At 44.7% G+C, this 68,259-nt stretch overlaps 1 protein-coding gene across 1 annotated transcript; it reads left to right on the plus strand.

Moving 5' to 3' along the window:
- The first annotated feature begins 47,897 nt into the window (after positions 1 to 47,897).
- Positions 47,898 to 48,515, plus strand: LOC123284022 (myelin-associated neurite-outgrowth inhibitor-like). The gene has a single exon (XM_070503650.1). The coding sequence runs from the start codon at positions 47,898 to 47,900 to the stop codon at positions 48,483 to 48,485; it is 588 nt and encodes a 195-aa protein (XP_070359751.1). The 3' UTR covers positions 48,486 to 48,515.
- The last annotated feature ends 19,744 nt before the right edge of the window (positions 48,516 to 68,259 follow it).

Raw genomic sequence — 68,259 nt, forward strand, 5'->3', positions numbered from 1 at the left:
ATTGTCCTTAAATAAATGAAGGACATTATTTTTTAAACATTTCTGAACGTATTTCTATATGAATAATTTCTGTAGTTCTCCGTAGCAGGTGGGAATTGCTTCATGCCATTTTGGGAGCAAGTAACATCACAAGTGTTAGTTGACTAACTCAAATCTGGCCTGAGCCCTCTGACCTGGTGAGAATTCCAAAACGCCATTTGTTGATGTGCCCTTCACTTCTTTAGATGGACCCGGAAGCACTTCACCTCCAGCAGTCCACTGCATCTGAGGCACAGAGCCGTGCCCTGGAGGTCATCGGACTTCTCTCAAAGGTCCTTCCTCCCAGTATCCTTGGGGATCTACCTGCTTTCCCTTTCCCTACCATGAGAACAAAGCGTTTAACCCTATAAGCACAAAAGACTTTGTCTACTCTTCTAAAACAAGGAGGAAAATAACTTTCCATCTTTGCTGAGATGTCTACACCATGCTGAAGGTGGGAGGGGGTTACAATGAAAAGAGAATTTCTCATTGTCACCCAAGAAAGAGTTGTAATCTGAATCAGATCTTAAGTGATAAATAGGAAAAGGAGAAAGAGAACACTGCCGATAGACAAACTAGAAAAAACACAGAGGCAAAAAGGAGTACTGTCTGCAGGAGGAAAAGTTCGGATTATCACAAGAAAAATTAGATACAAAAGAGCAGTTTGTCCTTCTAAGAAGTTTGGATATTCTCCCATAATAGTTGTTTTTGTCTATATTTTAGGAAGCTTGGAGATTCCATTAGAGGAACCTTATAGACAACCTTTGGGATTGAGAAATCAAGGCTTCTGGGCCCACCTTCAACCAGAGCAGTTCTGCTTTCATTTGTTTCCTATGAAGGTTATTTTGTGAGGGGGAAAAGCCAAAGGTTCTATACTGATAACAGGATATTGTGTTTACTTTGTACCAAGCCCTATTCCAGACACTTGCCAGGTATCAATTCATTTATTCTCACCACCACATCCTTTACAGTGAGAAAACCGAAGCTCAAAGAGATCATGTAATTGCCGGTGGTCCCATAGCTAAAAAGTGGCAGCGCTGAACTTTGAACCCTGACGGTCATGACCCCACAGACTATGCCCTTTTACGATTGCACTATACTTAAGCTGATTTAAGGGGAAATACGATCTGAGTTTTGATAAATTACTTCTGGCACGTGCAGCCCCTGGCGCTGTTTTTTGGCTAACGGGCTCTGTGACGTCAACTCTGTCCCTGGACTTGTATAACCCAGTAGGTCAATAGTCAGAAAAGACTGAAAACACATCAGGCGGTCCCAGGTGATCCTGGAACCCACGCCTCCGCAGGCCGAGGTGGCCGCCAAGCCACTGGAAGGCGCCGCCGCCGCCAGCCCCGCCCCGCCCCCACCGGCCTGCACCCTCAGGCCCCGCCCCCGACCCCCGACCCCCGACCCCTGCCCCCTGCCCCCTGCCCCGCAGGCCGGCCCGCCCGCTCAGGCCCCGCCCCCGCCCCGCCGCCGCCACCCGCCCCGCCCCGCCCCGCCGCCCCCGCCGCGCCCGCGGCCTTCAGCCTGGCCCCGTGACCCTCGCAGAGGTCCGCTCCTGGCGGCTTCTGCCAGAGCGGCGCGCGGTCTCCGCGGCGGTTGCTGGGTGCCAGGGCCGCTCCTGGGGCGGCGGGGGATGCTAAAGGAATTGTAGGTAGGGTCCATTTTTCTCGACACTGCCCCTTTCCAGGCCCCGGGGCACCAGCGCCTCGTCCCCCGCGCTGGTCCCTTCCGGCGGCCGCGGGAACGCCGCTCCCCCCCCATTCGAGGGAGCGCCCGTCTTCTCCCCACGACGCGGGGCACAGCCGCGGACCCCTCCTCTCCCCCGACTCGGTCCTTCACGCCCTCGCGTCCCTCGCATCGCTGCTCCTGTTCGCTGCCTCCTCTCTCTCGTCTTACAGGTACTCACAAGTAAGAAAAAAGCGGGTCTGTCAGTCCAGACCGCACAATCCATTTTATTCAGCGCAGCCTGTTGTACAAATAGTGAATACCTGCACAGGAGCCTTCACGCGCGCCTGTGACTGGAGACGTGGCCCAGGATTGGCTGCTGATGCAGGGAGAGCGCTCCTCCGTGCTCCTTCACCCTGCCCCGCTCCCGGTGTTGGCTTTCTCACAGTGGACCGCGCTGTAGCTCAGTGCGTTTAGAGGATGGGACAGCTGTTGCACATGCACCGTGTGTCAGGCGCATCATTTAGGAGGCCGCCCAAGAGCTCTGCAGGCCCACGCCAGGCCCCTGACGCCCTCCAAGTGTGCCCTGTAGTCTGTGACAGATCAGACGCAGTGATGGAGAGGGCGATTGGCCCGGTGGCACTGAGGGAGGCCACACCCTACTCCCTGGTTTTTCGCAGGGAGGTAAATAGAACTGTTATTTGTGCAATACAAATGCAGAAAATTAACAGATTACTATCACATCTAAAACATTAATGCGCCAAACGTCTTAGTCGTTTGGCACATTATGAAAACCTATGAAATGCTATTCATATTTGTTACTTTCTATGAGTACCAGAATTTATACTTGTGTTTCTGTCAGTTGATTCTCTCTTGTCATAAGCTCCTGCCCATTACCAGACAAAAAGAAAGAGGCAGGTGCAGGGATAGTAATATATAAGGTAACATTTTGATAGCAGTCCTCTTTTTGTGCATAATTTTCATACTCATCCTGTTTATACACTCTGTGAGATAGAGTTAGTTAACAAAACTCCATTTTACTGAAGAGGGAACTACATAATGACATTGAACAGGACCTGGAACATAGTAAAATATGCATTCAGTATATATTTGTTGAAGAGATAAATGGATAAGATTCTCAAGGAGCCATGCCTTATTCACCTTTGTAATCCCGACACCCAGAGCTAAGTCTAGCAATAGTAGCCCCACAAATATGAGTCAGAGAAGTTGAGTGACTTGCTCAGAGATGGGCATATGTCACATCTTTTTAAGGAATCTACTGCTTTGCCAAGCGTTGTGAATACAACGGTAAGGAAGACTGGTAAGATTCCTGTTCTCATGGAGGTTAAATTCTGGTGAACAAAGATAGAAAATAAACAGGTAATATATGAACAAGGAAGTGTTGATAATGGTGAGTGCAGTGAAGAAGTAAAACCGTGTGAAGTGAGAAAGACTAGGGGAGGGGTTACTTTAGATTGATTGGTTAGGGAAGGCCTCTCTGAGGAGCTGACATTTGTGCTGGCCTCAGTGATATAAAAAAGCCAGCCACAGGGGCTGGCCCCGTGGCCGAGTGGTTAAGTTCGCGCACTCCGCAGCAGGCGGCCCAGTGTTTCGTTAGTTCGAATCCTGGGCGTGGACATGGCACTGCTCATCAGACCACGCTGAGGCAGCGTCCCACATGCCACAACTAGAAGAACCCACAACGAAGAATACACAACTATGTACCGGGGGGCTTTGGGGAGAAAAAGGAAAAAATTAAAAAATCTTTAAAAAAAGCCAGCCACAGAAATATTTGGGGCCAGAGGATTTCAGGTAAAGGGAACTTCAATTGCAAAAGCCGTAAGGTATGAAAGAGCTTGACTCTTTCAAGGAACATCATAAAGACCGCTGTAGCTGGAATGTAGAGACAGCGGTACAGGATAAGCATGAAGAGATAGGGAGGGGCGAAATCAGGTAGTGCTCTGAATCAGCCATGGCAATATACCCATGGTATACATTTGGAATGTATGTAAAGTGTGATGAGAAACTAGTACAGAGTGTTTCGGAAGGGAGTAATCTGATTACTTTATGAAAAGGTTTGTTCCACCTGTCATGTGAATGGGTCATAGGGATGGGGAGCAGATTAGTAGCAGAAGACACTTGCAGTAATCCAGGAGGGAAGGAAGGACAGTAGCTTGGGCTAAAGTGGTAGGAAGTAGATGGCTGTGAGATAGATTTGGAGGCAGAGCCTACAGACTTGATGATGTTTTAAATATAGAGGTGAGAAAAAAAAGGGGAGCTCCTGATTTTCATCTTGAGCTTGAGTGGATGGTTGTGCCCTTTACCAAATGGAAAAGACTAGGGAAGAAATAGTGTGTGTGTGTGTGTGTGTGGGGGGGTATATTCTTGTTTTGCTCACCTTAAGTTTGATGTGCTTATTAGAAATCTAAAGTAATTTGGGAGTCGAGTTCTGTGTAAGGGACGAAAGATAAAAGTTGAGAGTCATCAGCATGTAGGAAAAACTACCTAGAGAAAGTGTGTTTGTAGAGTATTCCAATGATCAGAGGTAACGCCGAGGAAAAGAAGCAACCAAAGGAGATGGAGAAGGAGTATCTGGTGAAGAAAACCTGAAGAGTATGATGACTTAAAAGCCAAGACAACAAAGCATGGCCAATGGTATTGAAACATGCTGAAGAGTCACGTAAATAAAGAGATCTGACCATTGGATTTTGGCAACATATGGTGATGTGCTCTGACAAGCACAATGAAGACGAAACGTGACGTGAAGAAATGGACATAGCACAGACTTCTCAAGATACTTTACTATGAAGAGTTGAGAAACGGAGGTAACAGAGGAATATGTGGGGTCAAATTAGGGTCTTAAAGATGGGGATAAAAAGGCTGATGGGAACGATCCAGTAGAGAGGGGGAAAAATTATAGTATAACAGAGAATGTGTATATTAGAGGAGTAAAGTCTTTGAGGAAACAAGAAGGAATAGGATCCAAAGAACTTGTATGAAGTATTGGCTTAGAAATATGAACATAAAATTTACAGTAATAGGAAGAAAGGTAATGAGTATAAGTAGAGATGCAGGTGGATGGGTAGATTCAGTGATTAGAAGGTGAGAGAGTTTCTGCCTGATATTGATTCACTTTTTCTCAATGAATTATGAGCATGATCAGTAAGAGGAGACTAGGGATGTTTGGGTAGGCAGTTTAAGGGGCAAAGGGAAAGTAGAAAATAATCATTGGGAGGACAGAAGGCAATCATACTTGTCTTAGTCTGGGACGCTGTTATAAAAATACCATAGGCTTATAAAACAACAGAAATTTAAGAATTTTTTTTTCTCTAAGTATATTTTTTTGGTGAGGAAGATTGGTCCTGAGCTAACATCTGTTGCCAGTCTTCCTCCTTTTATCTTTTTTCCTCCCCACAGCCCCAGGACATAGTTGTATATGCTAGTCGTAGGTCATTCTAGTTCTTCTATGTGGGATGCTGCCACAGCACGGCCTGATCATAGGTCCACACCCCGGATCCAAACTGGCAAACCCCAGGCCACTGAAGTGGAGCACACGAACCGAACCACTCAACCCTGGGGCTGGCCCCTAAACAACAGAAATTTATTTCTCACAGTTCTAAAGGCTAGGAAGTCCAAGATCAAGGTGCCAGCCTATTTGCTGTCTGCTGAGGGCCCAATTCCTGGTCCATGGATGGCCAAAAGGGGCAAGGGAGCTCTCAGGGTCTCTTTTAATAAGAGCCTTAATCCCATTCGTGAGGGCTCTGCCCTCATCACATAATCACCTCCCAAAGGCCCCACCTTCTAACACCATCACGTTGGGGGTTAGGATTTCAGCCTAAGGATTTTGAGAAGACACAAACATTCAGTATATAGTAATACTAGAGGAGCATGGTAGCATCGCTGGGCTCGATGGAGTGGCCATTTGATATTTGTGGCCTTCTGAGTGTGTGGCTGAGATAGGGTGGAAAAAAAGATGATAGGAGCCAAGGAGATCAGGAGCTGAAAGACCAGAGTGTGGGGTGGGTAGACTGCCTGGGGATTACTGGTTAGGTTCGTAGCTAAACTAGTTCTTGAACCCAATCTCCTGACTTTGCAGCTCAGTGGGTTACCATTTTACTGAGAAGTGATTCAGATCATTACTCTTTTGTGCCACTTACCCTTCTAGTTAATATAAAAATAAAAAAGTAATTGTGGCCTGATTTTTTTTGGTCCATATATCCAAATTCTAGACTTCATAGGCTGGTGCTTCTGTCTCTCTTGTCCCTTTAATATTTACTTGTTAAATTTTTTGGCTTGGTTTTCCTGGTGTTGTGGGGTGTTTTTTTTTTAACCATTTCCATCAATATGTGTTTATTAAAGTACAGAAGCCTACCTCTTAAATGATAAAGGGAAGGTGAAGGATGAGATTTGGAAATCTCGTTGCCTGTAGAGCTGGGATGACCAGTGACAGGGAGGCCTGATCTGTGTTCACTCTAATAACAATCGTAATAATGGCATTTGGATAGCCCTTTACATTTTGTGCTATGCTTTTATTTTCTCATATCTCATTTGACTTTGTAACTAACTTTTTCAGATGAGGAAACTGAGGCTCAGAGGGGTTAAGGCTCTTGGCCATGGGCACAGCCTAGTAAGCGGCAGCATTATTACACTGTTCTGATACTGAGGCTCACGTTTTTCACTGCAGAAGTTTGCCTAAGTGTTTACACTCCATTATATCCAAAGTGATATCAAAGAAAAACTCTGCTAGGTAGAAAGTAATGGCTGGGTGCAGTCCTCTTACAATGCAAAAATTGTTTGTATATGTTTAAAATCCAACAGTTAATGAGATTAGATATTTATCTACCATCCACTGTGTTAGGTAATTCAAAGAACTCGGAAATGATTATGAAATTTAAACTGGTAGGGAAATAGATGGAAATGCAAGTCATTAAGAGACATTTCTTGGACCGTCTCCCACATACCTTATGTGCTTACACAATACCCTGAATTGACTAAATTCTATATGCAGAGGAGAATGCAGTACCAGTGACATAGCGGACTCTCAGTGAATATTTGTCAAATAAAAGAATGATAATAGTTAAACAAGCAATTACAGTAGTAAGGTGGATGCTGTGAGAAGGGGTAGATGCTATGATAAGGATGCATCCTGGGGGCCGGCCAGGTGGCATAATGCTTAAGTTTGCACACTCCCCTTCGGTGGCCTGGGGTTCACAAGTTCGGATCCCAGGCATGGACCTATACACTGCTCATCAAACCATGGTGTGGCAGCATCCCAGATACAAAATACAGGAAGACTGGCACAGATGTTAGCTCAGTGGCAATCTTCTTCAAGCAAAAAGAGGAAGATTGGCAACAGATATTGGCTCAGGGCCAATCTTCCTCACCCCCCCAAAAAAAAAAAAAAAGAATGCAAAGTGAAGAGAGCTTCCACAAGAAGGACTTCTTACACTGACATAGAGTTTGCTGAGCAAAAAGCAGGGGTGTGGGGTTAGAAGGCAGCATACAGAATGTAAAGTCTCAGAGATGTGATGCATGGCAAGTTTGAAGAACTGAAATTTCATATGCCTGAAGTTTAGAATGTCAAGTGAAGAATGAAGAGATAGGCAGGGACAAGGTTAGCCCTTATTACAGAGGGCTCTGTAAGCTATGTTTAAGGAATTTGGACATTTTTCTTCTATGGGAAGCCATTGATGAATATTAAGCAGGAAGTTCTCATAATTGCCCTACATTTTAGAAGATTACTCTGGATTGTGGAAATTCCACTGGGGAGGACCAAGACTGGAGGCCCTTATGGTGTTTTGGGGGAAAGGTGCTTATGGCCTGGACTGAAATAACGGCAATTTATATGGAGAGAGATGGACAAAGTTTTTAAATATTTAGGAGCCTGATTTAACATGATCGAGTAACTCAGTGGATGTCAGCAAGGAGGGGTAGTCCATAGAAGGAATGACTCCTCGGTTTCTAGTTTGAGCAACTAGGTAGATGGTGGCTCCAATCTCTAAGACAGGAAATTCTCTGAAGAAGGAATAGGTTTGGTGGGGAAAGGTCTTGAATTCAGTTGTGCGTATGTTGAGCTTAAGATACTTGTAAAGACAATCAGGTAGAGATATCCAATGAATAGTTAAATATGCTAGTCAGAATCTCAAGAGAGCTTCTCTAGGCCAGGCTCATTAGCATACTGGTCACCATTAGAGCCACAGGAGTGAAATACATTGCTTAAGAAATGTATGGAGAGCAAGAAGAGAAGACGGCATAGGGCAGAATGCCGAGGAAGTCTAACATTTCAGTGCGCATTGAGGAATGGACAGAGGAAAAGAAGCCTGTAAAGAAGACCAAGAAGGGACAAGCAGAGGGAGAAGGAAGACAGAGCAAGTGACAAAATGATATAAGAATTCCAAAGGGGAAGACGACTGCCAGTTTGGTGGTACACCTGCAGGAAGCTTTCCTTGGAGTGACCCTCAAGCGATAGACAGATATCATTTACAAAGAAGAGATGCGGTGGGAAGGTATTCTGAGCAAATAAAAGAAAACAAATAATGCGTGGGAGAACATGTAACAGTTTAATTGACTGAAATGCAGGGTCCAGAGAACTCAAGAGAAAGCTGACAAGATAGTTTGTGCCATGTTGTGGAAAACAGATTCTGGGTAAGTTGTTGGCAACTGTTCTATAGGTGAGAAAAACCAATGTGTTTGGTGCTAAGGGAAAGAGAATAATATAAAGCATACTCTGAACCGTGGAATGCCATTTTATTGTGGAAACAAGATCTAGGCACTTGAAAAGAATATAAATTCAAGATAATATCTGATTATTGAGAACAAACACCAAATACTATAGGAATTTTAACAGTAGCAAAGTCTATTTGAATTGGAATAGTAGTTTTGCCCAGAGTTGTATTTTTCTGATTGAACAATAATGCCAGCTAGTCATTATCTTAAAAAAGAAAAAATAGATCTAGTTTGAATGCTCTTTATAAAGAATATTCTGTTTGTGGGTATGACTCTCAAATTCATTTGTTAAAAGATTTATACTGTAGTTGTTTTTAGTTGATGACCTTTGATGTAAACTCAGACTTGTCTGAAAGACAGCAACAGTTCCAAAGACTTCAAAGGAATACAGCCTCACAAACACAGAATTGATGCACATTGATTTGATTTTGGAATGCTGATACAACCTTGCATACCTGAATAAATTTCCTCTTTGTCCTGGTGTATGATTGTTTTACATTGTTGGCTTCAGTTTTCTAATATTTGTAGAAGACAGTAATTGCTCATTTCTGAGACTTGCTGTTCTCAAGTTTTCCCTACTTTTAAACTCTAGTTTTGCTTTTAGGGTACTGCTGGGCTCATAAGATGAGTTGGAAAGTGTTGTCTCTGGTTATATTTTCTGGAACAGATTGTTGGGAGCACTAGGTTTCTGGAGGGAGACCTGGCTGAGGCCCTAAAAGCTGCATCCCACAGCTTTCCCCTTGGATAGGCAACAAGCAGGAAATGGTATTCGGAGTCAGGGACCAGAAGCCCAGGGGGATCCAGTCTAGGTCAGAGGTGAACAGGGAGCCCCTAGTGGGCCCGAGAAGGAAGAGTCCTGCCTGCCCATGGTCCATGTCCACAGGACCTTCCTCTGGCCTCGTCCTCCCTATGTGCACGTTTTGAGCTTTTGACGGTATTTTCCCCACTTAGAGCTGAAGCCATTGCGGAGACTGAATCAGAAAACAAGGTCCTAATCTGTGTGCAAGAGAAACCGGGAAAATGTTCCCTCTTCCGGCAGAGTGTCGAAAGGCAGCCACTGTCCTGGGCAGGACGTGTGCTAGGGACAGGCACGTGCTAGTTTGACAGACACGCCCAGCTTAGTGGTTGTGGCTCTGCCTGAGAAAACGCCTCCAACCGCTTAGTCCCAAGAGGTCGGAGGGGCCCTCTCTGCTCCTGGACAGGGTGAACCACACTGCAATGATCCTGTTCTCGGCGGGAGGGGCACTTGGGCACGTCCTTCAGTAGCCAGGGAGGGGACTGGCACTTCTCCCTTCTCCACATAAACTGAGCCGCTCACTCTGGGAGATTTCTAAATTCGAGGAGGAATGTGAGTTTCTGGATCTGGTTTCCATGAGCGCTGCGAGCGAAAGACTCACACCTCCACTCCCAGGATTAGAAAGAAGCAACAATTTAATATAATACTCAAACGGAGCATTTACCATTGACAACAAAATATGGCCCCGCCAAATAGGGAAATAGGTGCTGGGCAAAAGGGGGGAGGGGGAAGAGGGGTTGGTGCCTTCCCTCGTGGCCAACAGGGGACCCCAAGAAATGGATCACAAAGTTCTCCTCATCAGAATCAGGGGAGGTGGCCCTGTGCACCCTGAGTATCAACGCTGTGTCCCCGCTGTAGCTCAGCTGGTCTCAGGAGGGTCATCGACCACCACCACTGGGCCCTTGGTTGGGGGTCTGGTGTCTGGAGAAAGAGAGGCATTTCCTGAGCGGCCTGCCCTGGAACCACAGTGCACACCGCATCCCGGCCCCCACTGCGCTCTGTGCTCCAGCCCTGTGCTCAGTGCTCAGTCAGCCAACAGCACCCCATCTGTCCCTGACACAGGGGCTGATATTTAGCGTCACCCACTTCACAGAGGAGGAAACCAGTCCCAGAAACGTGAGTGCAATCGCCCAGGACGGGACTGCTCAGCAGTGGAGCTGGAACCCAGGGCCAGCTGTCTGCCTCCCCAGGCCCACGCTCAGCCTGAATGTTTCCTGAGCCCATGGTTTCAGCCACTGCCGGTCTGGACACTCACTCTGGACTGAGCGGTTCTTCTTGCCTTTGAAGAAGAGTCGAATCTTTCTGACCCAGTGGTATCGGGGCTCCAGCTGGCAGGACAGGCTGTAGCTACGGGACAGAGCGGAGCTGGGAGCTCTCAGGAGCCACACATCACATGTGCGTCCTGGAGCCTGCCAGCAGCTGGGGTCGAAGGGCCCCAGGGGTCGCCATGCAGTCAGATCAGGGGCTGACCATGGAGCAACGGCCATGGGCTCTGGAGCTGGTCAGCAGAGAGAGGCTGCCCTGCCCTCCCCCAACTCCTGACCCGACTCACCTCTCCTCCTTGCTCAGGGGCTCCACGGCCTGGAACCAGGCCCCAAAGTGCTCGTCGGGCTGCACGGTGTACAGATTTGCAGCCTCCTGGAGCAGCTCGATCTCGTCCATCAGTTTGAATTGCTAGGACAGAGCAAGCACAGGATGCCCACAGGGCCTGAGTGGGGGACCCTGCAGGGCTCGTGGAGGGGGTGAGGAAGGGGGCAAGGGGCCAGTCTGGGGCCTTTGCCCACTTGGGAGCCCTCCCTCCCTGCGATTCCAGTCAGAGCTTGCCTGCTCTCACACTTGGCCCAAAATAGCTCCTCCTCCAGGAAGGAGTCTTTGATGCCAGCCCTTCCCCCACCCGCCAATGCCATAGGATCCCTAGCTCTGTATATCGAAGTGGGCAAATAAATGTTCCACCCTGGGGATTGGGCCAGAGGGGGTCCTGCCCACTGCGGGGGGGGGTCTCTGATTTCCAACCCCCACCCTCCCCACCGGGAGGCCGCAGCCGCTTACCTCATTCCATTTCCGACAGTTGAGCACATTGCCCTGGAAAGCAGACAGCCGCAGTCCATCAGAAACAGGCCCCTGGGGCCAGCACTAGCCCCCGTCCACACCTCTTGCAATGTTGCACTACTGCCAGTGGGCAGGCCCATCCAGAGCCCGGACTTGGACCTGGGCCAGTCTCTGGGCTCCAGAGCAGGGGGCGCAGAGCAACTGAGGCAACAGACCTTGTGACCCAACCCTCTCTGATGACACGTGGGGAGACTCAGGCCTCAGGCAGGAAGGGACAGCTCAGCGTCTGATGTGCTTCCTGACTGGGAGGGGCCCGACTTCTCTTCCCTCACTGGCAGGGCCAGAGGGAGACGCTGAATCCAGCTCAGACACCACCTCCTGCGGCCACACAGTCAGGCAGCTCTGAGCCTCAGCAGCCCAGGGAACCTGGACGGTGGCTTATGCAGAGCCTGCATCACCCACTGGGGAGATGGGCCTGACACCCCAACTCCCACACGAGGCTGGAGGCCCTGCTGAGAGGACCTTTGCCAAACGCAGAGAGCTCAGGGCTCAGGACAGGACTCTCTCCTCCCCACCCTCAGGAGCCTGAGCCCCCGGACCCACCTCCGGGCTCACTCACCTCCACATAATCCTCCATCGTAACGTCCAGCAGCTCCAGGGAATGGAAGAACGTCACCAGGGAGGGGACGACACCCTGTGCCGCCATCGGGATGGGCATGGTGATGAGCTCCCGCTCTCAGGTGCCCCCATGAACCTTCCCCTGAAACCCCTCAGCCCAGCCTCCTGCCCACCCCACGCTCCCACACAGAGCAGCCTAGGATCCTCGGGACACCCCAACACACACAATTCCCTCCCCCGCTCCCCGCCAGGAACACCAAACTCCATCAGTCAAGTCCCAGGGCTGGCTGTTGGCCCCTCCCAGGGGCAGTGGCCCCTGCCCTTCCCCACCCCAAATCTGCCCTGCTGCCAGCCCTTCCAGGCCTCCTCCTGCTCACTGCCACTGCAGGCCCGTCATGCTTGGCAGCCACAGCAGATTCGCCTGAGGAGGAAGGCCCCTCTCCTGAGGGAGGTCTCCAGCTGGGAGGGGGAGCCCCCTCTCCTCTGACTCCTAGGCCCCTCCCCCACAGTCACCCTCACCTGCTGCCGCTGCCTCTCCTGGGCTCCTTGGCGGGCCCTCTCTGCAGTCTTTAACACGGAGGTCGCCTCCTGTCGGGGCCGAGGACAGGGTCAGTGCGCCCATACTCCCCTCCGCATGTCCCCCAAGGCCCCTGATCTCAGACCCTGGCCATCGGCTCCAGTCCCCTGCTGCCTCTGCTGCTCCCACCTCCAGGGTGCTCTGATTCTAGACCAGTCCCAGCTCCAGGACTCAGCCCTGTGTGACCTTGGGCCTGCCCAGGCCTCCCTGGCCCTCTTTCCTCAGCTGAAAAGTGTGAGGAGAATGTCACCTGCTTCCAGGAGTCTCCTGAGCACTCAGAGTCATCTGTGTGTCATCACTGCTCTCCCCTCACCTCTCGAGGAGGAGCCGGCACAAATCTCCTTGCGTTCCTGTCCTCCCTTGGATGGTAGCACCTCGCTGGGAGGTCTGCACCACTGATCAGTTCCCTCCACTTCCCAGAGGAGGAGACGGAGGCCCCCAGAGGGGCAGTGACTGGCTCAAGGACCCACTGGGAGAGGCTGCTCCCCGTGCCAGCTACAGGCCCTGTCCCCGCTGCCTTCACCCCAGCCCTGGCTCCAAATCTGACCAAGGCCCCGACCTCTGGACTCCAGGGGTGCGTCCAGACCCCAGCTGAACAGACAGGGAGGGGGAGGGCAGGGTGTCTTGGGGGACCTGGCCGAGTGGCCCCGGCCTGCCCCACCCTCACAGGGCTGTCTGACACCCAGCCTGGGCCAAGCCTTGCCATAGCCTCACCTCCTAGGATCCCCTCAGGATGCTCCCCTCCCCTCTCCTTCTGGCCTCCTTCCAGATCTCCAGCCTCCAGGTTACCTGCACTAGCAGCTCCCTGCTCACGCGTTTCTCTCTCCTGACCCACTTCTTCCAGGTTCGAGAACTCTCCCTGCGGGGTGGGGAAAGAAAGAAAGCAAGCAAGCAAGAAAAACTGTGGGATGCTTGAAGGCAAATCCCATTTGTTTGAGAACCCAGCAGATCCAAACTGCCTGGGGCCTGGATGAGGGATTTCACTGGGGTGTTCTGAGCTCTAAGGTCCCCATGGGACTGCGGAGGGGCCTCTCCTCTTGTCCCTTGGGGCCTCCATTCCCAGATGTCCCAAACAGATCTCTTTGGAACAGTGTTGGTTTCAGCTGCATAGAGGCTTCTGTTGCTGCAAAGGAAACACCTGAGAATCTCCACCTGGGCTCAAGCCAGGATCTGGTCTGGAAGGAAATGAATCACTGGGACGGAACTGCTGGCTTAAGGGCGCTGAGAGACTCAGAGACCCAGCACCCAGGTCAGTCCCTGTGCCCGGCGTTCGCTGTCTCCCAGGTGGTCTCACCTGACTTTGGGGGACATGCCGGCCCAAATCAGGCTGCCTGGGCCACCTCACCCTCATGGTGTTTGGCTGGAGAGCAGACCACCCACTACCCACCTGGAAACTTGTCCCCAGGTGTCTTGGAGACGGGCAATGGCAGGGCTCTGCAGGGCAGAAAGGATTGTGTGGAGGGAACAGAAGTTCCCGAGGCCTCGACACTCCTGGGGAAGCGAAGAGATGGAGCCGTGAGGGGGAGCTGAAGCTCTGCTGCCTCTGGTTTCTGTCCCCTCACGGACTTCCCCTGTCCTGGAGGAGACACATGCCCAGGGAAGCCAGGGAGGGCACACCTGCCACCCGATGAGTAACACTGCCAGGCACAAGGATTTGTAGCTCAACACAAGGGAGGAAGTGAGCTTGTCCCCACTGGGACCTCAAGTCAAGGTCAACGTGGCCCTGGCATGAGGGTCAAGGGACAGTCCAGGGACTAAGACCCCAGACTTCAATCCTGAGAGCTGAGAAACAAGAGGCAATTCCCACGCATCCAGACAGAGCGTGCCAAGGCTTACCTCAGCCACCCTGATCCACAGCTCAACCACCCTGGCCCTGTCCCGCGCTGTCATGCTGGGGTCCCCAAGGCAGGTGACGAGGATGCAATTGGCCACGGTGTTGTCGTGCATCACACTGTCACGGACAGTGGGTGCCAGGTACTCTCGTTCCCTGTTGTCGCACTCGGACCAGATGGAGCCGAGGCAGTGGGCGGGCACCAACGTCTTGAACAGCTCCTGCAGAAGATTCGGAGTGTCACCCGGTCCTGCCGCACCCCAGCTCGGCGTCCACATTCCCCCATAGGCCCAGCAGGCTGAGATCAGAACTGGAGCTCAGGAAGCAGAGCATGTGGCCTGAGGCTTGTGGGAGTCCCTGGGTTTTGTCTGTGTCCACTGAATGCACCCAGTCCAGGATGACCCCGGACACAGTACTGTGGGGAAGGGAGGGGACATTTGCTCCCAGCCCCGTCTCACTTCCTCCAAGCTCCAGAAGGCAGCCCACACATGCCCACCAGAAGGGCCATCATCCACCCATCCCAGTGCCCCTGAGGTCCCACTCCCCATTCCCATGCACATTCCCCCTGAGGCAGGGACAACCCCCGGCTTTGTTTGACTGTCTCCACTGGAGTCAATACACATCACCTTCCTGCTAAGTGCTGAGGCTGTCCGGGCCACCTGCACAGATGGGGGATCCACCCAAGGACCTGGCAGCACTTCAGTGAGTGCCCATCCCCCACCAAAGGGCCAGACTCTGCCCACCTTCCACTCTCTCCCACCTCATTCACCGGCACAGCCACCCTGTACAGCAGGTGCTCTGAGTGTCCATCTCTACTGTCCTCTGTTCTCTAGGGGACAGTGAAGGCTTGGGGAGAAAGAAAGCTGCCCAGGTCACAGTGTTGATAAGGGAGGGAGCAGGGATTTGGACCCAGATCATCGGAATCCCGAGCAGGGAATGGCAGGTGTGGGGCGGCTCATGGCACCGGGAAGGCAGGGGCCACCCGCCCCGTGAGCTCCTCTGCTCACCGCAGCCATCCTCGTCAGCTGCTCTGCCACCAGCTGGGGAGGGAAGTCCAAGATGTTCAGCTTCTCCTCCCGCAGCTGGTCCTCGGTGGTCACGGCCCGGGGGCAGCTGGGCTCTGGGGCTGCCTCTAATGGTGGCCCTTGCTCTGGTCCTGGAGTGGCCGACTCAGGGGCTGCTGGCTCCAGCTCTACCACACGTGGTGAGACTGGAGGTGCAGCTGGCTCCAGCCCGGGGGCTGGCACTGGCTCTGGCTTTGGAAGTGGCAGGAGCTTTGGAGCTGGCTCTGGAGCAGGATAAAGAGAAAGTTGCACCCACACACCTGACAGTTTCTGTGCCTTTCCAAAGATAGGAAGGGCTCCACTGCCTCTAAGGGAACGCTAGCCCATGAACCTCAACACAGACAGTCTTCCCAGACTCCAGTCCCCTCACCTTTCCGTTCGGCCTCAATGGCCTTGAGATGCTCCAGGTGGCCTGGCAGAAGGTAGGCATGGCCCTCCACGTGGGAGCCACCAAAGCTGATGTGCAGAGTGGCCAGCTGCAGGGTCCAAGAGGGAAACCGCAGGGGCTCCCTGCAATCCTGCCCTTGGCCCAGCCAAGTTCCCAGCAGGAAATAGATAGCACTGCGTGGAGGCAGATGGGCCAGAGAGTCAGTGGCCTGGCCTTTCCTTAAACACCGTCCTCCCAAGGCACTCTTGTTAGCATCTGCGCCCCTTTGCCAGACCCTCCCCCTCCAGAGGAGGGCCCCATCCCAGCCCTGAGCCCTGGCTGGCTGTCCTGGCTGTGGCAGGCCTGCTCATCCAGCAGGCTGAACACAGAGTCTGTGAGAGTCTCTTGTTCCCACCGATACTCTCCTCCCCAAGGGTCTGGACAGAGCCCACCCAAGCCCTGCATGAATGTGGGCCACTGGAATGAAGACTCCAGCAGATTTGGGAGCAGCTTGCTCACACACCTCCTACTATGGACCTGGCGGTGGTGCTCACAAGGTGTGGATGTGGAGAAAGGGAGGCAGGAGGGGCTGGGACTCTTCTGGGAGTGGGTCTCTTGGGGACAACGCAGCCCAGCCTCCCTTCCAATTCTCAAGGGGCCTGGGACCCATGCACAGCTCTCTTTGAGTCCAGTCCTGCCGGAGTGGAAGCCACCAGAACTCAGCCCTCCCATGGGAATCACAAGATGGGTGAGATGCAGGTTTCTCCCAGGCCTGACCCGGCCACAGCCTCCATCCTCTCCCCACACCCTGTTTGCTAGAGACAGGAGGCCCTCCTTCTCGACCCAAAGACCACTCACTTTGGGAGGTGGTCCTGTCCTCCAGCATCCCGCACGCAATGGGCCAAGCTGCCTCCATGTGTCCCAAAGGGGATGAGGGCATCGCCCGGGATGGAGGGTAGATGGGACCTGTGAATGCTGTCAAGTGTGACTGTCTGACTCTCAGATTAGAGGGGAGGGCCAGGGAGGCTGTCTGCTTCAGTCACTGAGTGACACTTAGTGTGTCCAGAAGTCCTGCTCAGAGTAGGTCCTTCATAGACATTGTTGAATGACCTCCAACCAGAACCACCCCGGGTGTCTGAGTGGGCCTGTGGCCCCTCTGTGGCCCTAGAGATCCCTAAGTGGCTACACCAAGGACAAGCACCAGGACCAGCTGGATGGCATCTCAAACTCCTTGACAGGGTGCTCTCCAGGTGCTTTTCCAAACTCAAAAAGCCACAAGCCAGTGAAGGGAGAGGAAGACTACTTTCCGTGGGGGACAGAGAAATAATCACCACCAGCAACCACAGCATGGCCCACCACCCTCTCTGCAGAGCCGGGCACCAGGGCAGCACCTGGAGGGCTGATCCCATTCATCCCTGGGAGAAGCCTAGCAAGTTCATCCTCTCCCACCCCACGTTTCAGAGGAGCCAACTCAGGCTTAGAGAGATGCGGTGACATTCCCAAGGCAAGACACACAGCTGGCAGTGGGCAGAGTCACCACTGTGCTGAGGAGGAGGCGGGCAGTCACCTGGGAAACAGCTGGTCCAGCACCTGGTGGGCTGTGCTGGAGCCTGAGTAGCTGCAGAGGGAGGTGATGACACTGCAGAGGACTCTGCTGGGGAAGGCTGGCAGCACAGTCTCTGAGAGCCTCTGCATCATGCCTGCCCGGAGGGCACGCATCCTGCAGGCCTCAGTGACAGACAGAGTGGACTCATCTTCACTCTGGGTGGGACGAGGAGGGACACAGAGTCAGGGTCACCACTGCCAACCACCAGCGTTATCAGGGTCTGCAGCTGACCCAGGAACTCCTAGCCCCTCCCAGACGTGTGCGACAGGAGAGACAGGGGTCCCAACTCAGCAAAGTTCTGGGTTCTCAAAGCACAATCTGACTTTGGTCCTGCGAAGGATTCCACATTGATCTCCCTCAAGGCCATTTGCTCGCTGAGGGACAACAGACCTCCGTCTGTGCAGAGCACCAGCCCAGTGAATCCTCAACAGACACCCCTCTCTAGAGAGGAGAACAGAGGCTTAGGCATGCCAAGTGGCTTCTCTAGGTCCTGTGGCTCAGAACTGAGAACCGCCCAAAGTGAGGGCTGAGGGACATCCCCTGTAACTGCCTGAGGCTTTATCAGACCCTGACCTGGAGGGAAATGTTATGTGGCCACCTCACCCCTCCCAGGTCTGGAAACAGTGTACAGGGCAGTGACACGTTCTGAGAATCCCTTTGACTTTCAAACACGCTGATGGTTATTTCTTTTACATTAAAGGGAGTTTGGAGACCCTTGTTATCGAGGTTTCATTTTCCAAAAAAGGCGAAATTCAAAGATACTCAGGGCCTATTGGGAAGTGACAACGACATCAACGTTTTCTCTAATCTTCCTAGGAAAATGCAAAGAGTGCCCTCCTACCCTCCTCCTATGCAGCTGGTGGGGAGGAGCGGAAGTCCAGATTCCTTTGGGAATGGGACTGTGGGACACTCATGGGGGACAGCCCTGTTAGGGTCCCAGGAGAACGGCAGTTTGAGGTTGGATTCTGGGCCGGCCCTGGTCATCTCAGGGGCCTGGGTGGGAAGACCCCTCCGTGCCCACTCTCACCTCAGAGCAGCCCTGGTTATTGATGGTGGCGCGGTGCAGCTGGTCCCTGTCCAGGGAGATGGAGTACCCGAAGCCATCCGTCAGCTCTTCCACCACCTCCTGCGTGCAGCTCTGCAAAGACAGTGCCCGAGAGCCGGGCCGGGAGGCCTGAGGGGCATGCCTCGACTTGGCCACAGGAGGAAACCCCAGCACAGATCAGGTACCGAGCAGCATCTGCATAGACCTCTAGCCAGGGAGGGAATGAGATGACACCTGGATGGCTCGGGACTAACCTATGGGTAGAGGAGCTTGGTTCCCAGCACCCACTCTCCCATCCTGCTAGCCACCACCTAGGCTGGGGACACGACACACTGCCAGGCTTCCAACACCGAGCAAATGGCTCCTGCCCAGTGTGGGTCCCCGCTCAGCACCGCCGCCCATCTCTCACTCCCCTCCGACACACAAGGAGGCTCAAATTGTTGTGCGGGTGGCATCCAGTTGTGGCCTAACCCGGTTGGCTTTCCCTGTGTTACCTGAGTGCTCCTCCTGCCAGTTGGACAGAGGCGGTGCAGGTGAGGGCCAAGCCAGTGTCTATAGTGACTGAAAAGGCTCTTTTTCTTGGCTTTCCTGAAGCCAGAGCCTCCACAACTCGGGAGACAGCAGGAGAACATCCTCTTGTCTTCAGTGTCGCCACTCAAGTGGGCTCAATAGGATGCTATGTCTAGAATGTGGGCGCCTGGAGACCAGTGTGCTAAGTTCTGTTGGGGTCTGTCTCCAAGGAAGTGAGGTCACTTCCTCAAGTTTCCCTTACCTGGGCGCCTTCTTCAATCACACCCACCGAAAACCTCTCTGGGATCTTGGCTGCTCACCCTCCTTGCCCATGTCACCTCCAGAACTGTACACAAATAGCCAGCACAGATCCCAACACAGGACCTTGAGATGGAACCAGGGTTCCAGCTTGAGGACATGCAGCTGAGTTCCGACCTCTTTTTTCCTACAAGCTCTGTGTCCTGGAAATGCCAATGGGCCTCCCAGGGCCTCCTCAATCACCCAACCTGCACAATGGGGACGAGGCCAGAAATATCTCCCTCGGGACGTCCTCAGGTGTAGAAGAGACAATAGCAACAACACCTGTGGTCTGGTTTGCATGTGTCTGATGCACACACTTAGAGATGAAAGAATGACAAGAAGGGGTGGGATGTAGTGTGGAGTACCCCTCAAAACAGGACTGGGTTCCAGCTCTGTGACCTTGAGAAAGTCACTGCCCCTCTGGGCCTCATTTCCAGGTCTGCACCTTTAAGAGGTGGAAATTAGGGGAAATTCAGATACTTCCATTCACTGGCATGAAACCTTGCAAGGTCTCCTGTTTGACTTAGAATCAGACCCAAGTGCCTCGTGTCGGCCTATGTAGTGGGCAGCCTCCACTATGGCTCCTGGTGCTCACTGTCTTCTCCTGTGCACGTCCTTGTGGAACCACAAGTGGTCAGGAACTGCCTTCTGAATAGAATGCAGCCAAGGTGATGGGATGGCCTGCAACCCAGGGTTAAGAACAAAAAGCCTGGCCCTTCCTTCTTACTCATTGGCTTTAGTCCCCTCCGTCTTTCCCTCCTTCTGTTTCCATCTCTCTCTCTCTCTGCATCTTATATCTCTGGAACTGGGGGAGCAAGTGTGCATGTTTTCAGTTGCCCTATGAAGATGTTCCATAGGAGAGAACGGAGGGAATGATTGGCCAACAGACAGGCAGGAACTCAGACTTTCAGTCCAAACAAACCCCGTCAGCATGCATGTGAGTGAACTTGGGAGCAAACCCTCCACAAGTCGAGCCGCAATATAGCCGCAGCCCCTGCTTCACAGAGACCTTGAGGCGGAGGCACCCAGCTAAGCTGTGCCCCATTCCTGGCACACAGAATTTGTGAGATGTTAAGGATTTGTATTTTCTAGGTGCAATGTCTTAGAGCAGTGTCATCAGAGAGCGACGGGAAAAGCACAGTCTGCCAGTTCCTGCCCTCTGGCCCTGCCTGTCCCCATCTACCCTCCTCTCTCTTCTCAGGCTCCTTCCAGCTACACTGCCCTCTTTCGGACATTGGTCAGACCCACTTCTTCCTGTGAGCCTCTGCGCCAGCGGTGCCTTCTCCCTGACACTCAAACTGTTCCCAGACACAAGCGGGCGTGCCTCTCATCTGGCACCCTGCTGACAGCAAATGTCACCCCTATGATGCCTTTCAGAGCCTCCCAGGCACAGGCTCCACTGTCACAGGTCTCCCACCTGCAAGGGCATCTCATGATGTCCTCCTTCTTGGTCTCATCTGGATAAAGTGAGTCCATGAAGGAGGGCTTTCTGCTTGGCGGACGAGGAGGCAGCTTCTTCTGGTTTCCTCAGGATCATGACTGTCTCTTCTGGGCTGAATGTTTCCCCTCCCAAGTCCATCGTGAAAGGAAATTCTCATTCCCTTGCTTTCAAGGGTCTGGTTTCCCCAAGAACACAGGGAGACTGGCCTCTCCCTGGAATGCGGCACCAGCCCCTACACCCAAAGCCAGAAAATTAGCACCCAGCTTGAAACACCACCAGATCCTGAAGTCAATTCCTGCTGAGGTCCCCCATCCATTTTGTAACCCCATAGTATCTCCTGATCTCACCTTTCCGCTAAGACACAGCTCCCAGCCTGCCCTTGGCTTCTTACAGGAACAGTGGGATTTCCCAGAAGCACTCCCAGCCTGGGCAAGAAATGTTTTGAAATGTTCTCTATGTATTTTCCAGGACATGGGATATGGGGAGAAGTCATTTTGGTTGTGTATGTGCAGCAGTTTTGATGCGAATAGCATCTTTTTCAGACAGAGATCAAAGAGTGGGGCTACCGGGTGTAACAAGAAAATGGATACACTGAGCCAACGTCTTCATGGTGTGAAGTCATAGGGAGCAAAGAACATGGTTAAGAGCAGAGAATATGGAGCCACAACTTATGTTCAAATTCCACCTCAATCACTTCCTAGATATTGGTAGAGGGCAAAGTACTTACCTCATTGGTGCCTCAGTTTCTTCATCTGTTGTTGGCAAGAAGGATAAGCGTACCTAATTTGTGAGGATATGGAGACTGCTAAAGGAGTTAATGTTTCAAAACACTTGCAACATCCAGCACATTGCATGCCCTGTACGCATACATTACAAATGAAATGTAAATGTTCTTCTGACGCTGTCTGTTTGCTCCAGACGGGAGACTAGGGGCTGGAAGGATGTAGACAGCACTCCCTGAGACAGGATGAATCGATGAATGAACAACCCTGTTGAAGGCATTACCAATGGCAAATCCGCCTCCCTATGGACATTCCCAAGGACAATCACACCCAAGCATCCCTCCTCCTTCCTGCATCGTCTTCTGGGATTCTATCCAGGAATCACGGGGGCTTCTTGAACCCTGGGACCCACACCCACCACAGGTTCTCTTCTGTCTGACAGCAAACCCCAGGCCTTGTCCTAATGGCTGCAGCCCACAGGCTCTGAACTCAGATCCTTTTCTTCACTTGAGGGAGACGTGTCATTCCCAGAGCTGGGCACACAGAGTGTCAGCCTTGGAGGAAATGCCTCCCTGGCCAGTGGCAGGTGGAAGAGCGCCGTGACGGAGTAGGATTTGTGGAGAGTCCTCCAGGTGTGGTCAGAAGGGGCCCAGCCAGGGCATTTGTCAGCAAGGTCTGGTTGGTGGACCTTGGTGGCAAAAGAGTGGTGGGGACAGCATGTTTTAGAGTTCCTGGCATGAGACAATCCACAGGATGGTCATGAAGTCAGAATCAGCCTAATGAGGTCCAGCGCAATGCACTGTCATTTGTTCCCTGACTGGCTCACTAATCCAGGAGTGATTTACAAGGGCGATATTCGTGTTCTACCATCTTTTCGTTGATTGGCAGGAGCTAGTATTCTTTACGAAACTTGTGTACTTTTACATAGGAAAGGATAGGTGAGTTCTGTAACAACGCTTCTTGCAAAGTTCTCGCTAATGTATTGAGTCTCTAACAGAATCCACTGCTGGGAACTTCACCAAAGATCCTGACCTTTACTCTCTGGTTTTAGATCTTCCTGGTTGGTAAATTTTCTTGACTCCTGGCTCCTTTCTTGAGGTTCGTCCACTTAGAACAATGTAGGACTGCAAGCTCTTGCCACATGAGAAGTAGTGGTTCAACTCTATGATGATGTTGGTCTTGCTTTCTAAGTGTGTGTGTGTGTGTATGTATGTGTGTATGAGACTGTTGTCTGCATCTTGCCACGTGGGTCAGATTGACTCCTTTCCTGGGAAAAATTGTCCCTAACCACTTTCTCTGGGCTTTATTTTCACGTCTTGAACAGTGCTGTCCAACAGTAGAATTTCACACTCTATCTAATGAAATTTAAACTTTTTTTAAATACTGACATTGAAAAAAGTAAAAATAAACAAGTGAAACTAATTTTTAATGGGATATTTAAACCCATTATAACCAAGATATTACCATTTGTCCAGGCAATCTATATGAAAATTAATAGTGAGATAGTTCACATTTTTTTTTTATTGGGATCAACAAATCCATTTACATAGTCTCCGTTTGTAAGTTGAAACTTTTTACATATGTGGTTTCTGTGTCCCCCACTCAGAACCTGGGCTGACGTGTTAGAGAGGAAATAAAGCAGAACAGGCATAAGTAACGATCACTGTCAATCCAGCTCAGCACGAGCACTCACCACCGACAAAAAGGCTGTCCCTGACCAGGGAGTAGAGGCCCCTCGGGGTCACATGGTGGATCAGCTGGTTCCGCACCCAGGAATGCTGCTCTCTGTCACATGGGGTCTCTGTCACATTCTCCATCATGAGCCATGGGGTCAGGGTGGTAGGTGCAGACAGCTTCCATGCTGGAGGCTGCCCCTTCCTCCGCAGGCCCGGGGAGAGAGGAATGTGGGGACTCTAGAGAGATGTCCTGAATCCTCTGATAATGGGGGCCAGAGGGAGGGAGGAGCAAATTGGCAGTCAGTGGGAAGAGTGATAATTGGGGTGGTCACCAAAAGTGTTCATGACTCTCAAATGCTCAGAAAAGGGACTTCCCTGAGGGAGATCAGTCTACAGCCCAAGACAAGGGGCCCAGGCTGCTCTTCTTGAACAAGGATCCAAGCAGGGGAGGAGGCAGGAGGAGGACGAGCAGGAGAGACAGCAGGTGGGGTGCTCCTGGCTGGGACTCATCCTGCCGGGAGCTGCTGGCACCAGGGTCTCATCAGGTGCTGCAGGACTCTCTCAGTGGAGTTCAATGTGGCTGAGCTCTTGCTCATGTCTGTCAAATACTGGATGTTGGAGATGGTGGAGTTGAGTGTGAGGGCCTTCAGGTCGTGCCCCTTGGCTGCAAGAAGAGAGGGAGAGAGATGGCCATCACTGAGAGCTGGGCTGAGACCAGATCAGAAGCCTGAACTCAGTATCATCTGTTGCCTTTGCTCCCAGTGGAACCACCACTCAATGCTGCGCTCATCCAAGTTGAAGCCAGCATATCTCTCAGCTCCTCCTCCCTCCCCTGCCGGTAACACCAACTGCACCTACAGATTGCTCCTCAATGCATTCCTTCTGTTCATTCACGTCCCAGGTAGGTCTTATCTTTTCTCACCGGAACCAACACCCTAACATGCTCACTGGATGCATTGTCTAAAGGATGTTCTCTGCCTTGAACATTAGAAGCATTTTTCTGAAATGAAGATCTCACTAGAACACTCCTGCTCTAGCATCACCCATGGCTCCCTAAGGCCTTCAGGGTTAAGTTCAAACTTCTTGACCTGGCACTCAAAGCCCTTGCACATCTGGCTCCTGCTGACTCTTCAGCCTCATTGATGCATTCACTCTGAGTTAGGCTTTGTGCTTCAGGCAAACCAAATTCCTGTCACTTCTCCCGTACACTATGCTGTTTTTGCCTACAGGGCCATTGCTCATGCAATTTCCTCTGCCAGGAACACGCTCCACACCTTATTTCCCTATATAATTCCTACTCCTTCTTAAAGACCCCAATTGGGCAAAACTCCCTCCAGAGAGCTCTTCCCACCCAAAGGATGCCAGGTGCTTCTCCTCAAAACATCCCACCTTGTATTAGAATTTTCTGTGACTTTCACAAGACCAGGGGCTCTCTGAGGGCTGCGTCAGATTGAAATATTGGTATAATCCTTGTGATCAGCATGCTTGCCCTCAAAGCAGAATTGCACACCTCGGCTTCCCAGCTGCCCAGTAAGAATTGGTCAGTTGAGGTGTGGGGCTAGAGAGCTCCTCTGGGGAAGGAAGAGGGGCCCCCTAGGCCTGTGGTGGCTTCTGGTTGCTCAAGCAATGAGGAAGTAGGCAGGAACATGCTGCCCAGCTCAGGAGCTGTGGAAAGGGCTGTCGTCTGGGAGACACAGAGACCCCACACAGTGGGTGAAGCCCCACAGGCTCATCTGCACTCCAACAGTGGCTGTCCCAGGACAACCATTCACAGGTGAGCCATAAATGTGAGTGACAGAAGGAGGGATTGTGTGAGTAGCGGGATGTTCGAGCCTGTGAGTGAGATGAACCCAAGAGAGACAGTGTGCTTGAAGAAGAGAGAGACGCAACAAAGAGACAGGTAGAGGCACAGATAGAGGGGATACCTGGATGGACAGAGGAAGAGCGGACAAATGGAGGGTCACAGGGAAAGCAGGAAGAACAAAGACAAGGAAGAGAAGTTGAGACATGGGAGGAAAGAGGATGGAAGGAGAGAAGAAGGACAAACCGGCGAACAGGCAGGAGGACAGTTGGACAGATTGATACCTGGACAGATGCTCGGGTGGATAGATGGAAGGAAGGAAGGAAAGAATGGAGGGAGCGAGGGAGGGAGGAATGAAGGATAGGAGGAAGAGAGGAAGGAAGGAGTCTGAGAGGAGGGAGAACTGGGAAAGTCACCTGCCCACGTTCAGAGGGTGCTTTAAAGGGAGGGTAAGGCTGAGAATACAGGACCCCTAACTCCCAGGCTTGTGTCCACCTGTCCCAATGCTGCCTGTTATTACTCGTAGAGACGGGCATATGGATGTAAAGGAAACCTTGAGCCCTACCCTCACAACACACAAAACTCAATTCCTGGACACTTTGACCTAAAGGGGAAAGGTAAAATAATGAAACTTCTAGAAGACAACATAAGAAAACATCCTCGGGACCACAGGGTAGAAAAAACTTCTCAAAGAAGACACACACACACTCTCCATACAAGAAATATCGGTAAACTGGGATTCACTAAAATTTAGGCTTTCGGTTCATCATAAGACACATTACAAGAGGGAATTTGCAAGTCACAGGATGCGAAGAGATTGTCCCAGTTCCAATATTCAACAAAGGATTCACATGCAGAATACAGAAAATCTTCAGCATATTTATTAGATAAAATGCCGTGAAAGAGATACATATTAATGCTGCTTATTTTAATGAGCCACATTTATTTGACAAGGACAGTGAACAAAGCAATCTGAAAAGCAGGGGGTGAAAAACGAACAGTAGATAAACAGAATCCCAGGAGGGTTTGGAAAAAGCAAGAGAAGCCCCTTACATAACAGTTCATTGGCCTTAGAAAAGGAAAGTACTACTGGATTCTGTTAGGAAGTCAGAAAGATTGAAATATCTAGTGGCTTCAGCGGAAAAATAAGATAGGAAAAAATAACTATGATAGTTATTTGATTTTCCTCCAAATGACTTTATCCCTTAGAGAGCAAGGCACTTTCCTTTTCAATCATCAACACATCAAAGTTTAATTTCCCTCCATTTAGCCTTTTTCGTGGCCATAGGTTAGAAGCAGCAAAGGGGCTCAGCAGGCTGAACCAGTCTGCAGACATACTCTGTCCTGTTCCACACTGGCTCACACATGTGCAAAGTGGTCGCTTCTCACAAGGGAAAAGCCTGCAGGGCTGAGGGGCAGCCACCCCTTGGACCCTGTTTGTTAGTACCATTGGAAATTTCTCCTGAGTCCCTACTCAAAAAGGAAGTGGGTGGGGGGTAGAATAAGAAGGCCATATATTTGAAGGAAATAGGAGAAAATATTTCATTGTGAAAGTAATAAATGTTGCTTTTCAGAAGTCATGTGTATGTTGAAAGTCTATGTCTTAAGGTACCATAATGAAACAACGTACACCTCATCTTCTCCCTCTTTTATCTGAGCATTAGGTTAAAATCCATGAAATTCCTAAGCTTAAAAAAACACACAAAAATCACAAGGAAAGTTTTGGAGGTCATGGATGTGTTCAGCACTTGGTTGTGGGGATGATATGATGGGTGTATGCATATGTCCAAACTAATCAATACACATATAGAAAACGTGTGCATTTTTTGTCTATTACTCATACCTCAACAGAGCTAAAAATTCAAATAAATTCCTAATTACTTTTTGAGGGTGCATAAAAGTCAAAATTTCTAATAAAATTCAGATTGTTAATTTCTCAACATAAATAGCATTCCTGCTTTGATGGGTGACCCCACAACTCTCAAAAAAAATCAAGAGCAGTTGCTACTGTCAATCTCAGTGGAAGTTATTTTCAACACCTCACCCCCTCCTTTACACCTCATTATTTAAAAACCAAGGAAATAGTCTTCAGCTTTTAAAATGAAGGAGTAAATGAGTCAGCTTGACATTATACTTTATTCAAGATTTAATGTTAAGTAAAGGAAATAACTGAGCATGAGCAGAATCCCTTCCATAACTCATCTTTTCTCCTATGCTGATAATAAAAATGACACTCTACTGAAACATAGTTTGCATCATATATTCTCAAGTAAATATATTTCACTGCTGGAGATTTGATTTCGTTTTTTTTCTTTTTTTAATCAATAATTTACACAAAAAAATCAATTTAGGAGATAAAACGTATTGCTATTTAGAATTACTTCCTGATTGTAAATTACTAGAAGTGTAAACATGAAGTCAACGCTAAGGACGTTTTAATTCCTTCAATTCATTTTGCCAAATTTCTTTTTTAGAAAATAATGTTAATATAGGACTTTGAGAAACCTGTTTCATGACACCCTAATCTGTTGAAGGATAATTTTGAGATTCTCATTCAATTTCTTCATATTCATCTATAAAACTTATTTGGCATCTTTCATCTTTTTAACATTTTCATCTTTTTAACTTTCGAAGGTTTAACTTTCCAAGAGACTATTTTTTAATGACGAGCTAACTGATGAATTTGTGCACCAACTGTTTTTTTGAGACTGAATATACAAATGGACAAAGGACAGATCATATATGACAGTATAACTCTGACCCCCCAACGTGGGAAGCAAACATCCCAAGAAGCCAAGTCACAGCCCCTGCAGCATTCAGCACAGAACAGTCAGCACTTGGTCAGTAACTGCCAGTTTCCAAAACTCTCGTTCTGCTTTCAACACAGGACCGCCAGAGAAAGCCACATGTGCTCCCTAAACCATCACATAGGATGCCTGCCTTCTATTTAGTGAGCTCCAGCTTCCCCGTGTCAACAAATTCCAATCAGGCCACCCCTCCCCCACTCCCCTGACCTCTGCCACCCTCTCCCCTCCCTTTCCCTTCTCTCCTCTTCTTGTGCATGCGACAATCCTCTCCTGTCGCATTACAGTCTCTGCAATATTTTTAACGTGTGATAGACCAGCTCCTCCCTCAGAGTTCTTCCTGGTCCATATTTTCCTAGCTTAGCTTATGCGTTTATTTTTTCCATGTAGGATCATTTATCTAACTCAACAGAAAAGCTCGTTAAAATTTTTATTGGCATTGTATTCAATTTATAAAGTAATGGGACTGACCATTTAATGAAACTTCCTAACTTAAAACATAGACTGACTTTCCATTTGCCAACTATTTTTAATTGAAATTTATAGTGTGATCATTGTAGATTCTACACTGCTGTAAGGAATAACTCCAAAAGTTCCAGTGTACACTTTACCCAGTTCCTTACAATGATAACATTCTGCAAAACTATAGGACGATACCACAGCCAGCTTGTTGGCATTGATGCAATCCACTATCTTATTCAGATTTCTCCAGTTTCACTTGTACTAATTTGTTCCTGTGTATTTAGTTCTGTACAATTTTATCAGATGTGCAAGTTTCTGTATCCATCACAGCTAAAATAATGACCAGTTTTATCACTACAAGGTATTCTTGCATTGCCTATTAAAAAATCAATGGATGTTATTTTTTAGAGCAGTTTTACGTTTACAGCAAAATTTAATGAAATACACAGTGTTCTCATATAGTCCCTGCCTCCACATATGCATAACCTTTCTGTTGTCAATACCCCTCATCAGAGTAGTATACTTTTCACAATTGATGAACATACATAGGCACATCATTATCACTCAAAGTCCATAATTTACATTAAGGTTCACTCTTGGTGTCAGAGATCACTAGGGTATAACTCTGTGGTCCATTTCTGGATTCTCTACTCTGTTCCATTGATTTATGTAGCTGTCCTACAATGAAAATGATGATGCTGTGATTACAGTATGTACAAGGCAATACTAAATATTGTTAAAGTGTTTACTGCCGCATTATTCTTCCTGTCATGATTGTTTTAGCTACTCTCAGCTATGTGCCTTTCTATATAAATTTTAGAAAAAGGTGTCTCTGTCTACAAACTGTGGTGGAATTTTTATTAGAATAATATTAGACCTATAGATCAATTTGGGGATAATTGAGACCTGTCCTCATTATTCTATCCAGTAACATGGTGAGGACTGCAGAATTCTCAGCACGTAACAACTCCTTCCAAACCCCCACACCAGGAGGAGACTCAACCAAACTCTGGCGTGGCTTCTAGCAGCATAAGGCTGTGTAACCGGAATGACTCCAGCCCACCATTAAAATGCCTTCCTGAGAGCTCAAAGCTGACAGAAAAATTTTCTATTTATTTTAGTCAACACCCAATTATAGGCCTCTGATCCCCCTTCTTAGAGTATTTACTAAAGAGGGCTTACAACTGTCCATATGTATCTCTCACAATTCTCTAAAGGACCTAAGAGCCACTCCTTTGAAATACGATCATTAAGACAGATAGAGCCTCTTTCTCTCAACTTCTGAGTGAGGATAGAATCCTAACTTTGATAACTGCAAAGTAACGAACACAGTGGGTCTAATCACAGTTACACTGACCAACGTTTGTACTTTTTTACCTCCTTGACTCTACTGAGCCCCTGAACCCTGCTCCTTCATTCCCTCTTTAAAATTCTAGATTCACCTCCGTACAAATCTGAGCGCAGCTCAGCTTCTGTCAGCTGTTACTGAATAAAATCTGCTTTCACCACTTTAACTAATTTCTGCTGCATTTGTCTTTGACAATAGTAAGGCTCTCAATTTATTTGCATCTTCTTTAATCACTGTAATCAGTATTTTATAATTTTCAGCATCAGATCCTGTACACATGTTCTTGAATATATGCCTGAATATTTCATGTTCTTCGGAGTGGTTTTAAATAATACAGCATTTTCAAGTTTATCATCTGCAGGTTCCTCAGTAGTTGTAGAAATAAAATTGTCTTTTGTGTGTTGATCTTGTACTTTGTACTTGGTGAACTTTTTGTACTCATGTATTAGTTCTGATTTTTTTTTTTTGTAGATTCCCAGAGTTTTTTTTACACAGACAACAATGAAACTAGGAATGATTACATTTTTTCCTTTCTAAACTCTATGGCTTTTATTTCCTTTACTTCTGTTATTGCCAGAAGCTTCAGTATTTTGTTGAATAAGAGTAGTGAAAGTGGTATTCCTTTCCTTGTTCCTTATTCTGGGGAGAATCATTTAGTCTTTCCCTGTTAAGCATGAAGTCAACTGTGCATTTTCTGTAGACGACCTTCAACAAGTGAAAGTAGTTTCCATCTATTTCAAACTTGCTAGAAAATTTTATGACAAACAGGAGTTGGATTGTATCAAATGTTTTCTCTACATCTCTTGCTTATTAACAAGTCTTGCCCTTAAACAAATAGACAGCCAGTTATTTCTCTGGCAAAAATTGGTTTATCTGGGATTAGCAAAGAATAGCCATTTGGAGTGTGCAACCATGGCAAGCCATGCAGGAGCACCCAGCAAGGAAGAGAGGAGAAGCTCTTTTATCTCAGAGTGGGGAAAACTGTGGGGGCTATTGGACACAGTCTTGAGGGCAGTGGCTTTTCATCGGCAGAGTTGTGACAGTCTCTCCTTGGGTTAGTTTCTGACTGGTCAGGAAGAGAAAGTCTTTATTCTTCCTGTTGCACTGCGCCTTTGACATAGGGCATGAGAACTCCCTCTATTAGCCTTCCAACACTATTTCAACTACGTTTCCGTTTATTAACTTTCACATGTCCCCATTTTGATTGCCATCTTTCTCTGAAAGCACTGTTGATCTGCAGTCAGATTTTTCCACTTTCAGTAGCCTCTCGTCCCTCGAGGCCAGGAAGGAGCTTCTCTGGGAGTCATGTCCCAGGTTGGAGGAAAAACACACAGATTGGAAACCTATTGTGGCCACATTTGAGGAACACGGAGGGAGAGGAGGGAGAACTCTCTGGCACTTTTTACCTGAAGTTTGCATGTTATCAAGATCATAGGCATTGGAGATGATCTGAAGTGTCATGTCATCCTCAAAGGTTTGGCAGACAAACTTCCAACAGACCTGGTCCAGACACCTTGGAAACCTTCGCATCAGATACTGTCTGCTTCCATTTGGAGAAATCTTTATTTTTAAGTCACCAAATGATGTGCAGTTCCCCCCAGAGTTTGTGCTTTCTTCAGGTGTGTCGCATGAATCCAAGTCTTGAGTTTTGTGGCAAAAAGCTTGGCTAGCAGCGCCCGATTGAGGAAAATACTATCATCTTGGTTGAGTTTTGTTAGTTTGAAATTTTTGGTAAGTTGTTCCTTGTTTTCAAGTTGTTAAATTTATGAGAATGGAGCTGTTTATATTATTTTCAATGGCTGAAGAACCTGCAGTGATCTATCCCTCTAGTGTGTCTCAGGCCTTTGAGGGTGAAGAGGCTTCCCCAAAGCTTCTTGAGGCAGAACCCTGTTTGCTGTTGGCCTCTAACAGCTTGAGTGCATCTGGGTTGGGGAGGAGACAGAGACTTCCAAGAACAAGTTGTTTCTTCTTGAAGGAATGCTGAAGATGCCCAAAGTATGGTACTTTGACATACAAATTATTTGGAGCCAAAAGCAATTGAGAGCCAGCAGATGCAGGAAAAACTCTTGATCTCCACCTTGACTGCTTTAAATGAAGGATAGACTTCCTCTTTGGAACGGAAATTTATGTTTATAAAGGAAATTTCCATTAGTAAAAGCTTCTGCAGGAGAAAGAGAATGACTCTTAGAGAATTTTTTTTTTTGAGGAAGATTAGCCCTGAGCTAACTGCTGCCAATCCTCCTCTTTTTGCTGAGGAAGACTGGCCCTGAGCTAGCATCCACGCCCATCTTCCTCTGCTTTATATGTGGGACACCTGCCACAGCCTGGCATGCCGAGTAGTGCCATGTCTGCACCCGGGATCAGAACCGGCGAACCCCAGGCCACCAAAGCGGAACATGCGCACTTAACCAGTGAACCATCAGGCCAACCCCTAGAGAGTTTTTTAACTGAGAGATTTATCTGCATAACAAGGCAAGCTTTATTTATTATACATTTTCTCCCCTCATCTTCCCATAATTTTTCTTCAGCCACTTCCTGCTGCTGCTCACCCAGATGGCTTCCTGCTTCCAAGCTCCCCCATGTGCACCCAGTGTGGACTGGACTTGCAACTGGCAGCTGGTGTGGAGCTGCCTGCTCGAGGGCTGCAGAGCCCCATCCTAAGTCTCATCCCCAGCATGACCTACCTGGCCAGCAATACTCAGGATCTGCCACCACTGCACAGGATTGGGGCAGCTGCACTGATGGTTCAGATTGTGGGCAGTACCCAGCCAAATTCCCTCTCACTTTTGTTGACCACACGCCTGTGCTCTTTGCAGATGGTACAGATTTAAAAGAGAAGTCATATCCTGTCGTTAAAGTGGAACTGTTGGACTGACTTGAGGGATTTTTCAACACCTGTAAAACTAAAGAGAAGCTGGGAGAATTATCAGAAGAGTTCTACAAAAATGAACTACTATCGATTGAAATGTTGAATATACATGTCCCTGCAGTTGCTAAATTGAGACGTCTTTTAGACAGTTCTCCTAGGGAAGATTTACTAGACATTCTGACATCACTTATCCAAACAAGCAACAGAAACGCTCCAAATTGTAGATACCGTGACTCTGGAGGAAACTGTCCAAGATGATGATACCACTGCTTGTGAAACAAATGCAAGAATTGAAATTGCTTTAAAAAAAAACGGAAAACATGGGGCCGGCCTGGTGGCACAGTGGTTAGGTTTGCGTGTTCTCCTTCAGTGGCCCAACGTTCGCCAGTTCAGATCCTGGGTGCAGACCTATGCACCACTCATCAAGCCATGCTGTGGCAGGAGTCCCACATATAAAGTAGAGGAAGGTGGGCATGGATGTTAGCACAGGGCCAGTCTTCCTGAGCAAAAAGAGGAGGATTGGTGGCAGATGTTAATGAGGGCTAATCTTCCTAAAAATATAATAATAATAACAAAACAGAAAAAGCAAGAAGGATGATAATAAATGCATTATATGAATATGCCTCAATAGGATTTCACACATCCTAGGTACTTTATTTTTTTCTTTTACTTTTTGAGGAAGATTAGTCCTGGGCTAACATCTGCTGCCAATCTTCCTCTTTTTGCTGAGGAAGACTGGCCCTGAGCTAACCTTCGTGCCCATCTTCCTCCACTTTATATGTGGGATGCCTACCACAACATGGCTTGCCAAGCGATGCCCGGGATCCGAACCTGCAAACCCTGTGCTGCTGAAGCGGAACGTGAGCACTTAACTGCTACACCCCTGGGCTGGCCAGCATCCTAGGTACTTTAAAAGATGAACATGAGGAAGAAGATAATCATGATATTGTCATGCTAGAAAAAAAAGTGAGCATCCAATATGTCAGAAGAAGCCCATTAGGTCTGTGTCAAAAAGAGAAAAAGACTAAAAAGATGCTGCAAGCAATGCCAGAATATGTTCAGATTAGAAATTATTTAGAATTTATGGTGGAACTTTCTGGAACAAAAGTACAACTGACCATCCAGACATTCAAGAAGCCTAAATTCTTCTGAATAATAAGCATTTTGCCTTGAAAACTTGAAGGAAAGAATTTTGGAATATTAGGCTGTCAAACAGCTGAAAACCAATCTGAAGGGCCCATTCTTTGATTTGCTGACCCTCCTAGAGTTGGCAAAACAATGTGGGAAAGTCTGTGGCCAAGACTCTAGATCGAGATTTCCACAAGATTGTATTTGGATGAGAACATGAATAGTCTGACATTGGAGGACACAGGCACACCTATGTTGGCAGTATACCTGGTCATACAATCAATGACTTGAAGACCGTTGAGGTTAACAATCTGGTGTTTCTATTAGATGAGGTTGACAAATTAGAAAAAATTGTGTCCAGGTGATCCTGCAGCAGCTCTGCTTGAGGTATTGGATCATGAACAAAACCATAGCTTCACAAATCAGTCTCTAAATGTGGGCTTTAACCTCTCCCAAGTTATTTTAATGACTATCGCCAATACCACTGCTACTACTCCACCTGTCTTCTTGGACAGAATGAGGACATTCAGGTGCCAGGGTATACACAAGAGAAGATAGATTGCCAGCAAGCACTTGATCCCAAAGCAACTGGAACAGCATGGGCTGAGTCCTCAGCAGATTCAGATCTCTCAGGTTACTCCTCTTCACATCTTCACCAGGTGTACCAGAGAGGCAGGGGGTCATTCTCTGGATAGCTGGTTTGGGGCCATTTGCCCAGCTGTTGCTGTGAAGGTGGGAAAAGAACAATATAAGGAAGTCAAGTTGGACCATTTTGATGTGAATGAGAAAGAAATTTACAGAGAAAACATCTTAGAAGACGCAAAATCTGAATCTATCAATGACAGCACTTACTTGGCCCTACCACCTGAAACGCCAACTTTGATTGATTTCTATGCTCCAAAAGACATCTTTGGGCTCCAGATAGATAAAATGGGCATTTGAGTCAACCAGGAATGGCAATAAGTTTGGCTTGGTCTCCTTTAGGTGGAGAAATCATATTTGTGGAGGCAAGTTGAAAGGATGGTGAAGGTCATTTAACTCTAACTGCTCAGCTAGGGGATATCATGAGAAGAGTCTGCCCATCTTGCTATTAGCAGGCTCTGCAGCAATGCCGAGAAATACCATCTGCCCTGTGTTTCTGGAAGTTTTGATCTTAACAACACAGACATCCATGTGCACTTTCCAGCTGGAGCTGTCACAAAAGATGGACCCCATGCTGGAGTTATCCCAGTGACTTGTCTTGCCTCACCTTTTAGTGGGCTGCTTTTACATTCAAATGTAGTTATGACTGGAGAAATTTCAGAGGGGTCTTGGTCTTCCAGTGAATTAAAGAAAAAGTGCTGGCAGCACACAGAGCAGGATGGAAGTGAATCATCATTTCTCAGAGGAATGAAAAAGACCTTGAAGAAATCCCAGGTGACGTACGATAGCATTGAAGTTTTGTCACAGCAAACTGCCTGGATGAAGCTTTTGATGCTGTCTTTACCGTCAAGACCTACCTGCTCTCTTAAATAGCATTTTGTAGGCCCAAATCTCAACTTTACGGAATTTTCAGTTATGACGTGCCAACAGCACTGACAAAATTGATTTTATTCACAGCAGTAGGGGTAAGTAAACTGTCTCTAATTTTGAACACAATCACAAGAATGATTATGAATCTCACTCAAGTGGCGGTTAGTGTTTATTAGAGAAACATTACTTTAATAAATTGGTAAAAATTGAAAAAAATCTGAGTCATCTGGCTACCTTCTTGAGTCTCATATTTTATGAAATTCAAGCCATAGTTAAATTACTGTGTAATCAATTTATTTTCTTTTGTTAATTTGTCTCACGCAAACTTAATCTGCAGAGCAGCCACAGAACCTAAAAACCTAGGAGGAAGTCATTTTGTCCCCTCCAGTGGGCAAAGTGCCTCTTGCTGCTGCCCAGCAGGCTTGGTACCTCCAGGGAAAGGAGGAAAGTCTCATGGGTGACAGGGAAGGAGAATCTTCTCTTTGTTTCCTTTGTTAGTGACACTTTCCAAAGACCCTCTTGGGAGTGTTGCTGTGCTAATTCGGAACAGTTCCTAAGACTCATTACATCTGGAGGAGGACAAGCCTACCTGGGCTGAGTTCTGTTGGCAGGTCAGGATCTGAGATTACTGAATCTGGGTCTCCTTCTAAAGTTGGGGGGTAAGACACCCTGTCACTGTGTTGTTCCTCCAGTCCTGAAGTCCCAAGTCAGTTTGCCTTCTTCTTACCACCTTTCAGAGTTCTCACTAAATTTCTTCTTTTATGGTTGTCCAGGTTTTATGGCTGAACTTAGCAGAGAGGACCATCTTGTCTCTGTGTTTGTTATGCATTTATAGGTTATTTTGTACTTTTGTGCATAGAGGTCCAGGTCATTTCTTGGTAACCTTTTTTAGTTTATCTTTCCTTATTTCTATTGTAAATAAGGTCTACTCATCTATTATATGCTGTGGCTACTGTTTGTTACATGAAAGCTACTGACTTTTGCACGTTAGTTTGACATCCTGCTACGTCATTGGATGTTTTAACTGTTGGCATTAGTTTTAACATTGATTCTCTGTGATTTGCCATGTTTAATATCACATCATTTTTAAATGGAGCACATATAGGAGAGTTCGCCAGCCAAGGGGAAGCAGGCCTGTCATAAGGAGTCACATAAAGTTCACACCTCCCTCTGTTTCCTTTGCTTGTCCTCTGTGGTGTTTTCACATCCTTCAAGAGAAGGCTGAGCAGTTGCTGTGTACAATTCATTCTTTCATGGAAGAGGGGCACAGTCAATGACTTCCTGAGGCAGAAGGGCCACGTTTGTATGGAAAAGGGAGAGCCCTCCACTAAGTCCCTGGGGGATGGGAGGGAAGGGGTCTGGCAAGGGGTGGCCCAGAAGACTGTGCAGGTGGATATGGTTGCCGACTGAATACTCTGCTTATAGCAAGCTTGAACCAGACTGGAACAGCTGGCTTGCAAAGATCCAACAACAGGAACATCCCCCCACCTATGTATCACCTTTCTCCCCCACTTCCCATTATGCCTTAGTTGATTTCATAGCCAGATTATAAGGAAGATGGAGTTGCAGTCTGCAGAATGGACTTTGAAGCAGTGTCTCCTGCTTGTTATCATACTATCTTTGTCCTGTGATGTGAGAGAGGCCAGGACAACCAGATTTTAAGCTGCTACGTGAGGTCAGAGAGCCTGTGTGGGGGGTTAGGGTCTGCCTTCTCCACTGTCTCTGTTTGGGTGTGTTTCTGAGACTAGTTTTTAAGTTGATTATGGGAGAGAAGCTTATACAAGATGCTTACCACCCTGCTTTCACCCTCCCCTCAAAACTTGAGGGAACCTTTTGTTCTTCAGAGAAGCTTTGAGGAAGAGTGAAACAAGACCATAGACAAGATTTGGATTTGGAGCTGTGCTGGAGTATACACTGAATAGTTTCCAGGTTTGTGGTGACTTCTCCTTCCTTAGCATAGGAAAGAACTTGTCTAGTGTTCTGGCATATTTGGGGCCGTTATCACCAGCTTCCCCTGGTGAGCGATCAGAGAGACCTTCTCCTTATGACCCAGACATTCCCAGCTCTGAACTGTTTCTACAGTAGGCCCCAAAGCAGCAAATTGTCGACATTGCAGAATTTCTGCATTCCACAGTTTCCATGTCTGCACGTCTACCTTGTACTGGGGGCTGTGATCTTTTCCAACCTCTCAAAGGATACTTTCCTTGGTGTAAGTCCATTCAGCTGCTATAACAAGAATTTGCAGACTGGGTGGCTTAGAAAACAAAAATTTACTTCTCACGGTTCTGGGTGCTAAAACTACAAGATCAGGTCATGCAGATCAGACGTCTGGTGAGGGTTCATCGATGACCATAGTCTTGTTGTGTCCTCACATGGTGGAAGCAGTAAGGGAGCTTTCTGGCATCTCATTTACAACAACATTAATCCCTTTCAAGAGTTGCCTCCTTATGACATAATCATCTACAAAAGTGCCTGGTGTCTCCCAATAGCATTATACTGACAGCTAAGATTTCAACATATTCATTTGAGGGGATACAGATATCCAGTCCATAGCACTTAGTTCAAGAAAAGGGCTCAGATTTGGGCAGAATCTCGACACGTGAATGGAGTACATTAGCAGGTATTCATACATGCATGCATGATCTCCCCTCTTTTTGCCACAAAAATAATTTCATCTGTGGCATTTTCCTTTAATAGGCTTCATTTTTTCCCAGGATGGAAGAACTGTCATTCTAAACCTAAAGAAGGACCTTCCACCCAGAGTGAACCTCATACGGCAGTATGCCAGAGTGTGACCAGTGAGAAGAGGGGCATGAATGAGCCCAAACTGCCAAGTTGAATTAAAATCCCTACAGAGAAGACTGGTTCAGAAGTCGGGGCTTAGTAACACAACTGGACTCCATTTCCCGTCTCACCCCCTCCCCACCACCATCTCTTTTTCAGGTCATGGTGTCCGTCCCAGGTAGGCCGAGTGATGTTTATGATGGGCTTCATGGTGCCGGCAGAGAGCTGAAGATGAGGAGGTTTTCCCTCAATATTTAAGTGCATATTAACATAATTATTGCAATCAGCAGCAATAACAACTAAGACAACATATTCAAAGTCAAAACACAAAAGACATATCAGAAGAAAATATAGACAACATACGTGATGGAAAAAGGGTTGGTATAAAGAACAAGCCTTTTAAAACTCCAAAAAATTCAATAGGGAAAGATGAATAACTAAATAAATAGGAAAAGAGAAATGGATACCAACATGCAATTCACAGAAGAGGAAGATCAAAATGTTAGCAGACATTTTAAAAGCATGTCAAGCTCACTAGAGGTCAAGGTGATGCAAATGTGAACAAACAAGGAGGGATTCAAGTATGCCCACACATTACTTTGGCAACAATTAAAATTCTAACACTGCTGGAGTTTGTGTAAATTGGAGAGAACTATTTTGGGGAAAAATGTGCCTCAAGACTTGATACCCTGTGTACTAGATTCGACTTTTTAGTTTAATACAAGGAATAGTGCAAAACGTGCAATGGAATATTCTATAAAATTGATAATCACAAACAGAGCAGCATTAATGAACCTAAACGAAGAACACAGACCTGAAGTTGAGTATTAAAATCAAAATATAAAAGAATATTTTATTGCCATGACATTTATAAGACATCTCCAAATATGAAACTAATTAGCATACAGTTTTAGCAGGATATCTTGTAATCTGTATTGATATTCTAGGTGATGATAAGCAAAAAGAACCATATTGGAGGCTAACAATGGGGTTACTTCGGAGTATTATTTTAACTTTGGGTTTATGCTTTTATTCTTCTGGATATATTATCAAAAGTGAAATTGCTGAATTATAATGTAGTTCTATTTTTAATTTTTGAGACTCCTCCATACTGTTTTTCACAGCGACTGTACCAATTTACAATCTCACCAACAGGGCACAGGCATTCCTTTTTCTCCACATCCAGGTCAGTATCTCTTAACTGTTGTCTTTTTGACCACGGTCATTCTGACAGGCATGAGATAATATCTCCTTGTGATTTTCCTTTGCATTTTCCTAATATCAAGTGAGGTTCAGCATATTTTTATGTACGTTGGCCTTTCGTATATCTTCTTGGGACAAATGTTTATTCAGATCCCTTGCCCACTTTTTAATTTCATTGTTTGTTGCCACTGAGTTGTATGAGTTTTTATGTTTTGGATATTAATGCTTTATCAGATACATGGTTTGCAAATATTTTTTCCAATTCCAAGTGTTGTCTTTTCACTTGGTTGATGGTTTCTTTTGCCATGCAAAAGCTTTTTTGTTTGATGCAGTCCCACTTGTTTATTTTTTATTTTGTTCCTGTGCTTTATGCGTCAAAAAAATCCATATACAAAAGTTTATTGCAAGATCCGTGTCAAGGAGATTTATTCCTAAGTTTTCTTCTAGGAATTTCATTGTTTCAGGTCCTACATTTAAGCCTAATCCATTTCAAGTTAATTTTTGCAAGTGGTGTAAGACATGAGCTCAGTTCCATTCTTTTAAATGTGAATATGCAATCATCCCAGCACCATTGATTGAGGAGACTGTCTTTTCACCATGGAGCATTCTCAGCTAACTTGTCAGATATTAGTTGACCACACAAGCTTGGGTGTATTCTGGGCTCTCAAAGCTCTTCTACTCGTCTGTTTTTATGCCAGTATTGTAATATTTTGGTGACGATAGCTTTATACTATATCTTGAAATCTGGAACTGAGATTCTTCCAGCTTTGTTCTTCTTTCTCAGAATTTCTTTGGCTATTTGGGGTCTTTGGTCATTCCATGTAAACTTTAGGAGTATTATTTCTATTTCTGTAAAAATCGCCATTAGAAACTTGATAGTGATTCCACTGAATCTATAGATAGCTTTTGATAATGTTGACATTTTAACAATATTAATTCTTCCAATTCATGAACACAGAATACTTTTCCACTTGCATTCTTTGATTTCCTTCATCAATGTTTTGTAGTTTTCAGCAGAGATCTTTCACCTCCTTAGTTAAATTTGTTCTTGAGTATTTTATTGTTTTTGATGCTATTGTGAATTGGATCAATGTCTTTGTTTCTTTTTCAGAAATTTTACTGTTTGTGTAAGAAATGCTACTGATTTTTGTATATTAACTTTGTATCCTATAACTTTACTCAATGTATTGATTAGATTTAACAGATTTTTGGTTGGATCTTTAAAATATTCTCTATATAAGATCATGTCATATGCTACTAGGAACAATTTTATTTCGTTCTTTCCAATTCTGATAATTTTTGTGTCTTCTTCTTGCCTGATTGCTCTAGCTAGGATTTCCAGTACTCTGTTGAATAGGAGTGGTGAGAGTGAGCACTCTGGTCCTGTTTCTAATCTTAGAGAAAAATCTTTCACCCTTTTGCTATTGAGTATGATGTTAGCTGTGGACTTGTCATATATGGCCTTTAATATGTTCAGATATGTTCCATGTTTAAATTGTTGAGTTTTTATTATGAATGGATGCTAAATTTTGTCAAATGCTTTTTCTGTGTCTATTGAGATGATTACAGGATTCTTTTCTTTCATTCTATTAATGTGATGCACCACATTGATTGATTTGCATATGTTGAAACGCTCTTGCATCCCAGGGGTAAACCCAACTTTAACACGGTGAATGATCTTTTTAATGCGCTGCTGGATTCAGTTTACTAGTATTTTATTGATAATTCGTGCATCGATATTCATCAGGGATATTGGCTTGTAATTTTCTTTTCTAGTAATATCTATTTCTGGTTTTGGTATCAGGTTAATGTTGACCTTGTAAAATGAGTTTGAGAGTGTTTACTTCTCTTCAGTTTTGGGGAAGAATTTGAGAAGGACTTTTTTAAAGTTTGGTACCATTCACCAGTGAAACTATCTGATCCTGGGCTTTTCTTTGCTGGGAGATTTTTAATTACTGGTTCAATGTCCTCACTAGTAATTGGTTTATTCATATTTTTTAATTCTTCCTGATTTGTTCTTGGTAAGTTGTTTCTAAGAATTTTTTTTTTAATTTCTTCTAGGTTGTCCAGTTTGTTGACATATAGATATTCATAGTAGCCTGTTTTGATCCTTTGAATGTCTGTGGTATCAGTTGTAACGTCTTCTCTTTTAATTCTGATTTTCGTTATCTGAGCCTTTTTTTTCTTGGTGAATCTAGGCTAACTCCTTTCTAATGTATAATTTTCTTGATTTGGGTTCTTTCTCTTTTCTCCTTGGTTAATCTAGCTAAGAGCTTGTTTATCTTTTTAAAGAATCAACTCAGTTTGGTTAATCTTTTGTATTGTTTTTCTGTCCTCTTTAATTTATTTCTGCTCTAATCTTTATGATTTTCTTTTTTTTTCTGCTAACTTTGGGCTCAATTTGTTCTTTTTCTTGTTCCTAAAGATGTAGAATTAGGTCATTTATTTGGGATCTTTCTTGCTTCTTAATGTAGGGGCTCATTGCTTTGAAGTTCCCTCTTAGAACTCTTTTTGCTGCTTCCCATAAATTCTGGTATGTTGTGTTTCCATTTTCATTTGTCTCAAGAAACTTTCTTATTTCCTCTTTGATTTCTTTTTTGATCCATTGGTTCTTCAGGATAATGTTATCTAACTTCCATGGGATTTTGGATTTTCCAGTTTTCCTCTTGTTTTGATTGCTGGTTTCTTGCCATTGTGGTCAGAGAAGATAGTTGGATGATTGCAATCTTCCTAAATTTACTATGACTTATTTTGTGGCCTAACATATGATATGTTGAAAAATATTTCACGTGAGCTTGAGAAAATGTGTATTCTGCTGTTGCTGGACAGAATGTTCATTATATGTTTGTTAGGTCCATTTGATCTATACTGTTGCTCAAATTTACTGTTTTCTTATTGATTCTGTCTGAATGATCCATCTGTTGTTGAGAATGTGGTATTAGAGTCCCCAATAATTATTGTATTGCTGTTTCTTTCTCTTTTTAGGTCTGTTAGTTTTTGTTTTATATATTTAGCTACTCAGATCTTGGGTGCATAAATATTTACAATTGTTCTATCTTCTTGACGTGTTGATCCCTTTATCATTATGTAATAATCTTATCTCTTTTGATCATGTTTAGTTTAAAGTCTATTTTGTCTGTGATAAGTATAGCTACCACTTCTTTTTTTGTTTAACTTTTGCTGAAATGTCTTTTCTCATCCCTTCACTCTCAGCCTATGTGTGTCCTTAAAATTATGATGAGTGTTTTGTAGGCAGCATATCACTGGGTCTTGTTTTTATCCATTCACCCTTTCTTTATCTTTTGATTGAAGAGTTTAATTTATATTAAATTTTAAGTAATTATATATAGGTAGGACTTACTATTGCTATTTTATTAATTGTTTTCTGGCTGTTTTATATATCCATTGTTCCTTGTTTCTCTTCCTTTTCCTGCTGTCCTTTTTTTGTGTTTTCAGGTTTTTGGTAACTGTATGCTTTGACTTTTTATCATGTTCTTTTGAAGAATTACTATGAGATTTTTCTTTGTGATTACCATGAGGCTTACATAAAATACCTTAAACTTATAACATCCTGTTTTGAACTGTTAACAATTTAACATCAATATATTTTACATTCTTTATATTTTGGTTTCTTCTCCTCCTCAAATTTTAGATTTTTGCTGCTACAATTGAAATTTTTTTAGTATTGTGTAACTAATGACAGATTATTGAATTTTTGGTTATTTTTGCCATGTTGACTTTTTTACCTTGTAAACTAGAGTTGTGAGTTATACACCACTATTACCATATTGCAGATTTAACTATGGCTATCCATTTACCATTACCAGGGAGATTTGTGCTACTTTTTTGAGTTTTAATGATTTTTTTCTTTTGAGGAAGATTACCCCTGAGCTAACTACTGCCGATCTTCCTCTTTTTGCTGAGGAAGACTGGCCCTGAGCTAACATCCATACCCATCTTCCTCTACTTTATATGTGGGACACCTGCCACAGCACGGCTTGACAAGCAATGTATAGGTCCACAACTGGGATCCTATCTGGCAAACCGCAAGCCGCTGAAGCAGAACATGTGAACTTAACTGTGGCACCACTGGGCTGGCCCCTAGTAGTTGCATTTTTAATTTTTTAAGGAAATTTCATAGTGTTTCCCATAACGGCTGATCAATTACATTCCCAGCAACAGTGTTCAAGTGGTCACCTTTCTCTAGATCTTCACCCATATGATGTATTTGGACTTTTTGATAGTAGCCATCTTAACAGATTTGAGGTGATGTCTAATTGTGGTTTGGACTTTCATTTTCCCTATGATTGGTGAAATTGAGCATCTTTTCACATGTCTGTTGGCCTTTTGTGTATCTTCCTTGGAAAAATGTCTATTTATGTCTTTTGAGTGTTTTTTAATCAGGTTATTTATTTATTTACTTAACTTTTGAGTTGTATGAGCTTCTTATATATTTTGGATAGTAATCTCTTACGGTATGTATGATTCACAAATATTTTCTCCCATTCAATAGAGTACCTTTTTATTTGTTGATTGTTTCTTTTGCCATGCAGAAACTTTTCACTTTGATGTAGTTCCATTTGTTTATATTTTTCTGTTTTTGCCTATACTTTTTGTGTCAAAACCACAAGGTCATGGCCAAGAACAATGTCAAGGAGTTTTTCTCTGTTTTCATCTAAAAGTTGTTAGCTTCAAGTCTTACTTGTAAGTCTTTAATCCATTTTGAGTTGATTTTTGTACATGGTATAATATGGAGTCTAATTTCATTCTTTTACATGCAGATATTGTGTTTTCTCAACATCATTTATTGAAGTGACAATCCCTTCGCCACTGTGTATTCTTAGTGCCTTTTTTTTTCAAAGATTGGCACCTGAGCTAACATCTGTGGCCAATCTTCTTTTTTCTTCTCCCCAAAGCCCCCAGTACATAGTTGTGTACTCTAGTTGTAGGTCCCCTGGTTGTGCTGTGTGGGCCGCCACCTCAGCATGGCCTGAGGAGTGGTGCTAGGTCTACAACCAGGATCCGAACTGGCAGAACCCTGAGCTGGCAAAGCTTAATGACTCGGCCATGGAGCCAGCCCCTTCTTAGTGCCTTTGTAAAAATGTTAGTCAGGTTTATTTCTGTTCTCTTTTTTCGTTTTTAGTGGCCTATGTCTTTTTTATACCATTACCATATGGTTTTGATTACTATATCTTTGTAACACAGCTTGAAATCAGCTTTGTTCTTGATCAAGATTGCTGTAGCTATTTGGGGTCTTATGGGTTCCATGCAAGTTTTAAGATTTTTTTCTATTTCTTGGAAAAATGCCATTGGATGTTGATAAGCATTGCTTGGAATCTGTAGATCATTTAGGGTATAACGAACATTATAACAGCATCGATTCTTTCCATGCTTGAGCACAAGATACCTTTCAGCTTATTTGAGTCTTCTTCAGTTTCTTTTACCAATATTTCATAGTTTTCAGTGTACAGATTTTCACCTCCTTTAGTAAATTTATTCCTAAATATTTTATTCTTTTTGATGCTATTGTAAATGAGATCTTAATTTCTTTTTCAGGTAGTGTATTGTTAGTGTATAGAAATGTAACTTATTTTTGCATATTAATTTTATATCCTGCAAGTTTATTGAATTCATTTATTGGTTTTAACAGTTTTTTGTGGAGTCTTTAGGGTTTACTATATGTAAGATCATGTCAACTACAAACAGAGAAAATTTTACTTCATCCTTTCTTATTCAGATGCCTTTTATTTATTTTTCTTTCCTAATTTCTTTGGCTAGGATTTTAGTACTATGTTAATTAGAAGTGGCAAGAGTGGCACCCTTGTCTTGTTCTTAATCTCAGAGAGAAAGTGTTCAGCTTTTTCTGTTGAGTATGATGTTAGCTGTGGGAATGATTGTATGATTTTAATTCTTCATTTTGTTAATGTCTCATTTATTGATTTACACATATTGAAACATCCTTTCATCGCAGGGATATGTCCTGCTTGATTATGGTATATGATCCTCTTAATATGCTGTTGAATTCAGTTTGCTAATTTTTGAGACTTTTTGCATCTATGTTTATCAGCAATATTAGCCTGTAATTTTCTTTTCTTCTAGTGTCCTAATTGGGCTTTGCTATCAGGATAAGTCTGGTCTTATAAAATGAGTTCGGAAGTGCTCCTTTCTCTTCCGTTTTTTGAAACAGTTTAAGAAGGATTGGTGTTAATTCTTCTTTAATTGTTTAGTCAGATTCACAAGTGAAGCCATCTGATCCTGGACTTTCATTTGTTGGAGGATTTTTGATTACTAATTCAATCTTATTCCTTGATATTAGTCTGTTTGGATTTTCTACTTCTTTTTATTTCTACTTTTTTGTTCAATTCATTTAAACGAGACAAAAACAAACAGCAATTTAACTATTTCTCCCATCTCCTTCCTCCCACCCCTGGCAACCACCAGTCTGGTCTCTGTATCCATGAGCTTGTATCTATCTATCGATCGATCTTTCTATAGTATATAGCATACATATCTAGCATACATATTATAGAGTATATACATGGTGTATAGTTCATAGTGTGTATAAATAGTGTGTGTTTGTATAGATATATTCCACATATAAGAGAGATCCTACAGTATTTGTCTTTCTCTGTCTGACTTATTGTATTTAGCATAATGTTCTCAGGGTCCAACAACATGGTCACAAATGGCAAGATTTCACTCTTTTTTATGGCTGAATAATATTACATTGTATATGTAGATATCATTTCTGTTTCCTCATGACAGTCTTGGTAGATTTTACATTTCTAGAAATTCATCCATTTCTTCCAGATCATCTAAATTGTTAGCATATAGTTGTTCATAATAATATGTAATGTGCTTTTTTATTTCTGTGGTATCATTTGTAATGTGTAATCTTTCATTTTTGATTGTATTTTTTGACCCCTCTTTTTTTTTCTTGATTAGTCCAGCCAAATTTTCGCCAATTTTGTTTACCTTTAAAAAAAAGCATTTCTCAGTTTAATTGATCTCTTTTATTGTTTTTAGTCTCAGTTTTATTTATTTCTACTACAAACTTAGGACTTAATTTATTCTTTTACTAGTTCTTTGGAAACTTCAAGGTTAGGTTGTTTATTTAAGGTTTTTTTTTATGCAGACATTAGCTCCTATAAAATTTCTCTTATTAACTATTTTCATTCCACCTCAAAAGTTTAGTATGTGGAAGTGTAGTTTGAGATTTTTAAATTTATTATATAAATTTATTATATTAAACAGAATAATTTCAACTACAGCTTGCATGGTAATAACTTTATATTTGTCAACTTTCTCTTTCACCAGTCCCCTCTTTTCTAGTGTTAAAAAATATACAAGATGTTTCCATTTCCAACATAAAAACAAATTAATTAAAAATGGTCTAAGTTTTTGGAATTGTTACATTCAATGACTTGAATGAATCTCCAGACAAGTATGCTCAGTGAAAAAAAGCCAATCCTGAAAAATTATATAGTGTATAAAACTCCTCTCATATAATATTTATGTAATATACATAAATTCATGTAATTCATGATGGAATTATAGAGTTGAGAATAAATTAATGATTTCCACGAATTAGGGGAGGGTGTGTTGGTGTGGCAGTAAATGGCAAACTGATGGACTCTCATGGTAATGAACCTGATCTGTATCTTGACCGCAGTGGAGGACACTCTAACCTACATTCATAATAAACTTACATAGAACTAAACGCACACACCCACACACATACTTTCGAGAAAAGTAAAACTAGGAAAATCTGAGAAATATTGAGAAATTTTATCAATGTCTCTGTGCTGGTTATAATTATTGTACTTTAGTTTTATAAGATGTCATCCTTGAGGAAAGATGGGTAAAAGTTACTTAGTATCTCTCTGCATTATATCTTACAATAGCATATGAATCTAAGATTACCTCTCAAAAGAAAAGAGTTTAAATTAAACAACAACAACAAATCAAGTATTTATACAAACAACATGGGTGAATCTCAAAAACATGTAGAATGACAGAACTCTTACTCAAAACTGGATGCCATAGAACTCCACTAGTATAAACGCCCAGAAAACAAACTAATCCAAGGTGGTAAAAAGTCAGAACAATGTGGAAACTTCTGGGGTTTGGGGCAAGGATTAACGGGAATGGGCGTAGGAGGAAGAAATTTTCTGCAGGATAAATTCAACACACTACGTGGGTGTATGCATTTGCCAGAATTCATTGAGTGGTACATTTAAATTTGTGTATCTGACTGTATTTAAGTAAAAATATAGCATATGTAGTTTCACATACCAATTTTTTTAATTGAAAATATAGAAATAAAATTTAAAAATAAGCAAACAACTCTAATTAGTTAATATTATATATCTATCCTCAGATGTTCAGGGGCTAAAGTGTACCAGTGTCTGAAATTCACTTTGAAACAAATAAAATAAATAAAATGGACTAAATGGAGAAAGGCATTCATAAATATATAGTTATGTGATAAATAAAAAACAGTTAAATGAAGATAGAAATATGAGCATTGACTGTATATAAGTCTTTCAACTTATTCATTTATAAAATAATTTTCATACTCCAATGTTGGGAGAAAAACAAAAATATCAAAGAATATATAAAAACAAAAGATGTAGCAGCGTGGGCGGGTCGCGCGGGCTGCGGAGAGGCGGGCCGGGCGCGGAGCAGGGGAGAGGCCCGCGGCGGCGGCGGCGGCGGCGGCGGTGGAGACTGGCCCTGGCGGCTCGGGCCCCGCATCGGAGCAGGCCTCGCGGCGCTCCCCCGGCCGGCGAGCTGGTCAGCGAGGCCCAGGCCGCCCGCGCGGCGCGGGGAGCGATTGTTACTTTAGCTGATGGGTGCTTATCGGACGGCCCACATGGAGAAGAGCTTCATCGCTGCAGAAAGTGCTGTTGGACAGCGCTGATCTGGACTCCTGTCTTAGCCTTGGTTGTGGATGTCATGTTCTTGAAATCATGAATCCTATTTATAGCCCTGGTTCCTCTGGGGTTCCCTATGCAAATGCCAAAGGAATTGGTTATCCAGCTGGTTTCCCCACGGGCTACACAGCAGCGGCTCCCGCCTACTCCCCCAACATGTACACTGGAACGAACCCCACCTTCCAAACAGGTTACACTCCTGGCACACCTTACAAAGTGTCCTGTTCCCCCACCAGTGGGGCAGTGCCACCATACTCCTCCTCCCCCAACCCCTACCAGACCGCCGTGTACCCCGTGCGAAGTGCCTACCCCCAGCAGAGCCCATACGCACAGCAAGGCACATACTGCACACAACCCCTGTACGCAGCACCTCCTCACGTCATCCACCACACCACGGTGGTGCAGCCCAATGGCATGCCGGCGACGGTGTACCCTGCACCTATCCCTCCACCTACAGGCAACGGGGTCACCATGGGCATGGTGGCTGGGACCACTATGGCGATGTCAGCAGGTACCCTGCTGACTGCCCACTCCCCAACTCCTGTCGCCCCTCACCCAGTCACGGTGCCCACATATCAGGCCCCCGGAACACCCACCTACAGCTACGTGCCCCCTCAGTGGTGATCACCCTGCGATGTTTGAGGATGGAGCTGTGCGGTCACATAATGGAGGTTCCACAGCTGGTGCTGCAGGCCTGGCGCCTCCAGCCCGGACTTTCTTCCTAATGCTCTGACACTTAGCTAGCACTCCTGCGGCCCGCCCGGCAGGTCCCAGCGCCATGAGTCTCCAGCTGACTCTGGGTTGTTCTTACAGCAAATCCTGTTTTGTGGGCTGCCTGGCAATTTTTTAGCTAACTATAATGATAAAAACGGAGTATTAATCTATTCAGAATCACATCTAGTTGAATGCATGTTTAAAAAACAAACACAAAAACAAAGCTTGCTCAATCTACCTGCAGTGACTGATGCAAACCCATCATATGCAAAATCCAAAGGAATGGGAAGTGTTTTATAGCTTGTATCCCTAATGCACTGTTGTAACGTATGCCAAGTCTTAAAGTTGTACGTGTTAAAGCGAATTTCTTCATAGAGCAAAAAAAAAAAACGAAAGATGTAAAGATTTTGAGTAACTCAGCTATACAAATACACAATTTATTAAGTGACTATTGATTACAACCCTTAAATAAGTTAAAATAAATTGAATATTTATAAGGAAAAAATAAGAAAGAATTCTGCACTTAGAAATTGAGAACAAGTCTTCTAAATTGCTATAGGTTTAGGAAGATGTAAAAAGAAATATATCAAGATGTATGAAAAAGAAGGAGATACTTTTCAAACTTGTAGGATATGACTGAAGACATATGGTAGAAGGGACATAAATTGCGGCCTGCATTTAATATTTAGTCACAGAAATACATTTACAGGAATGTTAGGCAATATATCTGGGGAATTAAGAGATATCTGAGAAAAACAAACTAAAAATAAAGTAAAACAAAAGTCTTCTGCCATATAAAAAATGATTAATTTACCATAAAGTAAAATTTAAAACAAACAGTAAACAGGTTCTGGAAGTTAAGGATGAAGATTTTATAAGAAACACAAAGGGAAAAAAAGTATAAGAAAAACTGGATGAAAATGCTACATACAAAAATTAATTGTTAAAGAATATATAACTAAAAAAAGTGCTAATTAACAGAACAGACATAACCAGTTACTGATTATTCTGCTGAATTGTCACACAGTGTAACCCTCTCAGACAACATCCAGGTAAACAAATTGCTTTAACATAATAAGCATCACCAAAATAAAGTAAATAAGTAAATGCACAGGAGGAGATATTTGAAGAAATAATGAAATTTTTTTCCCATTTGAAGCAAGATTATATTTCCCCCTCAAAATTGATATGCAATGCCAAACATAATATAGTAAAAAAAATCTACACATGGGCATATTTGTAAAGTTTAAGACCATGAAAGGTAAAGAGAAAATTCTAAACTTTCTCAAAAGAATGCCTTACAAAACAAAATAATTATGGTCTCATCTGGCTATTCCGTGGCAACACTGATATATTTTATGCTCAATTTTGCAATAAGGAAACTAAAAGCTTCAGTTATTTTCCCAAAAATACAGCAAATGGGAGAGCCTGTCAATGTTGTCCGAATTTATTCCTAAGTAGTTGGATCCCGAGTTTCCTATACTCATCACCATATACACTTGTGTGTGCTCCTCTATATACGTGACTTTTATTTGTCCTTCAACTAGTATCTACCCAGTTGAATGCAAGTACAATATGGCAAGCAATGTCCTCAGCACTTTGGATGCATCAGTGAAGAACAAAGACAAAAATGCTTATGGGTGCATTATATTTTAGGTTGAGTGCATGTGTGTGTGGGAAAGGCAGATACTAAACGTAAACATAATAAATAGGTAAATTCTATTGTATGCTAGAAGATCATCAGTGCTACAGTGAAAGGAAAAGTGGGACAAAAGTGAGGCCCATCAAGAGTGACGGGGGTGATAGTGGGGAGCTCATGCTAGGCCCCACTGAGTAGCTACCTTTGGAGCACAGACTGGAAAGAAATGAGGGAATTCACCCCATAGATTCTTGGAGAAAGAGCAGTCTAGTAAGAGGAACCTCCAAGTGCACCAGCCCTCAGGCATGACTGTGGACAGTGTGTTCTAGAATCACATGGATGCCTGTTTGGTTGGAAGGAAGAGGAGAAGGTGAGAGCAGTGAGAGATGAGGTCAGAGGGTAAGTAGGACCTACACTGGTAGGGTCCTGGAGGCCTTCATGGGGACCATGGCTTTGGCTCCAAGGTTGCTGGGAAGCTGTTGCAGGGCTTTGAGCTGGGGAGTGCCATGATCTGACTCTCACATAGGACTCGGGCTACTCTGTTGAGGGTAGGTTGCTGAGGGACATGGACTGAAGAAGGGAGATTAGGCAAACATTTCAGAAATTCGAGTGAAAGTTATGAGCAGCTCAGAGCAGAGTGGTAGCTGTGGAGGTCCTGAGAAGTCACCAGATTCTGGGTGTGTTTGGAGGTAGAACCAACAGAAAAGCTGGTGGACGGGACACAGAGTGTGTGCAGTGAGAACCCTCATGGGTGACCTCAAAGCTTTGGGCTTGAGGCGCTGAAAAAAGTCACTGCCATTCAAAGTACTGAGGAAGGAGGTGCTGGGGCAGTATGGGATGGGGGATCAGGATACAGGTTTGGACTTATGATGTCGGAGATGTTTAAGAGCCATTCAAAGGGAAAGGTCACCTAGACAGGTGGATGAGTGACTGAATCAGCAAGCAAATATATATGAAATCTTTAGGAACCATCAAAACAAAGGCAAACAACCCACTAGAAAAAAAGTGTGCAAAAGGAATGAACAATAGTGTAACAGAAATTGTGGATGACCAATAAACATATCAAATACCACTGAGTATAATTAATAATTATGGAAATGAAAATGAAAGCATTAGGTAGTATTCCACACCTGCTATTTTTTTGTCAAATACTCAAGTGAGCGAACGGACCAGGTTTGGACAATGATGTGAAGCACAGTGAACTCGGATGCATTGGGGGTAGAAGTATAAATCTGTGCAATCACTGAAAAATAAACAGGAATTACCTGGTAAAGGTTCTACAATCATTTATTTTTGTCTTAAGTGTTCACTGTAAAACAATTTCTACTTTCACAAGGAGACTTGTCCAGATACACTCATTGAACTCTTATTTGTAATTGCAGAAAATTAGAGGAAAAAGACCTGAGTAGATTGTGTTTAAACAACATAAAACTATACAGAAGTTATTATCCTTTTAAGTGATTTATAAACATCAGCACATCAGCATATCCCAGGACAAAAGGCAAGAAAAGAAAAGACAAAAGAACACTTCCAGTGTGATTCTTTGAATATAAAGCTCAAAAGAGACACACACATATTTGAAGATACAAACACTTACGATAAGGTTATAAAGAAACCAAAGGATTGACTGAAACAAATTTAAAAATGTAGCTCTCTGGGAAATGTAGGAAGAGGCCACCAGGGGTTTGAATGGATTGCTGATGTATATTTCCTATATATGTGATGATCACAGGTTATTACATTTTATTTTAAATGTGTAAATATTAATAAGATGTATTCTCTTGTGTGTACAATATATTTTATAATAAGAATTAAAATAATTTTAATTTTAAAAGTTTCAAAAATCAGCACAAAACCACTAAGGAGACTTCACCTTGTGGTTCTACTTCACCATATTAATGAGTACACTATTGTCATCCCACTCTCGATATACTTGCAAACACAGACCTGCTTCTGTTAAGCAAATGATCCACTCACTGCGTTCCAGAAATAACCTAAATATGGCAAGCACTCAATAACATTTGCACCAAAGTAGACCGGAAATCAGCAGTTGATTTGAACATTCACAGCAATGGGAAGTCCAATGGCTAACAAATACGGGAGGAGATGATCACTTCCATACCTAATCCATAGACAGCAATAAAATATTACTTTATTCTCACCAGAATGATGATAAACTTAGCATCATGGTTGTGGGATCCCAAACAAGCAAAAAGATGATGGAGGACATATTACTGTAGATGCGACAAAAAAAGTGCATAAATTTGGACCAACTTGTGGAAGAATCTTAAACAATTTCTGCTCCAGACACACCCCAAAGACTAATAGTATGCATATCAAATACATGTGTATTTACACGTTTGGAGAAAAGTTTTCTGTGACAAGAAACTCTAGTTAAATAAATCTGCAGATCTGAAACAGGTGAAATGTTGCAGAATGGGTGGATCTGAACTACAGGCTCTGTCACTGGGGCAGAGGGCAGCAGCTTCCCAGAGATAGAGATGAACTGGAGCAAGACCCTTTATGTGATGTCGGAGGACGTGGTGGGCTTTTGCCTTTTGCAAAGGGCTAATACATATTAATCAAACTGATATCTGTGGTTAAGCTTTTAATGGGAAGTTTTGAGGTCAGGAATTTGAGGAGAAAGGCTCAGTATTACTGCAAAGGAAATAAGACAAACTGTCTTCTGGCTGTGGACCTGCTATGTCCACAATATCTGAATGGGGAACACAACTCAAGTCATGAATCATGGGAACCAGTTTTGAGTTTGAACCCCAGATATCTGCTGAGAGGAAGTTATAAGCTGCTAGACAGAAAGGGTAAGCACAGATGGTGGGAGACAGAATATAATGTGTAAGTGAGTTTGTCTGTGTATTTGCGTGACACAGAGAGAGAGATCCAAATAGTTGAGTCTAATGTTAAAAAAAAAAATAACCCCAAACTACCATAGAAATAGGAACTTGTTACAGGTGGAATTTATATTGTGGATAAGAAAAGTCTTGCAACATACACATGCACACTTGAAATTTAATGAAATAGAAGTATAACTTCCATTTTAAAAGAACAGGAAATTTTGAAACAAATCAGGAAGGATGAAAGGAGAAAAATGAATGCAAAATAAACAAAACCAGAAACTTGGAAACGTAAAATATATGCACTGAAATAAAAAATAAAATAAATGGGACGCATTCTAGAATCAACATAGCCCAATAAAAATTTAGTTTACTAGAAGACAATAATGAGATATCTGCCCAGTATGTGACAAAGAAAAGAAGGTAAGAAATATAAAAAGCTGTTATAATATGGAGAAAATGAAGAGCGCATGGAGGTAAGGGGTAATAAAAATTAGCTATGAATTTTGCACCCTTTAATAAGATACACAAAGACTAAGCGCCATACAGTATGTTAGAAAATTGTGACTTTCCAAATCATAATTAATTATTTGGAGTATTATTAACATCTGTTTTATAATGTTATAATAATGATAATTATGTTATTATTATCTTAAACATTTATTGGATCCAAATACTTTCTTTCAAATTAGCACAAGAAAAAATGGGGGTGCAGAGATTGTGGGAGGCCTCAAACATGTTTCAATCCAAACGCTGTCTTTAAGTAGCTGGGAAGGTAGAAGCCTACGTAGAAGACGATGAATATAATCTTGCGCTGGTGCATTACCAGAGTAGTAGGAAGGAGAGACAGCTAATGGCACTTTTCTTATCCTAGAAGTTCTCCAAGATAATCAATAATTTTCCTTCCATGAGTGCTGAAATTGAAGTACCTACTGAAATAAGTCAATTCATCCTATCCTATGATTTTTGTATTTTTTACTGACTTGAGTGAATGTTTTACCAAATTGATACCATTTGCTGGGTTTTGTTTTTGAATAGTCTAGCCTCCATTCTTGGGCTTTATGAGTAAGTGAAATGTGTGTAAACTTTAAACAATCAAATACCTTCTTATGAAGTAAATTAGTTGAATAATATGTATTTCTACATCCAATAATATGCCCAAGTATATTTTTATTTCAGTGATAGTTTTGGCATAAATGCTGACATGGTCAAAATATTAAAATAAAGCTGTTATGAATCTGGAGTGATGACTTCAAGATACTGAAATAAGTGGTAATGTTGGAGAAAACAGTGCATCCTTGGAATGATGAACTTATTCCAACCGCCAACCATCAACCCCTTAGGATAGATTCTCAGGCTAACAGAGTCCTCAAGACCCACACTCAGAATGGGCCAAAAAGGCTGAGAAACTTCAGAATCCCAGTGGGAGAGGCAGTGAAGGCTACTGGGCTGTTCCAATTTCTGAGGAATTAAGCTTGGGGGTTTCTGGGTGTAGGATTTTGTTTGCACTTTAAGATCTCTTAAAAATGTCAACCAGATGGTTTTCAGCTTTATTATGTAGGTTTTTTTCCCAAGCAGAGCTATGATTAAACTAGATACTTCAATGGGCATCACAGTTTCTCATGTATTATAGAACCCTCTGCACTGGCACAAAATTTCTCAAACTTTACTCAAAGTTGTTCAAAGTTTCTCATCTGTGTCCCCCATTAGGCAGAGCAGGCACACGTCAGGCCACTGGCTGGACAGCATTTTCTAAGCGGACATCTCTCATCGTGGTCGAGGGCTGACTTCATCTCTCCCACAGACCCTCTGCGGACAGTGGGGGAGGCGGCCGTGGCTGCAAGTCTTCAGCTGCTGCCCAACCTTCTTTGGTGACAGCCCAGGTCTGGCTGGCAGTCTCTCACATTTATTAGCTATTTTGCCCCTAACCTAAAGAGAAATAAAATATTTATGTGTAATTAGGGAGCATTTAAAACACAGTTTCAGGCAGCATAATGCCTTTCAGCATCATGACAAAATTCCTATGACAAAGTTATTTCACCTGAACTGTAACATCCAGTTAGAAGTAATACGTGAGTTCAGCAAGGCTGCTGGATAAAATATTAATATACAAAATCAACTGCATTTTTACACACTGCCATTGCTCAATCTAAAAAAGAAATTAAAAATACAATCCCATTTACAATAACATCAAAAATACTTTGGAATTAATTTAACAAAAGCAGGGCAAAACTTATACTCTGAAAACTGTAAAACATCTTGGAAAGAGATTAAAGAAGACCTGAGTAATGGAAAGCCATCTCATGATCATGAGTCAAAATAGTTAATACTATTAAAATGACAATATTCCACATATTGATCTACAGATTCTACGCAGTTCTTCTCAAAATCTCATCCAGCTTCTCTGCAGAAATTAACAAGCTGAAGAACTTTAAAACAGAGCACTTAGAACATGATCTTAGGGGCTGGCCCCATGGCCAAGTGGTTAAGTTCGCGCCCTCCACTCTGATGGCACAGGGGTTTTGCTGGTTTGGATCCTGGGTGCAGACATGGCACCGCTCATCAGGCCATGCTGAGGCAGTGCCCCATATAGCACAACCAGAGGCACTCAAAACTAGGATATACAACTATGCACTCATAGGATTTGGGGAGAAGGAGAAAAAAAAAAAGATGATTGGCAACAGTTGTTATCTCAGTTGCCAATCTTTAAAAAAAAGGATGTAATCTTAAAAAGTAGTCAATTATTATATATAATAAATCATAAATTAGCAAGTTAGTGTCTTTTTCCTCCTGCATCCCAACAAAGACAGGTAAAGGTGAGTCATTTAGGTGACTTTTTCCTACTCAATTTCTGCCTCTGTACTTTTTGTAATTTACTGTCTTCTTGCAGAAATTCTGAAATGCCTTCTAGTAATCTAAGTAATCTTATCCAGAATTGGCTCAGATATCAAGTTACTTGCTAATGAATGCACTGATAATATCAGTGTAATGATAACATCATTGTAAAGCAAGGATGCATAGTCCTGTTGGGATGGCCGCCAACACTTGCGTGGTTCCCATTGGAATAGTTTCCCCACGCACCACATCAAAGAGCACAGCTAGACACTGTTTACTCACAATATCCAATAATAAATACCTTGAGTATAACCTCTCTAGTTGTTGTTTTGACTGCATAGATAATGATAATAGTACTTTTCTAGGCAATCATCATACAACAATTATAGCAATGATTAAAATATCATATTCCATTTTTCTTAAAGCTGTACCAGTAGATATCTACATTATCCAATCTGCGATCCTTGTCCAAAAGAGTTGAGTTCATTCTATTCATTCAGTATATATTGCCAGACATAAGGACCTTGTTAAGAATTGAGTATGGAAATAGTGTTTTGTCAATTTTTCTTCTGGGTTGACAGAGTTAATAATCCCAAGGCCACTTTCCCAGGCTGTGGCACCCCTTTCACTTAGCTAAATTGGTTTTGAGCAGCTCAGCATTTTAATTTCCAATCACACTGACTGTTGCTGATAGGAAGGTTGCAAGTCAACCACTTTATTTAGATGAAATGGAGTATATCTGAAGACCACTCATGATGGTAAGTGTGAAGAAAAAGATAATTCACAAGTCTTGTCTTTTAATTATACTGCTCTTCTTTGGTCATTATTTATTGACCAGGCTATTAAATAAACCTAAAAATGGTTGTTGCAGGTGTATTACAACAGAGAAAAAATTAATTCAAGATATAAGATTAAAAACAATCAGAGTCTTCATGGAATTTATGGTTATGGGTTGTAAGTAGGTGGTGGAGGAATTCCCAAGAAGGTAATATTACAGAGATTTATATTTAGATTATTTTAGGAAAAGTAAATGCAAAACTATCACCAACTTATTTGGTCTAACCATTGTTGAGTCTTAGCTCAGATAATGCCAGAATTTGTGTTTCAAGAAATGAATTTGCAATAATGTGGCATAAAATGCAGTTGGACAAAGCATGTAAAAGCACACCATGGGGCTCACTAATAAAATTCTCAAATTATGGCTGAAGGTGAGAGTGAACACTGAGTTAGGGTGTCACTATGAGCGCTTGCATTACGGTTCTCAGGGCTGTTGTTAAAATACAGAGAGTTGGGCTACAGACAGAAAAGAGAAATATAAAAATTTAAATTTTAGTTACATAGAAATATTTAAGCAAAAAAAGGAATTTCTGATAAAAATAAACAAACATATTCCAGCTTCATGGTAGGATGTAGAAAGTTGATGGACAGGGCATAGCTCTCACTCTTACAACACCACCAACAAGAACACCACCACCTGACAACCTGCAAATCCACATGTCCTTGAACACACCAGTGAGCTAATGACAGGACAGCCAACTGAGCCCAAGTCTGAGAAGAACAGGTGTCTCTGAAAAATGGCATGCGAGCACTAACTTACCTGGGGCAGGTGTTGCCTGACACCAGTGGGAGGAATTGGGCTAACGCTTTTAATGACTTAGGAAGGCTGCGTGTGGGCTGGTGAGGGACTGCAGAAAGCCAGGGCCACAGACACAGGCGATCCCCATCCGCTGAAAGACTGCACTTCATGGACCTAAGAGGTGCTCAGGGAGAGACAGACAAGTGCTGAGGAGTCCTCTGGGTGCAGGAGAGTCAGCTACTTCAAGGCCTGACAACCCCACAGAATCCTTCTCTGCTTTTCTGCTAGGAATGAGATTGTGAACTGAGGGAGCCAGAATAAATGCACTGCCACCCCTGGAGCAGTGGAGAAGAGAGGAGACGCTCTCTTCCCCTGGTTAGGGGCAGGAAGGCACGCAGGCCCAGCTTGTTAGAGGCCTCTTGAAGCTGACCCCTGGAAGGCCACCTCTGGGACCCAGAGACAAGGTGATGACTGCCTGAGGCTGGGCTTAGACAAAACCAAAAGACTCCCTGACACACACACAGCCAAACTAACATGCAATGGGGTCCACTCCTGGGAGGGGATGGGGCGTGCTGAGGGGCTCTCCAAGGCACAGTGCAAAGGGAAGACTGAAGCTGAGGATGGAGTAGACATTGAGGAGATCCCTCTGAGAAACCAGTCAGACCATAAACACAGATGTCCCTACGGAAGCCTTGGCAGACTGAGTGTAACCAGAGCAGCCATAACAAAGAACCAAGCTGGACTCCTGGGGAGACTCACTCAGTGCCACACTGAGAAGTAGGGCAGAAGGAGAGCGCGCATTTCCAGGCCTAAACCTATCTACCTCAATTCCTACCACCCTACACAATATGTCTGGGTTTGACAAAAAGTTAGAAAGCATACAAAAAACAAGAAAAACACACTTTTAGGAGACAAAGCAATCAACAAAAGCAGATTCAGCAGGATTTTTTGTAGAAATCGAGTAGCCCATTTTACTGTTTTCATGGAAATGCAGAGAAACCAGAACTGCCAAAAAAATTTTGAAAAGAACAAATCAGACTCGTGATCTGATTTCCAGATTCACTGTGAAGCTACCGTATGAAGACTGTGGTATCGGAGAAAGGATAGACACATAGATCGATGGAACAGAATAGAGTTCAGAGATAAGACTGCACAGGTATAGAGCAGGAGGTTCGGCCAGGTTCTAAAGCAATTCAAAGAGGGAGAGAGAGTTTATTCAGTAAGTAGTGTTGAAGTATTTTGATATGCATGTGTGAAAAATGAACCTCTACCCATATCTTCTACATTAGACAAAAACGAACTTAAAATAGATTTTAGTCCTAAATGTAAAATCTAAAACTGTAAACCTTCTAGAATAGCAGGCAGCAAACCTTGGTCCTGTGGCCTAGTCTGGCCCCAGCTCGTTTCTGTATGCCCCAAGAGCTAAGAATGATTGAACATTTTTTAAAGCATTGTAATAAAAAAAAGACAGAGAGAGACCAACATGCAATGGAGATCGTGTATGGCCTGCAAAGCCAAAGATATTTCCTATCTGGCCCATTTCAGAAAAAGTTTGCCAATCTCCATTGTAGAAGAAAATATTTATGACCTTGGGGTTGGCAAAAATTCCTCAGATATTACACCAAAATGTGATTAAATGATAATCTTAATAGAATAAAAAACAAGCCATACATAGGGATAAAGTATTTTCAAATCATACATCCATAAAAGGAGTTGTATCTAGAATATATAAAAAACTCCCAGAGATACAGGAGGAGGGGAACCCAAAGCAGGTGAATGCTGAGGGATGTGCTTCATTGGGGCACCAGGACACAGAACTTCACACCCGGTCAACACGGTCTGTGTGTGAGAAGCAGCAGGGGCATCAAGGGCCCAGGGGAAACCTGTGTTGCCTTGCATCTGGGCTCAGGGACCACGGGCAGCTGTGCACTGTCCATAGTCCTGAGTCAGGTCACCACAGACTGGGAAACCCAGTCCTTGACTAACTGGCTGACAGGGATCCACATTGGGACTCCCAGCGGGTAGGCACTGGGAGGGCTTCCTGGCTTCCCCAGCAGCAGCCTGGAGAGGCTGGGCGATGCTCCTATTGGGTAAATTTTGATGAGCGGGAGGCAGTTGTTAAGTTTCTCCACCTGGAGAGACTCTCCTGCAAGGTGGCTGACTATCAGGTCTCTCTGCAAACACAGAGCAGTCAGCCGCACTCACGACCAGCTGGGCGGGTGGGTGCTGCTGTCTGTCGTTCTTGCGCTCCGTTCTCCTGTGTCTGATTTCTCCCTCTCCCTCCTTCCTGATTCCCTGGGACTGCACCCCCATAAACTGTGATCACATAAACTTGCCCTAAGTTGTGTTTTCTAGGGAACCCTCACTAACACAGCTTACAAAGATAATTACTTAGATGTTTATGCATGTTTTTATATATTTAAAAAGACAGAACCAACCAAAAATGCTTAAATATTATGGGTGGGATTGTGACAAGATAGTAGGAAGATTTTAAGTCGTTAAATGGATCAAAGCTACAGATGAGAGAGTGGGGATATACCTCCCGTAGATGCTTTGAAGGAGTTGTCCAGGGGGAATTAATGACAGAGTGATGAAGTCGGAGTTTCAGTGTGGATGTCAAGATCAGTTTTCCTGTACGAGACGGGAGTACTCTTTGGGCAAACCAGTGACTCTATAAAAATTGACCATGTTCTCACAGGGTTGGAAAATATACTAGGGAGTGAACACACACACTGCTACAATGGGTCACTTCTCCTTTTTTGGAAATATCCAAAAAACTAACACAATCATTGGAGACTGTAAACCATAAGGTGCAGAAAGTGTCTCAGAATCCGATGGCCTCTGTGGCCCCTAATTTCTCTCCTTCTGGGGCTGCCTACAAAACAAGAGACTCTGATGCTCACAACCAAGGCAGAAGCAAAGCTGATTCAGGAAATAAGTCTTGAAATAAAAGGCAAGGGAACACAGATGACAATGATACATAGCAGAAGAGAGGAGAATGGCCTGAAACTCAATTGAGAAGAAAAAAAAAAAAAAACAAATGGGGACGGTGAGAGAGAGGCTAGACAGCTGCAAAGCCTGAAATAGGAGCAAACTCCTAACTGTCCAATCAAGTGGCTGAATTCCACAACTGTCCTCTAAACGAGGACTCATTGTCCCAGAAGTCCTACTTCTGAATCCTCTATGAATCTCGAGATTTGAACCTGTATGTCTCCAGGGCCCAGAGGCCGTGGGTTCCAGGATGTGGTATTTGTCTGGAGACCAGAGTCACCACCTTCAGATCCTGCTCATTCTCAGGATGGAATGTCTTTGCTATCTTCTTACCATCAGACCCTTGAAAACATGGAAAATGCTTAAAGACTCAGCACTATCATGGAGAAAGCTCCATGTAGACTAGGTTTCCTGGGGAATAATTATGATAAGGGAGTCCAGTTACTTTCCACAACTATTCTAAACAGGAAATGCATTGATGAATAATTCCAGAGTAATTTTATACCTTTGTGAAACAAGTGATCAAGATGAGGTAATAGGTCCCAGTGAGCTGGCAGTGATGGGATTGGGGACCTTGGCTTGTTGGGTATCTTTGTGCTTGACTTTCCTAGGGGAGAGCCACCTTGGAACCTTCCTGCTTCCCACCTTCCCAGCTTTCCTCCTCCATCCTCCCCAGCCAGCCCATCTCACTCCACAAGAGGCTCCCTTGGGACCATCCCATGAATTAGACCCTCCTGTCACTGCAAAGACACTGCCTAGACAAGATCTTTGACTAAGAAACAGAAACGAGAGACTTTTTGCCTTGATGCCAATTTCCCAGATTCTAGTGTCTGGCTTTAGAATAACAAATGTTCTGAGAGTAATCTTGCTTCTGATTGATCTCGGGTTCCTGACAGCATCTGGCCTCTGTCCTGCTGCTGCTGTTCAGTGGACGTTTAAGAAAGGAACTAACAGTAGGCTAAGAAAACAGACGTCTCACAGTCAGGTCACCTTAGAGTAGTCGTTCTTAACCTGTTGGAGTGAAAGGCTATATAAAAATCAGATTAAAATGACATTCCTTATTCTATGAAAAAAATGAGCTTTGTTCCTGGAGACACTCACAATTTTGCATACAATTTCATAGGTTTTTAGACCCTGCCCCATGCTGATCCACCCTTTAGACACAGACGGGGCGGTTTAAATCACAGACATCAGTTGTCTCCAGTCTGGAGGCTGGAATCTGATATCAAGGCGTAGGCAGAACTAGTTCCTCCTGAGGCCTCTCTCCCATATCTATAGATGCCGTCTTCTCCCTGTGTCCTCACATGGTCATCCCTCTGTGTGTGTCTGTGTCCTGATCTCTTCTTATAAGGACACCAGTCCCATTGGATTATGGTCCACCCTAGTGACCTCATTTTCCCTTGGTCACCTCTTTAAAGGCTCCGAATACAGTCACATTCTGAATTCCTGGGGTTAGGGTTTCAATATAGGATTTTAGGGGGACACAACTCAGCCACGACAGTGTGAAACACTCATGAATCCTGTCTTAGCCACTGCCAGATTCACACAGAACCTGTGAAAATGTGCAGAACCTGGACTTTTTATCTTTCCTGAGGAAGATTCACCCTGAGGCAACATCTGTGCCAGTCTTACTCTTTTTTGTATGTGGGATGCCACCACAGCATGGCTGACGAGTGGTGTAGGTCTGTGCCTGGGATCTGAAACTGTGAACTATGGTCAGCAAAGCAGATGGTGCTAAACTTAACCACTAGGCAACAGGGCCAGCCCCCAGAAGCTGGACTTTCATTTTTTTTTTTTTTTGAGGAAGATTATCCCTGAGCTAACTGCTACCAATCCTCCTCTTTTTGTTGAGGAAGACTGGCCCTGAGCTAACATCTGTGCCCATCTTCCTCTACTTTATATGTGGGACGCCTACCACAGCATGACGTGCCAAGCGGTGCCATGTCCGCACCCAGGATCCCAACCAGTGAACCCCAGGTCGCCGAAGCAGAACATGTGCACTTAACTGCTGCAAACCAGGCCAGCCCCAGAAGCTTTACTTTTGATTCTCACTTTCCCATTTCACCTTGGGGCTTGAGGACTGATCCTAGAGGAGAGAAGTTCCCACTGGGATCTCTCAGCCACTCTGCGCTCCTCCAGCACGGTTGTCTGCCCAGACCTTAGGGACGGTCATGCAGCCGCTAACATTCCCCATGCACCACCCAAATTCTAAGCAAGGCCTCAAAGCCCCTCAAGACCCTCTCCCAGCCGATCTTTGAAGGCCTCTACCTCAGCCTCCCACTCTCCGAGACACCTGCCTCTGTGGCCTCTGTGCTCCTGACCTCTCTGCCCCTTCCTCAGTTCACCTGTCACCACAGTCTGCTCTGGGAACCCTCCCCCAGAGCCCATTACTTCTCCTCTACACCCAGCTCCCACAGGTGCCTGTAGATGCTTCCAGGCAGGATCATGCCTTTACCCCCATTGCTGCCCTCTTTCCTTCTTGGAAACCTGGGATGAGGCCTTGGACTGGCCGTGTGTTAAGCCCTGTTGTGCTTTTCAAACTGTTGTAGTTTAGCAAAGAAAAAAGATGTCACTAAAAGAAAGAATCAATTCATCAGACTCATTCTATTCCCTGGAATCAAGCAAAAGCCTATTCAATCCAAGAATGTTTCTCATTAATAAGTGGAAAACTTGCAGAATCCCCTTGTTCTTCCTAATGGACCTTGGTTGTTATGAGCTCCTCCTACATTTCCCAAAGGTAAAGGCAGTGTGTGTGTGGTGGGAGTGCAGGGTCCAAAAGAATAAATAAGTATTTTCTGCAAAGACTGGTGAAGGAGACTGCAGAGGGAGGCCTGTGGGCTTGGTTATTGATGCCACAGCTCCTGGTTGCAAACTTGAATGAAGCTCTTGTATTCTGTAGGCAACAAGAAAAAATATCCCGAGGTGGACAGAATCCTCAGATAAGTTTCTAGTTCCTGAACCCATCAGTGACATAGAAAACACTGGCTGTCATGTTAGACTGTGCATTGAGTTTAAGCAGCCCTGAGTCCATCTCTTCAATCTCCCCCCAAGCAGAGAGCTGGGTGGGCAGGGGCAGTGAGGAGGGAGGGGTGTGGAGAAAGAGGTGGTCGCTGTGTGCCCAGAACAGTTCTGCTGGGGATGGGGGTCAGGTGGCTGCGGGGTACGGTCTACATCCCCGTGACCTTACTGACATTGTCTGGTCCTGCCCAGTGCACCGAGGGCCCGGGAGTGTCCTGGAGTAACTGACTCTCATGCAGCAGAGCAGACACTGGCTGGCTGTGTGGAGGAGCTTCCAGGTCCTGGGAGCTGGGCTGCAGATGGGACTGGCATCTGTGTCACAGCAGGGCTCTGAGCTCCCCAGGGGCCCCAACTCCCACCTGGGTGTGGGTTAATTGTGCCGCCAGCTCACCCATGTCTGTGAGCGGGAGACTGGGGCATCGTCGGCAGATTTCACCAGATGGTGGTGGCCAAGGACACAGGTCTCATCCTGGAAGAGTGGTTGCACACCTGGGTGAGTTCACAGGATGTCTCCACAGGAAACTATGGGAGGAACGACAGATTGTCCTCTGTGGAAATTTAGGTCCTGGTGGCTTATTTGTTCCTGTTGGTGGGGAGGCCTCACTTTAGCCCAGCTCAGGGTCCATTTGCAGCAGAACAAAGTGGGCGACAGAGTCATGGATTTCCAGTGTCAATGAGGACACAAGCAAGGGGCACACCCTGGGGGGTGTGAAGTGGGCCGGCCACCATATGGAGGAGGATCTGGGAGGTGTGGATGGAGGCACCCCACGAGGCCTCAGCAGGAGAGTCCATGGCCAGTCTGGAGATTTCGGCAAAGAGGAGCCTGACGTTCTCTGCACTGTGGAACGGGGAACGTCTGCTTCCCCACACTTCCCACCCAGACAGCTGCTGCAAGGATCAGGTGGACCAAAGCCAGATGCTCTGAAGCAGCAGCACCACATCCTATGCTGGAAGTGTCTGACCAGGAGGCTTCTCTCCTTCCTACTCTCCTCCATGAAAGAATAAGGGGGAGAGTTGAATTCAATCTAATTCTTGGAAACTGAGTAAAGAGAGAAACAAGGAAGGGAGTATAACCCCAGAGAATGCTGTTCCAGGCCTGTGGGGATGAGCCACCCGCTTCTGTCTCCCCAGAGCTCCTGGCCGCAGAGCCCCAGCCTCCTCGATGCCGAGAGGACAGACTTGGAACCTAAAATTCGCACTCACATGCCCCATCTTCTGCCCACTGAGAGGTACTTGGGACTAGTCCACATGACCAGCAGCATCCATTTCCCTGACCGAGGGCACCTTGCTGTGCTGGCCAGGGGTTCACAACAACCAGGAGCAGGAACTGGAGGATAAAAGCCAGACTTCCGGTCCCTGCAGAGTGACTGGGACGTATTCACATGTCTCTCAGAGGGTCCCTTTGGGTGTCCATCCTTTATCGCCCACAAGGTAACTAGTTTGCTACCCGTCCCGTATTCCCACACCACTCCCGTCCCAGTGTCACTTCCCACACTGGGGTGTTTCCTGGGGTCACCTCCTGTACCCAAGGCCTGTCTCAGGGCCAGCTTTAGGGAGAACGCAACAGACAGAAGTCTCCTTTAACCTTTTCTGTTGCCAGTGACAGTTTGCTGTGTCCTTGCTGCCATCCGCATAACACATACATTTTGGGGCAGACATTCTTAGACTAGGGTTCTAACAGTCATTTAGGATTCTCTATTATAATTACCTGAAGCCATTCATCCTTCTCTTACACCTGGGCAACTTTCATACCTGAGAAAATGAAATGCACACCTAGTCCTATAGAATTTTATTCTATCTATTTTGCCTTTCCCTAAAATTGATGAGTCTTTGACATCCTCAGTCCTAGACTCAGTATAATGATGATTTAATTAGTGCCTATGTTGGGAGAATAATTTATTAAAATGTGAAAAAATTACTCAGTATTCCGATCACACTGAGTCATCAGATCTGTGTCTTCATTTGTCTAATGCATGCATTTGCTTTTTAACATAAGCAGATATCTAAGGCAGCTACTTTACTTGATGGGGGTTGTGGCCTGTGAGGAAGGAAATGAGACATTTGGAAGCCTTTGGTGCTGGAAAGTCTTCAGACCTCTCCGCACAGCCAAGGAGAGAACCTGGGGCAGGATGTGCCACCGCTCATCTCATAACTCAGGCCTGCCCCACTGAACGCAGACCCTGTGAGTCCAGAGCTGTCCACCAGCCTGTTCCTGGAGGGAGGACGAGAGTCTGACCTGTGGCCAGCCCACCCCCAGAGGCAGTGACAATGCAGTAAGTAAGGGTTCCTGTTTAAAAAGTTGTCTGGAATACCAAGACTGCAGAGCATGAGGCTGAGCATGGCCCCTTCCCAGTGTGGCCCATGAAGGACTTATCCCATGTGGGGCTCATGGTGTGAGACACAAATCCTGATTATCGTGAGTTTGCTTCTAGAGCAAACCTAGGGTCTAGTTTTCCAAATTTGCTGAAGAAACCAACTCAAGCTTTGGTTTCGTGCTTTGAAATGAAGGGTGGTGTGAGACTGGAGGGGAAGGTAAATCGTGGAGCACACTATGGGGGCTGAGGGCACGCATTCCACGATTGGACAGAGGGTGTTGGGCAGGCGTGAGTGACCAGTTCTGACACTGCCGATGTGACCAGCTGCTTAAAAATTTAGGTCGCAGTTTCCGTATATGTACAATGAGAATGTACCTAGATTAGGTTGTGAAAATTAAATATAAAACCTATGTAAGTGCCAGGACTCAGTAACTACTCAATGAAGGCTTGTTGTATTTTTACTGAGAAACGATGAATATGGCATGTTTTTGATAAACTTCTTAAATGAAAGATATTTTTGATTATTCTTTAATGCTGGTTCTTTGTAAGAATTGTCATTTTCTATTCAAACTATTGGATTAAAAAGAAACAATCCTTAAACACGACTTTGCATTTTCCACCCTCAAAAACAAGCTATCCTTTTAAGCTCATCAGGCTTATTATGACAAATGCTCTGGAGCTTGATCATGTTTTTTTTTACGTGGCAACTTCAGACTGTGCGTCTGTATGATTACCTGCTCACATTGATCACAATAGTTGAGTTTGAACAAGAATCCATTAAAAACATAGTTCTTTCCATTTGCCGTGTATATAATTTCTGATAGCCGAGCTGGTAATGATGACTTTGAACACCTGGACAAACATCTTCACAATGTGATGTTTAGACCCTGAACTCGCCTTCAGAAATCACCTGGATGGGATTCCACCACACGGATGCCACTGGGCCCACCCTGTCTGCATGGGCTGACCATCAAGGGGGCGCCGATCCAGGAAGCCCTGAGGCCCTAGAACTGGATGAAAATGCACCTTGTTTACTGTGGCCCCCAATTTACCCATGTTTTTCTTATCCTAACGTTTCTTCCTCTTTTTTCCAATCACAAAACAACCACAATGAAAACATCGTGCAACATATACAGATATCTTAAGTTACCATTTATATTTACTGCAGGGCAATGGACATTTCACTTCAAATGTGGGTGTGTGTGGGAAGAGGTTTTGTCCAGTGTTAGCTAAGAGCAGGTCATTTTGATGACTCAGTGAAACATTCAAGTCCATGGAAATCTCCTCACTCAGTTGAAAGTGAGGCATTGTGGGGTGACCAGCTCCCTTACATTCCTATTTTCCAGTTGAGTTTCCCACGGGATTCCTAAACAAATGTGTGCACACTTACTGTCAGAGGGGAGAGAAGCTGCACAAGTGGAGATGACCTTTCTTTGGGCCATATGCAGTGAGTGTGGAAAGGGGCTTGAAGCAGAGTGTCTTCAAAATAGTCTCCTTTTTGGCTTCATGATTTCCAGAGGACCGAGTTCATGGAGGAGCCATGAGTGTGTAGGGAGGCACATGCCTGTTTCCTGACTCTTGGCCTGTTTTCCCTGGGTGTCGTCTACTGACCTGCACTGAGGCCTGTGTTTGCTCTTGCTCTGAAGACTAGCCAGTGGACAGTCCTCTTGATTGCATCACTGTGCACATGGACCTGATGGAAGCTCAGCAGCAGCAGGTTGGAGTGAAGCTAGTGTCCCCTGGCCTTCTGCCCCTGTCAGCCTTGGCATTGGCATTGTGTCATGCAGTGTTCCAAGGGGGCACAGCTGGAGGAGGGCAATGTCTTGCCCATGAGAGCAGCACCAGGCCATGGCCAAGACTGTCTTCTTCATCTGCCCTTGCTTTGGGGTAGTCATGCTGTTTCAATGGGATGGGGACAGAGGAGCCAGTAGATGCCACTCCCCCGTCTGTATGAGGCAGAGTCAGGATGGGCCTCCTCCCAGCTTTAAAAACCACAACCAGATCTGTGTCTCTACCTCTGCTGTCCCCCGAGAGGGAAGGGGAGCACTGCTGGAAGGAAGAAGCATCAAGAAGAGAAACAAAAGAGCTGTTAGTCTCCTGCAGTGTTAAATCTGTGTTTGTTCTAACAGCTTGATAAAGCACAATTTTTCAAAGAGAACTGAAAAAAAATCTTAGAAAAAGTATACCTCCCATTAATTTTGCATTTAATTATTATTGTTTTTTAAAATTAGAAACCTAATCTGAGGCATCAGAGGTGAAATTTTATCTCTAGGAAGTTAGAGCAATGTTAGTAGCTGTGGTCCAGTGTAATTTTAAATTAAATTAAGCATTGAGTTAGTCAAATAAAGAGTGCAGGATTGATTCTGAGCTGGAGTTGGTGATATTTTGAGAACCGTACTCATTCTGCACTGAGTGTGAGGCAAAGTGGTTATTATGCTTTAAAACAAATTAGAAACCT

The sequence above is a fragment of the Equus asinus genome, unplaced genomic scaffold (assembly GCF_041296235.1).
Source record: "Equus asinus isolate D_3611 breed Donkey unplaced genomic scaffold, EquAss-T2T_v2 contig_540, whole genome shotgun sequence".
NCBI classification, from domain to species: Eukaryota; Metazoa; Chordata; class Mammalia; order Perissodactyla; family Equidae; genus Equus; species Equus asinus.

Bases quoted from the DNA above. Each gene is read 5' to 3' on its own strand.
- LOC123284022 (XM_070503650.1), top strand. From the start codon at position 47,898: ATGAATCCTATTTATAGCCCTGGTTCCTCTGGGGTTCCCTATGCAAAT.